This window comes from Scyliorhinus torazame, chromosome 15 (genome assembly GCF_047496885.1).
Source record: "Scyliorhinus torazame isolate Kashiwa2021f chromosome 15, sScyTor2.1, whole genome shotgun sequence".
In the NCBI taxonomy this organism is placed as follows: Eukaryota; Metazoa; Chordata; class Chondrichthyes; order Carcharhiniformes; family Scyliorhinidae; genus Scyliorhinus; species Scyliorhinus torazame.
Window position 1 is genome coordinate 79,731,393 of NC_092721.1, and position 72,089 is coordinate 79,803,481.

The 72,089-nt window shown below is 47.4% G+C and overlaps 1 protein-coding gene and 1 long non-coding RNA gene across 5 annotated transcripts; one reads left to right on the forward strand and one right to left on the reverse strand.

Moving 5' to 3' along the window:
• Positions 1 to 9,071: 9,071 nt before the first annotated feature.
• Positions 9,072 to 13,233, reverse strand: pcdh20 (protocadherin 20). 4 transcript variants are annotated; one of them, XR_011935145.1, is made up of 3 exons: positions 13,040 to 13,233; positions 9,887 to 12,869; positions 9,072 to 9,445 (listed from the first exon to the last, which is right to left on the reverse strand). XR_011935145.1 is itself a non-coding variant. In XM_072476321.1 (2 exons), the coding sequence occupies exons 1-2, from the start codon at positions 13,085 to 13,087 to the stop codon at positions 10,263 to 10,265; spliced, it is 2,652 nt and encodes an 883-aa protein (XP_072332422.1). In that variant the 5' UTR covers positions 13,088 to 13,233; the 3' UTR covers positions 9,072 to 10,262. The 4 variants fall into 4 exon arrangements, 2 of the variants coding, with proteins under 2 accessions (XP_072332422.1, XP_072332421.1); XR_011935144.1 differs by having other exon boundaries at positions 9,072 to 9,468; XM_072476321.1 differs by having other exon boundaries at positions 9,072 to 12,866.
• A 23,790-nt stretch (positions 13,234 to 37,023) lies between these two features.
• LOC140391636 (uncharacterized) lies at positions 37,024 to 44,788 on the forward strand. Its single transcript, XR_011935146.1, has 2 exons — positions 37,024 to 38,776; positions 40,998 to 44,788. It is a non-coding gene; the product is annotated as an uncharacterized lncRNA (long non-coding RNA).
• The last annotated feature ends 27,301 nt before the right edge of the window (positions 44,789 to 72,089 follow it).

Here is a 72,089-nt window from a genome sequence, read left to right on the forward strand (position 1 = left end):
CCTGACCCACAACTTTTAATAGATTGTGGTATGGGGAGCACACGGCCCACTCTACAGGTGTGGTACAGCAGAAATGGAAAAGTATTTTTTAAAGCAAAACAATATTTATTCTACGAACTCAAGTTAACCTTTTGAAAACATACAGTGAACATCTTAGCAACCATTAACTCAAATACAACCCCCAAAGAATACAACACGAAGTAAACCTTTCAGCTTTCCTTTTCAACATTCATACGACTTAAAAACAAAACCTTTATCAGAAGCACATCAGGTTAAAGTCACTACTGAAAACATTTATAATTCTGAATTCACCAAATGATCAAGAGAGAGTCTCTTGATGGCAGAGAGAACAGCAGTACATCTGCTTGGTCTGGCTTCAGCTCCAACACTGAAAACGAAACTAAAACACACCTTGCAGCCTGCTCAAAAACAAAAGTAAAAAGCTGACAGACAGACCAGCTCCACCCACTCTCTGACATCACTGCAGTAGTAAACACCCATTTCTTAAAGGTGCTCTCACTACAGATATTTATATACACACCCATTTATAAACACCCACTTCTTAAAGGTACTCACACATGACACAGGACTAGTCTGGGTAGATGCAAGAAGTATGCTCCATATGGTGGGGGTGTCCAGAACTAGGGGTCACAGACTGAGGATACGGGGTAAGCCATTTAGTACTAAAGTGAAGAGAAATGTCTTCACCCAGAGAATGGTCGGCCTGTCGAATTCACTACCACTGAAAGCAATTGAAGCCAAAACACTGTGGGCAACATCTATTGACCATGTTGCGCCCGAAAAGCAGTGTGGCGCAGCTGGTAGATGCTGGGAGATCCTTCCTGAGGATCCCTTATATGGGAGTTGGGGATTGGGTGAGGTGCGGGGATCGCATCGGGTGGCGGGGGGTCACCTTTTTAAAATGGGGCCCTGATCTCACTCTGCACTGAGGAGGTCTGGAGAGAGGAGCTCCTCAGTGCAGAAACCGGGACTAAGTGTAGCCTCAGCCATACATTCCCCACTGAGGCCTTTCGAAAGCTGGTGTTTCTCAGCACCTGGCTAATCGCGCGCTATGGGACTCTGTTCCCATTTGGGTAGATGACGCCCATGATGTTTTCAAGAAGCAGTTAGATACAGCATTTGAGGTGAAGGAGGCCAAAGGATATAGGGGAAGGTTGGATCAGGCTATTGAGTTGGATGATTAGCCATGATGATAATGAATGGCGGAGCTGGCTTGAAGGCCTGAAAGGCCTCTTTCTGCTTCTATTTTCTTTGCTTCATGACCTCAGGATGGCGCAAAGCACTTCACAAACAACAAACTACATTTTTGAGGCGTAGCCACTGTCATGACATACACTCACAAATAATGCTGGAAAAATTACCACGTGCTCTTTTTTCTGTGGTGTTAGGCTGAGGGAGAAACATTAGCACCCCCCCCCCCCCCTGTCTTTGATGGAACATTTAACATGCCGCTGAAATGGCCAATGGGGCCTTGATTTATCATCTGCTTGGAGAGCCACAACTCTGAGAGTAGATGACTCTCAATACCACTCTGAGATGTTGACTCGATTATTTATTCATGAAGGCTTTTTTCCAGATAGAAATTAATCATTGTGAAACTAGGCACTGACTTACAAATGTCCTTCATCTCTTTTATAATCCTAGGATATTATATCATCTGAGCTAGGGTGCATTTTAATTTAATTCCTTTTCACTTAACAGATCAATTAAATTCACTTCATGATCCTGCACTAAACGAGTGTGATACAAAGTCATTGATTTAGTATTACCAATTTTGATGAATATTTCTGGAAATATGTGAATTATTATTTAGTAATAGTGAACTATTATTCAGTATTCTTCACTTCTGTAGAATGTTACTATCTTCTGTAGCTCTTCTTCTAGTATTGAGTAAAATGGTGACTATAAACTATATAGTCCAGTGTGCCCATTTGTGTTTGTGTTTTCAAGTTTAAGATCTTGTCTGAGATATTGGGTTTGGTATAGTGCTACAAATCAATCCTATGTTTACTCTGGTACATTATTGTCCCAATATCCAATTGCATTCTCAAGGTTGTGACAGCAGCATCCTTTGTGATCGTGATGAAATACATGTGCTCACTCCTACGTGCCACTTCAATGTTTTTGAAGGTGGATTGGGAATAAGCTTGTTAATAACTCTTTAGATTCATTCAAAGTTGATTTTACCATTCGGAGAGTTGACAGCCTACTCATTCTGGCAGTTGAGGCAGAAATATTTTGAGGGTGGAGTTTCAGTTAAACTAGCATCCTGTCACAAATTGTTGACTTGACTCTGGCACCCAGAGGTTTGACAGCTGGCAGCAAGGTTATGGTGGGGGTAATGTCATAATTGCAATGCCAGAGGAGGGGGTGAGGGTGAAAGAATCCCCGGCTGACAGCAGCCCTGATTCATTTTGTGAAGCTTGGAGGGGTATTACTGCCTCTCCCAGCCTCACAAAAATAATTCAAAACTTATCTTTTCTCCAGTGAAGCTCAATATCTGCCACACAATGCAATCAGTTCAGTCCAAAAATTGCAGTTGGGCGTCCGACAAAAGGTTTTTATTTTGATTCTTCAAAGTATCCCTAAAGATCTGACTCAAAAGGAAACACATAAAATTAGCTTGGCAACCTCTTAGGAATTTGGAATTTGGATAACATCCAAAGGAAATTGCTTATTTACTGTAATAATGCACTAAGGTTCTCCGTTTTTATTCCTTTGGCTTCATTTTGGTTACCTCTGTTCATGAATTGTACAACATGTCTGTTCCTTCTGTGTGGTCAGCTCTGTGAGTGTTTACATTTAATAACATCATGAGTTCTTTCTGTAAAGCTTCCTGAGACCTTTGGAAATGAGATGAAACTTTTTTCATACATTAGGATGAAAATGAAAAACAGAACAAAAACTGCACTCAGTTGATATTAGCATGCAAATTCTGAATTGTGGTTGTATGAAATTCGCTATCTGCTATTTTAACATATTTTGACAAAACTCTTAACCTGTTAATATTGGAATTAAACTAGGGAACAAAATAGTTTTGTGTGAATATGCAAAGCACTGCCATGATATAATCACAAACTGTGATTTACGCTATTTGCATTATACCTTATTGTGAGAAAGTTTAAGGAGGATTTTAGTTGGACATTAAAAATAATGAACGCATATTTTGTAATTTTATTGTAGCCCTCTCTTCTCTGAGTTAATTGGCTTAAATGCTAACCAATGTTCCCCTTTAAGCTGCGCACATGCATGGTCGTGCAGCAATTGGGAAACTATCCCACAGGTCACTTATGAGCTGTCCCCTTTAATGTGGACAGCTGGCGCAACTAAATAAACCCATTGAAATAGGTTGTGTGAATCAAGGAAATTTCAGAAGGATCACTGGTCTCCATCCAGAAATTTGAACACAGAATCTAGACTGACACTTCACCGAGGTACTGAAAGAATGCTTCATTGTTGGAGATGCCGACTTTTGGCTAAGATGTTAAATGGCCATGCCTACCCTCTCAAGCTAATGTAAATTGTCCGATGACACTACTTCAAAGAAGAACAGGGGAGTTCTCCTGGTTCCTAGGCCAACATTTAATTCTCGACCAACATCGGTAAAACAAATTATCTGGTCTTTATCACATTTCCATTTGTAAGAAGTCTTACAACACCAGGTTAAAGTCCAACCGGTTTATTTGGAATCACTAGCTTTCGGAGTGTTGCTTATTGGAGCAACGCTCCGAAAGCTAGTGATTCCAAAATAAACTGGTGCTCTTTAACCTGGTGTTGTAAGACTTCTTACTGTGCCCACCTCTGTCCAATGTCGGCATCTCCACATCATTGCTATTTGTGGAAGCTTACTGTATGCAAATTGGCTGCCACATTGCAACAGTGGCTGTAGTTCAAGAAACCTCCATTGGCTGTAAAGTGACATGCGAAATTCTAAGATCATAGAAGATGTGATAGAAATGCAAGCTCTTTATTTTCTTATGGCGTACAGCATGCTATAATGCACAGACCAGTTTTTTGATCAGTTCCATTTTAATTCTGTTCATAGCTCATTGTTTGTGTTACAAACCAAACTAAAAACATACATTAAATAGTGCATATTTTCCATTTGGCAACAAGAACAGTCCTCGGAGTACTAAAAACCTTCAGCTTTTAATACATAAATAATAAAAACAATAATAATCTTTCCATTTTATTTGCAGTTATTACCAGTTTTAATAATCTTTCATATTCTTCACAACACAGATCCTATTTTTTCTTGAGGAACGTAAAAAGTATATAGCATTAAGAATAACAAACCCTTTGTAGTGTGCTGTAGGTAATAATTTAATCACAAGGATTGGCTGACATTCAAAAAATACCAACATTTTGCTTTGTTTGTGGTGTCACCAGAACAGCCTGATTGAATTACTACTATCATCTCACCGCCAGCCATCTGGTATCCCACATGTACTGTTCCAATATTTAGAAGAGTCTTTCTGAAGAGTCTTTCTACTCCACATTATCCTATGTATATTAATTCATTTCGTTTTTGGATGTTACGCTGACTTCAAAACGTAAAGCAACATGCATCAATGCTCATTACTTAATTCAAAAACAACAGATAACATACTTTTAACTTCTAATATTCTGAAGGTGCGATTTTATCTGTAACATTAAAAGTCTTGCATCTCCTGTGCATTAGTATGGTGTTTACAAGCATCCAGTGCATTGCAATACATCACACCTGCAGATTGCCCATCATAATAGAAATTCTGATTGGGAGAAATGCTGCCAATTAACATGTGGCAAACTTACAAAAGAAACCTACAAGCAGGGCAACAGCAACCAAAAAATTTTAGCAAAGAGTTTTTTTACCAACATCTTGCTCTTTCAGTAACCCAAGGGATAAAATACAAAATGTATCATTTCTAGTGTAACGTATGTAAGTTGAAATGAATCACATTAAAGGACCAGCAATTATACAATGGCTTCCCCAACCTTATAATGATGTTCCAAAGAGATTCACAGCAAATGTAGTACTTGTCACTGTTGCAGTGTAGGAAACATGGTACCAATTTCCACACAGCATCCCCACAGACAATAATGAGAGAGTGGCCAGATAGCCAACAACACTAAATAGATTAAGAGTTCAATATAGATAATAGTTTGGTAGTATAGAACTTGGGTAATGATGAAAAAATACATTTTGTTAAAGCTTTTCATCCTGTACTTATCTGGGCACTTTGCAGGGATATCAATCTAAGGGGAAAGCCAGAATTTATACTGTATGAGAAGACTGTTTTTTGATTGGCAAGTGAACTATGATTGATAGAGTTGTTGCTGTGGAGAATGCACCTGTTAACTGTCAGTCACCATCAACTGGTGCATTCTCCATGGCAATGACTCTACCAATCAGAGTCCACTTGCCAAACAATTAGCACTTTCTTCTCATATGATATAAAGTTGTTGTTTTTCCTGATATCGGCATTCTTGCAATCGTCCTGATGAGTACAAGACAAAAAGCTTCAACAAAATTTATTTTTTCAGCAATATGCTTTGTAATGTTATAATTTATAGACATTTTCAAGAATGACTAAAACAGGGCAAGCTGTTTTCAAAGTGGTTAGCCCAAATCTATATTTGGTTGTTTTAATGTTATTTAATTTTTGCCTGATCTCAAGGACAATTAAATTTTACCAAAGAATCAGTAGCTCTCCCTCAAATAGAATATGGAGTTCTTATTTCGAGATGACACATAGTAACCGTAAGGTAAATTATGTTCAATATGCAATCTGAAAATTTTATCTCCTCGTTTTATCATTCAACAGATATGTATATTAAAATAAATTGCATTGGAGCCCTCAGGCAGGTTTAAATCATGCTTGCTGTAATTCTGTTGTGTAACTAACATTTCAACACAGCCACAAAACTCGCTAAAATGATTAAACATTTTCAAAATTAATGGGGAGGAAGACGTACAAGTTGCTATGCCTGAATTATAGGATATCAAATCTATGAAGCATGAATACCACTTGTATCACATCATTCCCTTTCTGTACTATAGCAATAACTTCATAATATAAGCAGCTATTAGCACTCACACTCATATGCAAATATCACTGTAAAAGGTTCCCATTTCTGAATGCTGCACAAATAGTTTTGGAGTTTTACTTGATCCATTCAGCAAATAATATTTTCATAAAATCTTCAACTGAAATGAGGTTGGTGTTCCGATAAAAGATATATGGAATATATCTTGGCATTTCATGACTTTTGTCAATTGAGTGATAGGGATATGCAGCATGTTTTACATCTCTCCCCATTATTCTATCCACTGAAGCCTATCAAAATTAGGAAAGACATAATACAGGCCACAGGCTTGCTGTTAAGCTCTTCACAATACTGCACAAAATCAAAAACTGCCCCGGGAACTCTCTGTCAACCTCCTCTACCTGGCAAGGCCCTCCATGCCCAGCCCCTGGTAGTGTCAACCTGGCATCGCCAGCCTGGCAGTTCCTCCAGAGCACCATGGAAGTGCCAGGCTGGCAGTGCCAATGTGTCCAGGTGCCAGAGGAAATGCCAGGTTACTACCCTGCCCTGTTCCCGACCACCATGGGGTCTCCAATGGCCTGGGTGTGTTACACCTGGTGGTGTTACAATTGTTCCACATGTGTGGACCAGTACTAAACAGTGCCCTGGCGATGTCTCTCAGGCACGGTTTGTGAATCCCGGCACCGAGTGAATCCTGGCATTTAAATGAGCAATTATGCTAATGTAAATATTCAGATCTGGATCTCGCCCAGCGAATGAGAGCCGGATTGCGAAGTCTCGAGATTCCGTTGAATCTCATGAGACATTTCGAGCATCACAAATCTCGCAAGGCCTTGTCTCGACACCAAGCTGAATTGTGTCCATAGTTTAATTCTAACATCAAATGGTGGCACGTGGCGCAGTGGTTAGCACTGGAGCTGCGAATCCCAGCCTTGGGTCACTGTCTGTGTGGAGTTTGCATTCTCCCCATGTCTGCATGGGTTTTACCCCACAACCCAAAGGTGTGCAGACTAGGTGGATTGGCCACGCTAAATTACCACTTAATTGGAAAAAATAATAATTGGGTACTCTAAATTTATAAAAAAATATTCTAACATTAAAAATGCCATGAGTTATGCTTCTCTAATATTATATGATACAATAATGTTGTAAGAGAATAATGTTGAAGGACATATTTTCCCTCTTCAGCTTACTTTTTCTCATGTCAACCATTGCAAGGCAAAATATATATATTTTAAATTCTCCCCATTTGCTCTATTGTTGGGATCTACTTCTGTTCAGTCAACTAGTGGTTTTGATCTGCACTCATCAACCTCAAAAGTGAATCAGCAAAATACATGCAACCCATATATCTTCAACTTTTTTACACCACAAACCCACTCCCAAGCTTTAATGGCAGCCTTTGAGTCAGATAGTTGATGCTTTTGTAAAGGCTCTCTGCTGTCAGTAGATTAATACTAGAATCAAACAACACAAGAGGAGGCCATTCAACCGATCATGTCTGTGCCTGTTGTTTGAAAGATCTGTCGAATCAGCAGACTACTTGTTTACTGTAAGGTTTTTATTGTCCTGAGTTTCCATTCCTTTTCATGAAGTGTTATAAAAATATAATTTGTTATTGTCTTCTGGTCCAGGAATGCTGTTATGCCAAATAGTTCATTTGAACAGGTTCTGCCGATATAACAATAACTCGTGAGACAGGATGTTTACAGCATTCCATTGCAGACCAATCCTGGGAAACAAAAACTAACACATTTAAATAAAAGTACTGGAAACGGAATTAAATTGGTCAATTATCAAGCTCGGAACTGTGAGAATCTGTAGCGTGAGCTATTAAACACTATTTGCTTCATTCAAACTAACATTGACAAAGTATGGAGCTTTGTGTTGTGAACTTGGTTTCGTTAGAGAGTGTGGTTGTCGGAAGTAATTTTATCCATGACTTTGTAGAGTTTTGAATGATCGGTAATTATAGACAAGAATGCCCTTTGTCTGGAAGAAAAGCCTGGAATAGTAATCCTGAGTGCTCAAACTTGGTGTAATCTATTCTCAACTATTCTCAATACAATTCAAAGGTAATACTATAGATTATTAGCTTATGTGGAGAAGATTTCCTCCTATGCATTATCAATATCATAAATAAGTTGGGAGAATTTCGAGCATTTTCTTTCCTTTAAAATATTAGAAATGCTCTAAAGCGATGTAGTAAAGTGTTGCTAGAAATTGCAGTCGGACAATATCTTCCCATTTTGTTCACAAGATTGGTATCAGAGGGAGCCATTCCTTCTGGAATGATAAAGTTTCCCACACAACTGACTAAATATAACTCTGATTCTATCATATTACATGATCACTAGCTGTAATGTGCAAAGTACAACTTGCACATGTTAGGACAGAGCTCTGTGCACCTACATCTGCAGAGCTCCACATCCCTTTAATTTGTCCATTAACGTTAGGGAGCAAACACTGAGTTTATAAAATATTCAACAGACCACTTAACAGTTTTGTTAAAAATCCAGTAATACACCAATGTACACAATACTTTGCCAAACCCCAGCGGAACCTTGTCACTTGGCTTCAGTACATGAGAGAGTAGTGAATACTGCAAAAACATCTTTGTATCTGTGAAAGTACATGTATAGCTGTCCTGAGGGAAATACATTTACCGATCTACGTCGTTGCGTTTTCAACTGATGGTCAAACTATATTGGTTAAAGCCATCACTGAAATTTATATTGGAAATAAGGGGCTGCTCAATGTATATACAGAACCTAGTGTAGATGAGAAGGAAGTAATACTAAATGCTGTCTATCATTTCACATTATCGAACAAACTATATTTGACTAATGGTTTGGCTTACCATCAGCTGATTACTTCTAGTTTTCAACTGTTTTAAACAACTAAATTTATTTTTGTACTAAAACAGAAATATACAAGCTCCTAAAAGAGAAGCTAATAGATTGCTGGATTTCAAACTGTTTTGTAAAGAGTACATTTTGTACAAACTTCTTAGGCATGGATTTTTATTTATTTAATAAATTTTATTTTTATAATTTCAAAAATAAATAGTCATTTACAAAGAATTTTCATTTACAGCAGAACATATGTTCAGAAATTAATTTACGCATAGTTTTTCATAATCCTGTCAAATAATTCCATACTTTTAAAATTGTATTCCCATATTCCAGTTGGATGAAAGTGAATCAAGATCAATTAATCAATCATTTCAGGTTGCTTGAGGTTTTTTTTGTCCAGTCAGAATCTCACTCAGTTCAGTAAAGCTCATCTGGTGTCAGAAAGGATTCTTGACATAACACCTGGTGTTGTAGGTTCACTATTGCTGCTTTGTCCAATCTATGTAGCTTCACTCAACAGTTTCTGAATTGAAGGCAGCCTGAAATGACAAGTTCATATAGTCTTCAAAAGTAAAGCACCGAATTAATACTTGCTTAAAAAAACTGAAATACAACAATCATGAGGAATTATAGATCCTTTTTGAGAAAAGAGTGTCGCTCTTGGCTCCCACTACTATTTGACAGAGTGTTACAAGATGCTATCAGGTGCTAAAATTAAACACAGAAGAACATAATTCACAGAATAGAAGTACACGAGTATTGAATGGGTTTGATCAACCAACCAGCTGACTATTAACAGTCCTTTCTTATAGGTTTGTAATCAATTTTGTTTTTATTTACCAAAATGTAAACTTGTGACCCAGGCTGATTTACCCAAGGTAACTCAATTGCAGTGTACATTTTTTTTTTTTTACAAAAATAGTAATAATTCATGAGTTATTGCAATCTGCAATGCAATTCTCAACATAGTGCAGTCGTACCTTTTTTCTGATTCCTTGATCAGCGAGTGATTGTCTTGGATCATCTGCTTTCGATCCCCGGAGTTCAAGGTCCAGCCATTTTGTTTTTATCAAAATGAAGCACATAGATGAATCACAGATCCAGCTGTGCAAGTTCACGCTTTTTTAACAAAATGTTCAGTTTTGTAAAGAAAACACTAGGCTTATTCCATATGATGTAGTTTTGATCTGTAAACAATATATTAGTTGCTTGTTAATCAGATTTGAACTATGTAACTTATAAATTTGTCATGCCAAACACATTTGAAATGCAAATGTTGATAACTTCTAAGTACTGTCCAGGTATTACTTGTAAACGATGGCTTGATCATATAATTGATCAGTTGTATCATACCACTTATAGATCAAAATCATTCATTGATTTCCTGTCTAACGAATATGAAGCTATTGTTTTCTTTAATGGGATCTCAACTTCTGCAGCACTGTATTCTTTTCTTCTGCGCTTCCTGCTTCTAAGTGAAATGTAGCACACCAAAGCAAAAATCAAAGTAAAGAGCCCAAAGCATAAAGCTGATAGTGCTATCAACACAGTCTCACATGGGAATACATCCAGTTCTGTTTGAAAAGGGTCAGCTCTTGTCTCCGGTGGACTTTCCTCTATCCTGATGCCGGGATCTTTCCTCAGCAGGTTTTCTATGTAACTCTCATTGCTTAACGTTTCATTGACAAAAAGGTTGACTATAACCGTGCTGTGAAGTGGTTCTGGATATCCATGATCGCTGACTTTGACTAGCAGTCTGTACAATCCATGATCATTTTTCACCAAAGCTTCATGCAATGTGATGTTGCCGGTGCCTGCGTTAATGACAAAAGTCTCTGGACGGGGTCCTCTGTGTCCAATGATACTGTAAGCAATGACAGCATTCATTCCTGTGTCTCTATCAACAGCATACACTTCGGTAATGGAAGAGCCAGGTACCGTGGATGGCAGTACCAGAAGAAAAGAGAGGTTAGACTGAGGGAACAAGACCAAAGGTGGGTTATCATTGACGTCTATCAAAAGCACTGTCACTTTCGCAACAGCAGACAGAGCAGATTCGCCTCCATCCATAGCTTGAACCCACAGAATGTACGAGCTCTGCCATTCTCTGTCCAAGGGGGCATTCGCCATGAGGTTTCCCTTGCCTGTGTCTATGACAAAGTGCTCGCTACCATTGAGTATGGACAAGGCCACCCAGCCATTTTTTCCAGCATCGGGATCGATAACCCCGATCACACCAATCTCGCTAAAACTTGGGTAGTCCTCAGGGACAAAGAAACTGAAGTCTTTGTTGATGAACCTCGGGCTGTTGTCATTTGCATCGAGGACGGTGAGAAGAACAGTGGCGGTGGACACCCGGGCTGGAGACCCACCGTCGATAGCTCGGATGGCAAGTCTGTACGTTTCCCGTTCTTCCCTATCCAAGGACGTCGACACAGTCAAAACCCCAGTGAACTGGTCTAAAGCAAAGGCGGGAGGTACAGTGGGGCCCAGCAGGTAAGTGACGGTGCCCATTTCGCCGCTGTCAGCATCCGTGGCCTTCACTTTAAGGAGGAAGCTGTTTGGAGGGTTGTTCTCTTCAATGGTGACATTTAGCAGGGAGCTGGTGAAGAGGGGGGAATTGTCGTTGACGTCCAGCAGCTGTATTTTGATGGTGGTTCTGAGAGCTAACTTGTTGGCGTTCTCCGCCACCACGGTCACTTCATGCACCTGTCGGGCCTCGTAGTCGAGCTGCTGGGCGGTCTCCAGCAGGTACTCGTCGCCGCGGTACGAGACCAGGCGGAAAGGAGCTGCGCCCTCCAGGTAACAGCGGAGCGGCCTCTGGCGCGGCTGCTGCTCGGTGACCAGCAGCAAGGCGAGCGGGGTGCCGGCGGGCTCGCTCTCCCGCAGGTACACCACCCCCGCGGCCTGCAGGGCGATGTAGCTGAGGCTGAGGGTGGGCGGGCCGGCCAGCACGGCCTCCACGCGGAGCTGCAGGGCGGCCGTGACCGGGGAGCAGCCGGTGCCGGTGGCCAGCACGGTGAGCCGGTGGAGCTGGGCGGCGGCGGGCGGCAGGGCGGCGGCCAGGCGGATGGCGCCCGAGCCGCTGTCCAGGCTGAAGAGCCGGCGGGAGGCCTGGGCCACCCGCTCGCCGTACGAGTAGACAACCCGGGCGTTGTAGCCGAGGTCGGGGTCCCGGGCCTGCAGCCGGATCACCTCCGAGCCCACCGAGAGGTTGGAGTAGAGCGTGAGGCTGAGCTCGGCCTGCGGGAACTCGGGGCAGTTGTCGTTGACGTCGGTGACGGACACGGTGACGGTGGCGGAGCCGGAGAGCCGGGGCGAGCCGCTGTCCTCGGCGATCAACCTCATCACGTACACATCCCGGCGCTCCCGGTCCAAGGGCAGCTCCAGCACCAGCAGCGGCACAGGCCCGCCTCCCTCCCCCGGCTCGCCCAGCAGCGAGAAGGCGTCCCCGCCCCCCTCCAGGCGGTAGCTCAGCAGGCCGTTCAGCCCGGGCTCCGGGTCCTCGGCCGGGGGCTCCAGCGGGTACCGGGAGCCCGGCTCGGCGTTCTCCGCCACCGACACGCCGATGCTGGCGGCCGGGAAGCGTGGCGGGCGGTCGTTCACGTCCTCCACCAGCACCCGCACCTTGAGCAGCCTGAAGAGGCGCGGGGGCAGCAGCAGGACATCCAGCAGCAGGGCGCACTCCGCCTGCCCCGGCTCGGGGCACCGCTTCTCCCGGTCCAGCACCCAGGCCGAGCTCCGCAGCTCGCCCGTGTCCCGGTTCAGATCCACGAAGCGCCCGTCACCGCCCTCCGACGCCAGGTTGTAGGTGACTCCCGCCCCCGCCGAGCCTCCCTGCTTCAGGTCGGTGGCCAGGTTCCCGATGAAAGTGCCGGTCGGTGACTCTTCCTTCAGTCGGTAAAGCAGCTCGGATGCCAGGCTACAGCTGGCAAGGAACAAAACACACAGGAGCATGCCCTGCTGGAAAAGAAAATAAACCAATATTAGTCCAAAAAGTTAGTTCAGCTTCAAAATTACTGACTACAATTGAGTCTGACACTTCTCCACAACTTCATTCAGTTGGAGTAAGACAAACTGTGGACTGTCATCCAATTCCTCAAAAGAAAACTATTGGGACACCTGCTTCTCACCTGGATCTTTGGCTGGGGGATTGGACATCGACTCCGGCTCTGCTTCATGTTGAGTGGGCTCTCCAGGGATTCGGAGCCCCAGCGCTTTGCTGTACTTGTGGCTGAGTTTCCGTGCACTCTGCTCTCCTCCTGGGCTTCTCATTCTCACTCCGGGTGAGAGAATGGGAAACTTCATGCTGATCGTCACTTGCCGCCACGCCCACACTTGTATGTAAATCTTTCCCACTTTTAATCATTAAGTCCATGTCTGATTTGAAGCACGAACATGAGACAGGATAATATGTATGGGACAGATAGAAACGGAGGAACTGTCAAACTGAATTGGGACAGTTACACTAAATGGGAGCTGCCCAACTATATAGGGACACAGAGTACACCGAGGGAGTCAAACTATGCACCAACCAAACCCTGTATCAGTGCTTTTTACATAGCAAAATATACAGTGGTTTGCTTCTCCAAAACTTGAATATTGCTGAAGCTTTTCTTCTTGCACTCATCAGGACAAATGCAAGAATGCTAAATTTCAAACAATCACAACAATTTATACTACAGGAGAAAAATGCGCTGATTGGTTGGCAAGTTGACTCAATGTTGAGAAAACAATGGGGGAACCCCAGGCTCCCTGATAATTCCAAAAAAGGTGCAAGGTTTGAAGATATCCTCCTGTCTACAGATAACAGGTCTCTGCATATGAATGTATGATGATTCCCTCAAGTGTAAATGAGCCACATTATGAGCTCAACTGGTTATCTTAAATTGGTTGTTAGTGTAGCTATTAGCACACCCAGGATTGTTCAGCAAAATCGTGGAATCACTTCTAACAGTAGAGACTTTGTTTTGATTTTTTGCAAGCATGGGCTGGTTGAATACAGATTTTACCTTTTTCTTTATTTTACGGGACATAAGAGTTGCTGGCAAGCCCAACATTTGTTACTTCTCCCTAACTTCCATTGAACGTATTGGCTTGATAGGCCATTTCAGAGGACAAACCACATTGTGGAGCCACATGTAGATCTGACCAGGTAAGGAAGGCGGATTTTATTCCCGAAAGGACATTAGTGGACCAGATGGGTTTTTCTGAAAATAATGATTGTTTCGCAGCACCATCACTGAGACCAGCTTTATAATTCCATATTTATTAATTGAATTAAATTCTACCAGCTGCTGTAATAGAATTTGAATCATGCTCCCATTAGCATTAGCCTGGGCCTCCGGATTACTAGTCCAGTAACATTACCACTACACCATTCGGATGCCTAAGGACGAGAATCTTTGATGACCGTGACATCCGTGCTGATACAAGGTCCTCGTGTACAAAGCAGTTGTGCTCCCAACTCTTTTATATGGCTCAGAAACTTGGACTACATTCAGACGCCAGCTCAAGGCCCTGAAGAGGTACAATCAACGCTGTCTGAGACCGATTCTTCGCATCAGCTGAGAAGGCAGGCATCTGTGTCCCTGAAGGAGCGAAGAGCACCGGCGTCAAGGCCATGATCATCTGAAACAGACTCCGCTGGGCCAGCCATGTGCTTAGGATGTCAGAGTCCCGACTGCCAAAGCAAATCTTCTTTGTCCAGCTCAAGAAAGGCTTCCAAAGAAGAGGATGACAAAGGAAGCACTTCATAGACACCCTGAAGACTTGCCTTAAGAAATGCAACATAGTCATCAATGCCTGGGAGACCCTTGCTCAGAAAAGACCTACTTGGAAGAATCTCCTAATTGAAGGAACACAATTCTCTGAGGACTCCCAATAGCAATTGGCAGCTTAGAAAGGGAGCCTGATAAAGGAATGCCAGAAATCTTGAGTCGAAGGACGTATTCCATCTCCCAGAAATACCAGCCAAGTGTGCAGTCGAAATGCAGCTCTGGGATCAAGCTCATCAGCCATGCAAAACCCAGAAAACCCATGGGCATTAACACGGAGTTCCTTGGGTGGGCAATCATACTCGTTAGCAAATGATCATCGAAGTAGATTCACACAACACTGCCTATTATAAACAAGGTGAAGTCAGATTTTAAAAATACGATAAATCTTAATTATTGCCAAGCCACACCTCTGGCACGGAATATTTTATTTTACAAGTGTGGAATCTCAATCCTTCAGATTTTGATTAATTGGAGATGTAATTTAAAAAAACTTTTTCACTCAGTATCTTTTTATCTCTCTTGCTCTTTATCCAATCTTTATTTGCTTCAGTTTATTTTAATTTCTCTACATGACTTTGCAATAAATTAAATATTCCAATCTGTACTTCCTGGTTTAGTCCCTTTGTGTTTCAGTGAGAATTTGTCAATCTGATTGGGTCAAGAGTCATGCTATTACTTGCCCTGTTCATGCATGTCACTGATTTCTGTAGAGTTCCAGGCAGACTTGTGTTATGTGGGAGGAGATGGTCAATGAGGTTAACAGTGTTGGATTGCGAGAGGAAATGGCCCAACTATCACAAAAGGCTCTGTGTTCTCATGAGGTTGACAAGGATGAATATGGGCGAGGCAATGGTGTAGTTGTATTGTCAGTGGACTGGTGATCGAGAGACCTTGGGAACCCGTGTTCGAATCCCGCCACTGGAGTTAAAAGTCTAATGATGACGATAAAACCATTGTTGATAGTCGTAAAAAAAACTGCTGGTTCACCAATGTACTTTACGTTACCAATGTGACTCCAGATCCACATGTTATGGGTCAGGGTTTAGAGAATCCCAAAGTGTATCATGGAGTTCGCCTGACCCACAACTTTTAATAGATTGTGGTATGGGGAGCACACGGCCCACTCTACAAGTGTGGTATTTCAGAAATGGAAAAGTTCTTTTTTAAAGCAAAACAATGTTTACTTTATGAACTCAAGTTAACCTTTTTAAAACAAACAGTGAATATCTTAGCAACCAGTAAATCAAATATACCCCCCAAAGAATACAACACTAAGTAATCTGTATGCTGTTCTTTCAACACCCAGAAGACTTAACAAACCTTTAAACATAAGAACATCAGAGTTTTTAGTCACTACTGAAAACATTTATAATGTTTCAGAATTCACCAAATGATTAAGAGATAGTCCTTCATGGCAGAGAGCTCAACATACAGCTGCATTAGCTGACTTCAACTGCAACACACACTGAAAGATGAAACCAAAAAGACAGACACACCCAAGCCTTTCTCAAAGTGAAGCTAAAAAGCAGAACCAGAGCTCAGCTCCACCCACACTCTGACATCACTGCAGTAATGTGAGCAGTAACAATGCTAAGTGATCTGTCTGATTTCTTTCCTTTTTATTGACTTTGTAGCAATTTGATACAACTGAGTGACTTGTTAGGTCATTTAAGAGTCAACCCACATTGCTGTGTGTCATGAGAATGTCACATTTCTTAAAGTCAAGGCAGGCCACTTGATTGGTACCGCTTCCATAAGCAATTATTCTTCCACCATGTGCCGAACAGTAGCAGCCGTGTGTACTATCTACAAGATGCACTGCAGGAACTCACCAAGGCACCTTAGCAGCACCTTCCAAACCCATGACCACTACCATCTAGAACAGTGTTTTCAAACTTTTTTTCCGGGGACCCATTTTTACCAAGCGGCCAACCTTCGGGACCCAACCCTGCCGACCTTCGTGACCCACGCCGGCCGACCTTCTCGACCCACACCGGCCGAACTTTGCGGACCACGCCGGCTGATCTGTGCGACCCACCATTTTTTTCTTACCTTGTTGCTGACAAAAATGGAGGAAATGGTTTTGGGTCCCTTTGGCCCCAATGGTCCCTTTGCCCCTTTGGTCCCTTTGGCCCCCCGAACTTGAAAACAAAAGGCTGCGACCATATGAAAAAAAATGCTGCTGCACTGCGCATGCGTGCCCGATCATCGATGCGCATAGTTTTGTGTATGCGCAAAGATGATCAGGCTCGTATGCGCAGTGCGGCCAAATTCTTTAAATCTGTTCCTGGCTATATTGAAGGCCACTCGCAGCCGGCATTATTAAAAGCCGGCTTTTGCGTGCGGATTTGCGCGATCGGGAGCGCCGCGACGGACAGTTCCACGACCCTCCCGACACCTACCCGTGACCCACCCGCGGGTCGCGCCCCTGAGTTTGACAATGCCTGATCTAGAAGGACAAGGGCAGCAGATACATGGAACACCACCACCTGGGAGTTTCCCACCAAGTCACTCATCATCCTGCAGCATATGGAAACATCACCGGGCCTTCACTGTCACTGGGTCAAAATCCTGAAACCATCTCCTTAATACAGTGGGTGTACCTACACCACATGGACTGCAGTGGTTCAAGAAGGCAACTCTCCACCACCTTCTCAAGGGCATTTAGGGATGAACAGCAAATGCTGGCCTAGCCAATGAAGTCCACATCCCGTAAAAAATGAATTAAAAAAATGTGAGAGCAATATTGGTCCATTGTGACACAGGTCTCACAAGCGAATCCAGTAGGTATTTGAGATTAGCTGATCACTAAAAGTTGAATGTTTCCACAAGGACAGCGGTCCTAGATCTTGCCATTGTACATTCCAAGCAATGATGAGTTAAATGGCGGGTGGTTGGCAGGATTACCTTATAATGTCAGATCATAGGCTTCAGTCAGGCATGGGATGATCTTATAATGGGATTGAGACCTGATATGTGCTAATTTGAACTTGTTGATGAAACCTCTGTATTAAATCTATTCAGGAAAAGTGAGCCCACAATGCCCGAGAGTGAGTCCTGATTGATGGGGATATACCCAACATGGAAGCCTTGACTCCTTTTGAGGAGCAAATGCTGGCCCTGCTGGAGCCCGACATGTCCAGCATTATAGGCAATGGAGAGATTGGAGGGAAGCCTGGTTCTGGGGAGATGGCAAAAGTATCAGACTGGGTGTTGAGAGGAGATGGCTAGTGTTGTTTTAATAGAGGTTAGGATATATGCAATGTGTTTGGTGAATAGAATTCACACATTAGAACCTTAACAAGCTTCATGATCAGAAGCTTCAGAACATTGTGCAAAGTTTCATAGTGTCTGCGGAGTTCATGTCTGTCAGGCTGTAAAAAGTTTTCTATCAGTCATGTGGCAGTGGAGATGCATCAAGTAATCTGATACCTGATTACGTCCCTACTGGTTTCTCTCTGTTACAGGGAATATCTCTTCAACGCAGGCTGCAGCGGAAGCTATGCAGCAACCTTTCTCTTCCTCTTCTGAGGAACCCTCAGCGAGTGCAGTATCACATCCTCTCTCTGTACTCAGCACCATCGCAGATACTGGCACATCATCAGGGTTTAGCATGTCGGACAGGGGTAATTCACAAACTGGTGTTGGCACTTCACATTTGCATGTGAAGCAGTCAGAGTGTGTGGTGGAACAGGCCATCCAGAGGCCGATTCCAAGTCAGACGATGAACCTCATGAGTCATCCATAAGGCAGCAGATACTGGATGTTCCACGCGAGGTCCGTGAAGATTTGGCTGGTTTACCAGTGGGGCTACATGCTCTAGCCTGTTCTGTGGAGGATGTTTATCCAGGCCATGAGCGCTGTGATCACCTACTCTTTGGAGCACCAAGCTTCCTGCACAGACACACTGGCATCTGTCCTGGGGGGTCAAACCAAGCGCATTGCAGACACCAGCGACCGGGACACCATCGCCCTGGCTCTGAGATCATGGGCGCAGACCCAGAGCAACAGGGAAACTGAGCGCTTGGTCACCCACCCAGCTCCTGGAACTTCACCAGCTGACCGGAGGTCAAATCAGTCCTGGTTGTGGGACATGAGCAGTAACTGCCTCCATCTGGGTGGGGCAGTATCTCTTTTATTCTTCTGCCGTTGACACAGGTCTCGACCATTGCCACGGCGACTCAGAACTCGCATGCATATCAGCTCATGATCACAACCACAGAATATGCCCACTGAATCACCCAGGATAGGGAAGTGGCAGATCAGATGCCCCTCTCTAGTGCAGTTGCAAGTCAGGGGGAGGGGGTGGGATCACTGCAGCAGAGTATTCATAAACATGTTTGTAAATATCCACATTAGTCACAAACAGGAGCACATGGGTGACATTTCTCTTTTATGATGTTGATAAGCCTTGGAGGCTTGGGAATAAACACAGAACCCACGTTCACTCATGCTCTGTTCTTATTGATAGCCGTGGCTGTGTAACTTGTGTCTGAAGGTATAGGGATGAAGTTGAGAGAAAGGAGGAGGAAGTTGAGGGAAGGGAGGAGGAAGTTGAGGGAAGGAAGGAGGGATCATTTAAATGCGTGGGTTGATGTAGAAGATTTGGATGTGAGGGCTGCAGAACTTTCATTGCAACTGGGAGAGAGGGGAAAATATTTTACTAAACCTGTAATTGTCCTTGAAAGCTTTCTTCTGCACTGAGTATCACTCAGTTGCAGGTAGCTGATTCACAGCCTGTATACCCTTGGGCCAGCATAATATTGCTTGCACCTCCGATGAGGGTTTCTAGAGTCTTCCTGGCCATTGGGGTCAGGTTCTGCTCTGTCTTCTTCCTGAGGACCCCCACCCTCCGAAGCTTCCCTCTGATCCCTTATTCCTCTCTCCTTTCTCCACCTCCAAATCCTGCTCACTGGAGGTTGTATCTCTAACAAAGACCACAACCCCGATCTGCCTCCGTGAGTTTTCACTCCTCACCCTGGGTCATGGATAGGAGAATATTCAATGATCAATCAAAAGAGCCCTCTGAATGATCGGGGAGTCCTTCCATTGAGAAAGTATCCACAATATAACTCCGCCCCAAAAATGAGCAGTCCCTGCAGTTAATGGATTTTGAACTGTAAAGCTGAGGTTCTGCTCTCAGCTGCAGATTAAAAACCCACTCAGACAACTTGGCCTTAAAAAAGTGGATTCCCCACCTGTCGTAAATCTCACCCTGAAAGTGTACTTCTGGCTGTATTATTCCAGTGAAATAGGTATTTAATTGCGTTTTAACTTGTCATTTGAATAATGTGGGCAAGGTCCTGACTTTCTGACCTGCCCGCATAGGCTATCATAAACCGGTGTGATGATGTTGCGAACGGCGCCCAACATAATGAAATGAAATGAAAATCACTTATTGTCACAAGTAGGCTTCAAATGAAGTTACTGTGAAAAGCCCCTAGTCGCCACATTCCAGCGCCTGTTCAGGGAGGCTGATACGGGAATTGAACCGTGCTGCTGGCCTGCCTTGGTCTGCTTAAAAAGCCAGCGATTTAGCCCAGTGTGCTAAACCAGCCCCTAAAATGAATTTACTGTGAAAAGCCACTAGTCGCCACATTCCGGCGCCTATTCGGGGAGACCGGTATCAGAATTGAACCTGTGCTGCTGGTCTTCTTCTGCTTCATAAGCCAGCTGTTTAGCCTACTATGCTAAACCAGCCCCGAATACTCTTCGTGAAGTGGGAAACGCTCCAGATTATTCAGCCCATAGGATTCTGGAGGCCTTAATGATGGCAGTCGACAGGATGGGGACAAAGCACTGAAAAAAAAAACACCATCACCTGATCTGACCTGCACAGTCACCAGCTCAAATACTGGCATGTCATGTAACCAGAGACAAATATAGACTCGGGACCAACACATGGTGACTGGGCATGAGTGGTCTGCAAACTAGGCCAGGGGGAAAGGAGAGTTGTGTGCCACTGTGAGATGAATGTAGGAATTTCAGATATATATTGTATTATATGTATCTGGTGCATTAATGGTAAACGCCTGGGTTAGTGTGTGCAGGTATCTGCTGCAGTAAGGTTTTTAAAAATCCTGGTTTAAAAGACAGGCAGGCACTGTGGTTACAGAAGGGATCATTAAAGCAATGTAAAAATGAGATCACCATTCATTCTAACCACGTATTGTATTTACCTAAATAAGGCTAATGGAAATTTGTTAATAGAAAGAAGGTTCCCTGGGGTTTAGATAATTGAGTGGTAGTGGATAATGTTAGTAAGATGGTCATAACCCAGTTAGTGGGATAGAGATGATGTAGTTAATGGGAGGAGCCAGGGGCTAAAGCAGTCAGGTGTTGAATTTCAGTTTAGATTTGGATGTGAACAGAACAGCAGCTTTTCTCAAAATGCTGGAAGCTAAACAGTAGTTTGAACCAGGCAAAAATCTGCAGGCTGTTTCCGGAAGAATCTCTGCCTCTCAAAGCTGTTTCTCCAAGACACCGCTCTACAGCAAGTATTCCTGTGTTTTCTAACTGTATTTTAAAGTGGATTTTGACCTGAGATGGGTTTTGCTTGATTGGAGATAAAATAGATAGCAATTAGAGTTAGTGTTTCATTTTATTGTTAAGCATTGTTTAACTAGTAATTGTAAGCTATTGTATGATTTTTAAGTTAGCTTAATAATGTGTTAATAATAAAGTTTGTTTTAATATACCATATCCCAATTTGTGGAGTCACTCTTGCAGCGAAGTATCCTTTCCTCACAGTCTCACAAATTAAATTAAATATTGGGGTTTCTGTCCGGTATCCTTGTAAATGTTGGGGTCTGGTCTGGGATCATAACAACAAAAGGCAAGGTCAGAGACAGGTTCTGTTATTGGATGCCCATATGGACCTCGATGGGTCAGTGCACAGGAGAATGCTAATTGGTATGCACAGCGATATGTTGGGTGCATTGGCAAACCTGCCAGACAGTCGGTTGCCACTTTCAATCCGGCTCCGAGTTGGCACAGGGCATCATGTAGAGCTGGCCCCCTTCACTGCCTCTTCTCCATCTCCATATTGTGCTGCAGACTCAGAGGCACTGCAATTGTAGTCCCCATACCTGTTACAGGCTTATTAGTTGTCAGGACACCTAATCCTCTTCCTTCCTCTGAGGATGCAGAAACAATCCCTGCCATATCCTGGAATCACCACAATACTTTGAAAACACCCCAGAGTATTTCCAGACACTTTACAATAGCAGAATTTGTTCAAGATCACCTTACCTACAAATTGGGTGCCTGACCCTTTAAGCAATGCTAGTGCAAGACTACCCTGCAGTTAAATGGTTGGTTCTTTGATGAGTGACGTACACATTCATCGAATCAACCAGCACGATTCAAATTTATTAAATAGGTGTTACATCAGCTGGTTGGGCATCAGCACAGATTCAGTTGCTTTCGGTCCTGGTAGGGGACGTCACATGAGCACTCTCTCAAGGTGAAACACCACATGGGTAATGCCAAAAGTGGGTTGTAGCATAGTGTCCACTCCAGGATGGAAATAGACTTCAGTAGAATCATCTTGTACTGATAGGAATCAATTTCTAACCTATCAATGCCCAGCTCCATCTTTCTGCTCAATTAAAATTAAATATACACTCTTTTAATAATGTATTAAAGGAAAAGAAAACAGAACATAATATCTGAAGCATTGCTCGTAATTGAATGGCTCATTTACCCTCCAAAGAGCAATTATAAAGACAGATTAATGTGATCCTATACGACAGAATGTGTGCAAAAAAAGTAACAATAATTATCTCTTTTTTAATAGGTTTCACTCTGGGAAGAATAAGATTTCCAATAATTAAATTGGATAACAATTCTGAATTTCAAACACTAATTTTCTGCATGGTGCGCACTCAATTCTCGAAATATCTGTCTCATAGCACGAGGAATTCAGAAGCCAGCAACAAAATTGGATGTTCTTTATTAAAATAGTTAAATCTATTCATCTCGAGTGTGGTTTATAACCACCGGCAGTTTAATTTGATGTTCCTTGTTTTCAGAACAAAGAACAAAGAAATGTACAGCACAGGAACAGGCCCTTCGGCCCTCCAAGCCCGTGCCGACCATGCTGCCCGACTAAACTACAATCTTCTACACTTCCTGGGTCCGTATCCTTCTATTCCCATCCTATTCATATATTTGTCAAGATGCCCCTTAAATGTCCCTATCGTCCCTGCTTCCACTACCTCCTCCGGTAGCAAGTTCCAGGCACCCACTACCCTCTGCGTAAAAAACTTGCCTCGTACATCTACTCTAAACCTTGCCCCTCTCACCTTAAACCTATGCCCCCTAGTAATTGACCCCTCTACCCTGGGGAAAAGCCTCTGACTATCCACTCTGTCTATGCCCCTCATAATTTTGTATACCTCTATCAGGTCTCCCCTCAACCTCCTTCGTTCCAGTGAGAACAAACCGAGTTTATTCAACCGCTCCTCATAGCTAATGCCCTCCATACCAGGCAACATTCTGGTAAATCTCTTCTGCACCCTCTCTAAAGCCTCCACATCCTTCTGGTAGTGTGGCGACCAGAATTGAACACGATACTCCAAGTGTGGCCTAACTAAGGTTCTATACAGCTGCAACATGACTTGCCAATTCTTATACTCAATGCCCCGGCCAATGAAGGCAAGCATGCCGTATGCCTTCTTGACTACCTTCTCCACCTGTGTTGCCCCTTTCAATGACCTGTGGACCTGTACTCCTAGATCTCTTTGACTTTCAATACTCTTGAGGGTTCTACCATTCACTGTATATTCCCTACCTGCATTAGACCTTCCAAAATGCATTACCTCACATTTGTCCGGATTAAACTCCATCTGCCATCTCTCCGCCCAAGTCTCCAGACAATCTAAATCCTGCTGTATCCTCCGACAGTCCTCATCGCGATCCGCAATTCCACCAACCTTTGTGTCGTCTGAAAACTTACTAATCAGACCAGTTACATTTTCCTCCAAATCATTTATATATACTACAAAGAGCAAAGGTCCCAGCACTGATCCCTGTGGAACACCACTGGTCACAGCCCTCCAATTAGAAAAGCATCCCTCCATTGCTACTCTCTGCCTTCTATGGCCTAGCCAGTTCTGTATCCACCTTGCCAGCTCACCCCTGATCCCGTGTGACTTCACCTTTTGTAATAGTCTACCATGAGGGACCTTGTCAAAGGCCTTACTGAAGTCCATATAGACAACATCTACTGCCCTACCTGCATCAATCATCTTAGTGACCTCCTCGAAAAACTCTATCAAGTAAAGTAAGTTTTGCTACTAACTGCTTGTGGTAAATAGTAAGTTTTCTCCACACGTTTCAGCTGTAGCCACTGAATCATTTGGTGAGATGATATAATACTGTAGAATCATAGAATCCTTACAATGCAGATGGAGGCCATTCAGCCCATCAAGTCTACCCCGACCCTATCAAGAGCACCTTACCTAGGCACACTCCCCCGCCCTATCCCTGTAACCCCATCTAACTCCACACCTTTAAAAGGGCAATTTAGCATGGCCAATCCGCCTAACCAGCACATCTTTGGACTTTGGCAGTGTCAGGGAAGGGGGCAGTTCCAGTGGCACAACTGTCAGCACTCTATGGTGAGGTTGAACTCTTTCCGTACCCCCTCTCTCTCTCCCTCATCAGCCACAGTGCCTGTTTCATGATTTTGAAAGCACAATTGAACCTCGCCATCGAGAATCCCCCCCCCACCCCGGCAGAGGCGGAGGATTGCGGAGACCCCAGAAAATACCGGTTAGGCCCGCTAATGATATGCCAACAGCATTTACTTACATGCAGAGTGGAATTGGTGCCACTGTTGAGGCACAGGAGAATTGTGATTTGGCATGAACCTGGCGCCCGCCATGATTTTCGCATCAAAACCATCTCCTCCCAATCGAAATTCTGGGGTCGGCCGACGGAGTTGGGGGTGGATAAAGGGCATCGAAAGGGGTGGCGGCTGGAAGTGGGTCTGCTAGCGGACATTGGGTTCTGTGCAAGGATCTCCGGGGCTATCCAGGATTATATTATGAACAGTCACAATGGGAAGGTCTCTCCTTCAACACTATGGAAAGCACTGAAAGTTGTAATTAGAGGAGAAATTATATCTATTAAAACCCATACAGAGCTGGAGGCAAGGTGGGAGTGGAAAAAACGAGTAGACAATATTATAGAGGTCGATCATAAGCATGCAACACCCCATCCCAAGAACTATTAGTGAAGAGGAGAAAGCTGCAGACGCAGTTTGATCTGATCACTACAGATAGGGTGGTACGACAGCTGAGATGAGCTAAAGGGGCTGTTTACGAAACGGGGAGAAGGCAAGTCGGTTCCTGGCATATCAACTGAGGAAACAGGAGGCTGAGAGAGAGATCGGCCAGATTAGGGAACGGGATCAGGGGGCTGGTCTCGGATCAGGAGAAGGTAAATTTTAAGACCTTTTATCAATTCGAACACTCCACGGGGATGGGAAAGATATGGTGGAATTCCTCGGTGAGTTGGAGTTTCCCAATGTGGAGGAGGTATTACAAAGGACCTTGAAGTTGATGAGATCAAGCAGGCAATGAAACTGATGCAGTCAAGAAGGCACCAGGACCTGTCAGTGCAATTGGTTAAAATGAACATCTTGCCGAGATTTTCATTCTTATTCCAGTGCCTTCCAACATTCTTACCCAAGGTTTTTCTCAGAGTGATTGACCGTCAGGTGACTGGGTTTATTTGGGCGTGTAAGAGCCCAAGGATCAGGAGGACGTTGTTCCAGAGGGAGAGACAATTAGGGGACTTGGCCTTGTCAAACTTTCAATACTATTATTGGGCAGCTAATGCTGAAAAGGTGCTAGAGTGGTTTGGAAATTCGGATGCGCTTTGGGTTCGGGTGGAAGCAGAGTCTGTGATGGGAGCAAGCCTTCTGGCGCTGGTATCACTCTGTTACCGGTGGTACCAAACAAACATTCGTCTAGCTTGGTAGTAGTGGCCACGTTAAAAAATTGGAGGCAACTCTGCCATTGTTTAACTTGAGGGCTGCCTCGAGGCTAACCCCTATCGGTGCGAATCAGTTATTGTAATCTGGTAGGTCGGATGTGAAATTTAGGGAATGGAAGGATAAACGTTTAGAGAAACTGGGAGACTTAACTTTAGAAGGTCGGTTCGGTAGCTTAAGGGAACTGAAAGGAAAATATGAGCTCACAGATGCTGATGGGTTCAGATACCTCCAGGTGCCCAGCTGGATCAAAAAGTACTTTTCAGCCTTTCTGATGAAGCAGCCTTCGACCTTGCTCAAGAAGATCTTTTCCTGCTCTGGTTCGGAGGTGGACAGCTCTTCGAATATATACCAGCGGATGATGGGGGAGGAGACCGGCTTTGTTGAGAGTGTGAAGGCAGAGTGGACGGAGGAGCGGGGTCCGCTCTTGAAGGAGGAGGTTTGGAGTTGTGCATTGAGGAGAGTGAACTCCACCTCATTCTGTGCGAGGCTGAGTCTCCTCCAGCTGAAACTGGTGTTCCGAGCACCCCTTATGAAGGCTAGAATGAGTCGATTTTTTGAAGAGGTGGATGGTAGGTGCGATGGGTGTCTGGGGACATCATGCACACATGTTCTAATCGTGTTCAAAGCTGACGGACTTCTGGAGCTCGTTTTCTGAGACTAATCGGCAATTCTGAACATTGGGTTGGAGCCTTGCCCATTGGTGGCAATTTTCGGGGTTTCAAGTGTGCTGGAACTCCAGATGGAGGCGGGGCACGCATCCTGGCCTTCGCCTCCTCGGTGGCAAGGAGGCGGATTGTCATGGGCTGGTGGTCAATGACACTACCAAGCGCCTCAGCGTGGCTGGGTGACTTGATGGAGTTTTTACATCTCAAGAAGGTTAAATTTATCATGAGAGGGTCACTGGAAGGGTTTTATTGCAGACGGTGGCCGTTTATATTGAACTTTAAAGAGCTGGACACTGTTAACTGTTGGGGGTGGGGACAGGGTGGGTAGGGGGGAACTTAGTAACTAAGTTTTACTGTAACGGAAGTGAGGGGAATGGGGGAAGAGGACTCTCACTGTTTACTTGTTATTCTATGTTTCTGATGTTTTGTATTTAAATTGTTAAAACATTTTACCAAAAATATTTCCAAAGAAAAAAGAAGAATGAACTAGGTCAAGACAACTTCAATCATGTGAGAGTGGATCTGGCCCAGGTATATTTGAATCAAAGGTTGGCAGGAAACGTGTTGGTGCGATTTAATGGAAATGTTTCTCAGTGTAATTTGTGCCGGTTTTGCAGAGTAATCTCACTGAAACTTCATCTCTCTCACAGGGTTCTTGTCTTGGAATTCTCTCCAAAATCCAATCCTATGGGGACGGCTTCAACAATGACCCCTGTTGCAGGGCTTCTGAGATTCCTTTCCTTTGGATTTCTGAGTACCCTTGAGCATTAGCTTTAAAGCACAATTTCAGATCTTCGGCCAACACAAGCAGATATCCACTGTTCCAAAGGAGTACCTTTGCCCCAAATCCCCCACAGCCATGAGCTAGAATTTTCCAGTCCCTCATGCCGGCGTGATCCTCCGGCCTCGCCGATGTGAACGAAGATTTCAATGGCTCGCCAGACCCCGCCATGGGGAATGCCATCGTGGGGGACTGGAAAATTCCGATCGGAGCCATCAATCGTTGGCTGCCTTCTTGGATCTTCAGAACTTCTCTTGAGCCCACTTTGCTTAATATCTGCTCCCCACAGCCCCTTCTCCAATTGGAGTCTGTATCCCTGCTCCTTTTAATTTGATGGGAACCTGTTTCTGTCCTCTATCTTTGACCCTGCCTCTGGACCACTTCTTGAGACCTTATCCCTGTCGTCCCCCCCCCCCCCCCTTACCTGGAACACTTGTTGCCCATAGCGCTCCGTTAACTGACTCAGGTTTTCATGCCATTCTTTTTTTTGCTATGCACAAGTACACAGGGTCAGTCCTAGGCCTGAAGAATGTAAAAAAGTTAATAATGCACATGTGCGGCTAGTTCCCGGCCAATGGATGCACGAGAGGCCTGAAGTTCATCAGAAATTTCAGCTCCTGACTTCCAAACTTCAGACCATGGTAAGTTTGTGGTTTTTAACAAAGTGCCAAAAAGATTCATAAGAATAGTCTTAGGGATGAAAAGCTTCACTTATGTAGACAGATTGGAGAAGCTGGGATTATTTTCCTTGGAAAAGAGGAAACTAAGAGGAGATTTGATAGAAGTATTCAAAATCATGAGGGGTCTGGACAGAGAAAAATGTAGAGTAAGAGTCTGGCACACAGGGTTAATGTGGGACTGAGAACAGTAGCGCCACACAGTGATGTAAGAGAGCATAATGACCTGCACCCAGGGTCAGTCTAGTGTTGGACAGAGCCGTGTGTACCAACAAGCATGGAGACAACTCCTAGTTTTCAACCTTTACTGTATATTTGTAAATAGTTCCAAGAGTCAATAAAGACTTACACTTAACCTTCCTCCGATGACAAAGACTTCAGACCTGTCAAACTGTAACCAACAACATGCACCTAAACAAATTCCCCATTGGTGAAAGGATCAAGAACCAGAGGACTCAGATTTAAGGTAAGTGGAAGAAGAAGCAATGGCAATATGATGAAAAGATTACTTACACAGAGAGTGGATAGATTCTGGAATTCACTGCCTGAGAGTGTGGTGGAGGCACGCTCAATCGAGACATTCTGGAGGAAAGTGAATTGTTATCTGAAAAGAAAAAATGTGCAGGGTTGTGGGGAGAAGGCAGGTGCTCCCATGCATCTGCTGCCTTTGTCCTAGGTGGTAGAGGTTGTGGGTTTGGACGGTGTTGTCAAAAGAACCTTGGAGAATTGCTGCAGTGCATCTTGTATATGGTACACCTGCTGCCATTATGCATCGGTGGTGGAGGGAGTGAATGTTGAAGGGTGTGGATGGGGTGGTAATCAAGCAGACTGTTTTGTTCTGGATGGTGTGAAGCTTCTTGAGTCTCTTTGGAGCTTCACTCATGCAGATTGTAGCACCATCGATCACACACGAGGTGAGACGTAGAGAACTTCAATCGAGGCTTTATTGAGCAGACTTGTTCCCCAGCAGCTCAGTCACAGAATGCAGCTGCGGGGATAAACCGGGTTCTTATACCCCACCTATCTGGGTGGAGCCCAGTAGGCGGCAGATCCAATCGGGACCCAGCATCTGTCCTCCAATAGCTCCTCGGCATTCATGGTGTACCGTATTACCCCTAATACATACCACCACACAGGTCCAATGTTTTTACAGGTTTACAGGCAAGGTTTTACTGCATTGTTGAAGATTAGTTCGGGGAGGACAGTCCTATATTTCTATTAAACTTTCACTCTGATCCATTTACACATTCTGACAGCATTTATTTATTTCACATAAGCTGAGAAGCTGTCTAAGATGATAATGAAAGCGTCAAAATCCTGGAATTCTCTCCCTAATAGAACAGTAGGTGTACCTATACCACATGGACTGCAGTGGTTCAAGAACGCAGCTGACCATTACCTTCTCGAGGGCAATTAGGGATGGGCAATGGTCTAGCAAGCAATGCCCATAGACCATGAATGAATAAAAAATAATAAGATTTGTATGTAACGTTATGCAGCTCACAATACAAGGATTTGCTAAAATGAAGATTTGTTTAATACATGAGAAACAGCAAATTAGGGATGATGAAAGAGAAAATGTGATGAGGATGAGGTGCTTTCCGAGAGTGAAGGTGAGTTTATAGAACTGTATAACTCGGAGGCCCATCAAGCCTGTACTTGTCCTTTGAATTAGCTATCCGATTGTTGCTGAACCAGTGTGTCTCAACCCGCATACGGTGGACAAATGACCAAGTCTTTTTCTTTAGATCAATCAATATTTATTTGCATGCAATCTATGTTATTGTTACACAACCACACTCTCAACATAAATTACACTGCAGCGTAAATCCATATGAGACCTTAACTTAACTTCAGAGTGATGAGCAAGTACCAGACAGATATTGGCTTTTATCTGTGTCCGGAATCTTGTAGTCCTCCATATTCAGTCCTGGGTCTGGTCTGTTCCTGGCTCTGGTCTTCCTTCTGTTGGTTGGGAGATGGTTTTTCATGCGTTGGCCGGTCACCATTGTTCTGTTACAGCTGCAGAGAGAGATTCTCAGGTGGTGCAGCATCTTTTAACCTGCTTGGATTTTGTGTCCTTTTTGGGCGGTCTTTGGGTCATTGTCAATCAATTGACCAGGGTTCGATCACCTGATCGATCAAGTTCAATCAGGGACTGCCACATCAATTTAGGGGTGGGAACTCAGTGGCCATGTCTGCAAGTGTTGGGGGCAGGTATGTGCTGCTGTGTCTGGTAAACAAGTGTGATTGACAGGATAGTGCCTTTTTTCCACTGTATTGGGAGAGTCTGGGCTGCAGTTTATTTCTTAGTGTTTATTTGAGCTGCAGCCTGCTTGTCCTTGAACTTGGCCTATTCTCCCAGCATCCTTTCCAGTCCACCATCTTAGGTGGCCGTTCGGCCACACGATTAATCCCATTGCCTTTTCATTCTCCGTAGTTTGACATAATTTCCCCTCAAGTATTGAAAGAAAGAGGAACTTGCAATTTTATTTGGAGAGGGATAGAGTTACGGTCATCAATCTAAAAAAGTCTGTTTCTCTCCAGAGATTCTGCCTGACCGGCTGGGTTTACCAGCACTTTCTGTTTTTATTTCAGATTTCCAGTATTTTGAATTTGTTCCTGCATTTATATAGTGCCTTTCACAATCTGAGGATTTTAAAAATGTTTCACAGCAAATAAGTACTTTTGAAGAGTTGTTCCTGTTGTAATGCAGGACATGGGGCAGCGAGTCAGGTAACCAACCTGCTCCCAGGACATGGTTTGGCCATTTAAATATAATGGAACTGCATGCCTCAGAATTAACCTAACGTACAACTTTAAACCTAACCACTTGGGTTTTCAGGGCCTTGATAGCTTAAAGGAAGCAATGGCTGCTTTGTGGAAAGGGTAGAGACTTCCCAGTACTGCTTGTGGGATAGGAAGTGCATGCCTGGTTCCTCACGGGTCACCAAGCTAGCCTGCATTCCTGCGGTGATTAAACCCCTCCCTGGATTTAATATCAGACCTCTTTTCCCCTTCTATTGCCATATCGGTGATGATTGCCCCTCTGATATGCCTTCAATAAGCACACGACGAGTGATGAATGTAACTGAGGCTTTAATATACTAAACAGCTAGCCTCCTGGCCTCTGGCCCCGAACTGGGGTGGAGGCGGAGACTAGCCACCTTACTACATGAGCCCGAGGGGAGGAGCCACAGGCGGAGCCAGCCGGGATAAGCCCAGGGATGTACAACACAACACAATGCAACACAGGGGTTTACCACATTCACTCCCTGTTTAAAAAAGAGTCCGGCGGGTGTGAAGTGGTCTTAAAGGTCAAGTCTGCCGGGGGCCTGCGGGTGCTAGTTTGTGAGGTAGGTGGGTAGGGGTGGGGGAAGACGTTATAGGGTCGGGGGTGGTGGTGGTGATGGTCGCTGGGGAGCCTGCTGGTGCCAAATCCCGAAGGGAGACTGTGTCCTGTCGCCCGTCCTGGATTTCTACTGCATGGAATCCGGAAGCCAGGGAGATTTTCTGGGTCGCAGGTAAGATTGGGACGGAGCATTACCGTATCTGGGTGGATGAAGCTGTCTGTGCTCCCGGAGTCGAAAAGACAGGCCGTCTCGTGCCCGTTGATCCGGACGGTCATCGTAGACTTCGCGAGGTGGTGCGGCCGGGACTGGTCAAGCGTGATGGAGGCGAGTTTCGGAAGGCGGTCGGTAGGCCGGTCGGAGGTAGCGGCGGCCAGCGTACGGTCGGGTGAGCTGGGCTCCCGGGAGGCAGCGGAGTGGTCCCAAGATGGCGGCCCCCATGAACCACGCGTGGTGGGTGGCAGCAGCGATGGCGTGCAAGATGGCGGCCCCCATGGGTCGCGCGTGGAGGTTGGAGGATGCGTTAAAGATGGCGGCCCCTATAGGTCGCACGTGGCTGCTGAAATTGAAGATGGCGGCGCCCACGGGTCGCACATGGGTGGTGCAGCAGCGGGGGGCGGCCCCGACAGGCAGCAGGCAGTGCTGCTGGGCCTAGAAGTTTTAGGGGGAGATCGGGCCTGGCAGGCTTTTGCAAAGCCCTTCCAACAGCCGTTGCAAGTTGCGTTCCGTGCAGGGTGTCTGGGGTGGCTGCCCTGGCCGCAAAAGTAGCACCTCGGGCCTCTGGCGTTGGCGAGCCGCTGTGCGGCACAGGCTTGCGTCGCACCCAGGTCGGATGATGGCTGCGCCCACAAGGGTGCTGCGCGGTCGGAGGTATAGGCCTCCCACCTCCAGCAAGTTGGAGAGTTGCACTGTCTCTGGGAGGCCGAGTGTGCCCCCTTCTAGTAATCGCTGGCGGATATAATTTGATTTCATGCCCGCGACATAAGCGTCCCTGATCAGCTCCGCGGGCTGGGTAGCCGATATCGCCTGGCAATCACGGTTCCAGCAGAGTACACGCAAAGCACGCAGAAATTCTGCAAGTGATTCCCCCGGACGTTGCCGTCTCGTGGCAAAGAGGTGCCTAGCATACACCTCGTTAATGGACTTCACGTATTGTCTATGCCTCCATGTTGAGAGACCCCTCCCCGCCCGAACCCTGGGATCGGTGTCCACACCTCTTAAGATCAAGAGACTCTCCCGTGCTCCCACCAAACGCAGCTGCAGACTCTCTACCTACCCTGGCTTGCAGCCACCTGTGAAATGTTCCCCAACTGACGAGAAGCAAGTCAACCTGCTTGATGAAATGACACAACTGTGGAGTCAGCTCCCCATTGTGCAAAACGCAGGCTTCCAGAACAAATACCTCCCCTGCTTACAAACCCCACTCCAGTAAACATCAAGGCCAAAGTATATATTGTATTGAAAGATATTTTTCTATCATTTTGAGCATCCTTTAAGACAGTGCATTTAAGAACATAATATAAATGTAACTATAAATCCATCCTCATTTACTTCCTACTATGTTTTCGATAGAACTTTTAAAAAGAAGTATGCACTTCAGGAGTATGTTTTGAGTAAGTTTTGAGTCAGTACTACCAATGAGTTTGTGTTATATGCTGGCTGCAAATGAGACCTGACTGATAGCACAGCGCCTTGCCAAATGCATTTTGCCATCTTCCTTATTTTCAGATTCACAGGCGGTGATGCCAAGTTTTATTTCCCTGTCTTTGCAATTATCTTGCAGTACCAACCTCTCGCAAGGCATTTGTTCTGCACTTAATTTCTCCGGTGTTTTTATTCCTGTTAACAGGAAATTATGCAACCGTTAATGTGTAGTTTCTAATTATAAAGATGAAGAATTGAAAAAAAGGGTAAGTTTTGGATAAACCCCCAAGTGTGTTTCAGACAAATGGTTGATTTATGCTTTAATACCAAATCTATTTCCTTTCAGAGAGGTAGAGACTATGGCATTGACAATAATCTGAAGAAGACTCCCGAGTGGGTCAGCAGGGGGGGGGGGGGGGGGGGGGGGGGGGTTGCGGGGATGGAATCGAAGAATCTTTTTTAAAAAGTTTAATCAAAAACACAAGACTCAAGAGCCACAATGCTGTCACTCAAGCACCAGTAGTAACGAAAAACAAGGTAGGCACAATTATGGATTTCAATGTAGCACCATTTTTCTGCCACTCTTTAAAAAAAATTTTTTTTTAATTTAAAACAAATTTGTAACATTTCCAGAGAGAAAACAGGCCCTATGCAAAGAACCTTAACATAGTGAAAACAAACAGTGGGAAAGAATAAACATGGTAATAAAGCACTTCCCCCTGTCAGTTCTGTTTGCCCTGCTCCACGTGTTCAACTAAAGTAACGTGGCTCTAACCCCCCACCCCCCTCCCTCAGGTGCCGCTGCTATCAGTTTCCTGCGTTGTTCCCGGAGAGTCTGCAAGCGACCTTCTACCCCAGGGGATCCCTAGACATCCCCCCCCCCTTGCCCACTTAAGTCTTCTCTGCTCTCCTTCCCGGCTGCCCCCCCCCCCCAACCTCCCCTACCCCTCCGAGGCCTGACCTGCCAGGCCAGCCCTGCGCTTGGCCCTAGACCGCTCCTCCTCCTACTCTCCCTAGGGCCCCCCTGACCTACACTAGCTACGCTGACCCCTGCCCTTGGCACCTATCTGTCTACCACCCGAGTGCTCGGGCCCTCCCCCCACACACCATTAACCTGATTGTATCTCACCGTGCCCTTTCAAGTCCCTTAACCAGCCCCTAGCCCATCCCCTTCTCCGAGGCCCCGATCTCCCGCCAAAAGGTACCAAGCGCAGGGCCCCCTTTGCAGGGCCCCTCTCTCTACCCCCCCCCCCCCCCGATGCTATCCCCCAAGAACCCCCTAAACAATGCGCCCTCCAGCCCCCGTTCTCTGTCCCAGCTGAAAACAATCTTGGATAGAACATTACAGTACAGGATAATTTAACAAACCGCAAAAGCTCTGAGAGCCCAGAGTCCTTTAGTTCAAGTCCAGCTTCTTTTAATAAATGTCTACACCTAGTCAGAGCAAATTAGGTTAACAGACTGCCGTCACTGTACAGCACTGAGAAAACTAAGTGCCCCTTAGTTCAAGTCCAGCTTTTCTTTAACAAAGGTCCAAACCTGTTCTGGTGTCTCAAAGTAGTAGTGGAGTTCCTCAAACGTAACCCAAAGCTTCGCAGGATACAGCATTCCAAACCTCCCCTCCTTTTTGTCGAGGGCTGCCTTTACCTTGATGAATCCTGCACGCCTCTTGGCCAGCTCCGTTCCCAAGTCCTGGTAGATGCGCACCTCACAATTCTCCTATCTGCTGCTCCTCTCTGCCTTGGCCCATCGCAGCACACGTTCCCTGTCAGAAAGCCGGTGAAAGCAGACCACCAAGGCCCTTGGTCAGTCGCCCATCCTGGGCTTCCTGGCTCTGTGTGCCCCATCCAACTCCAGGGTCGGGGGGAGGCCTCCGGCCCCATCAGCACCTCGAGCATACCTTTCACATATGCACCCACATCCGACCCCTCGCAGCCCTCGGGGAGGCCAATGATCCTCAAATTCTGCCTCCTGGCTCTGTTTCCCAACTCTTCAAGCTGCTCCTGCATCCTCCTCTGGCGGGAGTTCAGCTCTTCCACCTCATGCTCCAGCTCCGCCACCGTGTCCGCCTGGCTGGAGAGCTTCCCCTCGACCTCCCTGAGCGCCTTCTCCTGGACCGCCTGCGCCTCGACCATTCGGTCCATTACCGCCCTCATCGGATCCAACGTGTCCCTCTTCAATTCGGCAAAGCAGTTCTTAAAAAACTCCATCTGCTGCTCCCTTGGCCAGTGAGCCTCCGCTCCCTGGTCCCTGCCATCCGCCATGTTTCGCCGCCTGGCCTGGGGTCCCCACTGCTCCCGCTTCGAACCCTGCCGCTCCACTCGACCACTTCTGGTCCAGCTGCTCATACCCTGGGGGGGCGAAACCTCTTCCCTATCGTCCCCCCAACCTAACCAGGTCCTGCAAAAGTCCGTTCAACAGGTCCGTTTGCCCATCGCAGGCGGGAGCGATCTGACCTGCGACCTGCTTCCTCAAGGGCGCCACCGGAAGTGGAATCCAAGATTCTTTACTGACTTGAAACAAGAAATTCTGATTTCTGAGTTTCACAATTCCAAGCTGCACATCAGGTGTGATGTCTTCCAGGTGATGTGATCTTGACTATATTTAGAAGGAGGATACGTAAATAGAAATTGGAAGAGCTGGGAGAGCTTAATGTTCAGCATGCGGATGTACTGATGTATCACTGGAATTACTGCTCGGCGCAGTGAGTCACAGAAGGGATACATATTTTTCCTCAGCAGTGGGAGGTAGAAACCCGTCAGTCTCACCAAGGTGGTGTGGTTGGAAGTAGCCGAGGAGGTGACCAGTAAGTCTCCTATCTCCCAGCCTTAGATGCAATATAAGAAGTGATTTGATGACTGAACGTAGTCAGGAAACTGCATGTTTGCTAATTTGCCTACATCCTGTGGTTTAGGTCCCATCAAGCGTTCTCCATCACATCACTCCTCATATCTACTCAGGTTTCAGCAACAACTAATCATTACTTTACATACTTCATGACTTTCCCAATTACCAGTCCACCTATGCCACTCACCCCAATGATTATACAATGTGGTGCATCCACCTCAAAGTGATCCTTATTCAATGCACTGCATCTATCAGTTGAATACCTCACCTTCACTCACTCACTCACCCATAGACCTGAGGACTGGAGGTTGCCGGGCACATAGAGAAAAGCTGACGCAGGAATCTCTGGAGATATGTGGCACATCTGTATCTCTCTGAGTTGGCGATGGAGAGATGGGAGCACACAGAAAGTTGGTAACTGAACTATAAAAAAAACGGACATGCATACACTGACTTTATGTCATCAATGACTGAATGAGAAAATTGAATATGAGGGACTTCAGGTGGCAGCCATGGAGTGAGTGGTCGCATACAGGGTAGCTCCGGCTCAAAGGCATTGGTTTGGACACTTTATATCCTTTAGTGGGGTAGCTCCGGCAGGAAAGTGGTGCAGAAGGTGTAGAGGGAGAGGTTCTCACCATGTTTGACATGTCTGCTGGCTACCAGACAAGGCAAAAAACAGTCAAAGACCTGGCTAAGGAACTGGAGGGGACCTGTGGCGCAGCAACAAATGCACAAATGGCGAAGGGGGAAGGGTCGATGCCAGTGGGAAAGATGAATTTCGACAGCAAAGGAAGGAGATGTGGTGACTGGTCGAAGGCCATCTAGACAGTAGTAGCACCTCTGCGAGGGTCGATGGACTGAGTGAAGAAGTGCTTTGAGGCACAAGGGACTAAAATACGAGAGGTGGAGATGGTGGTGTCTGAGCAGAGCGACCGGATCGTGTCCCTGGAGGTGGAGGTGGGGTTTGTTGGCAGCGAAGGGGTTCTGTGGAAGGTGAGGTTGGCGATCGGGGAGTACGTGGAAATCAATCAGAACACCTAATTGTATTTTTTTTTAATAAATGTTTTTTATTGGGTTTTTGAACAAAGTATATTTGCCGTTATGTACACAGGATATGATAGAAGAAGAGAAGGGCACACACACACAAATCACAAAGGGAGAGAAAAAAAAGTAACAACACGCGAGAAACACAAAATCAGATAATGTAACTGGTAGGGTATTATGCACCTGCCCAACAGCAGCAACTCTACACTTGGCAAAATTATTTACACACATAAGTAGGCATCTGTTTGTGTGTGTATGTGTGTGTGTGTGTGTGTGGGGGGGGGGGGGGGTGGTAGATATTATTTTGGCCATAAAGACAGCTTCAGCTCAAGACTCAAAGGAGCTCTGTCATAAGACAATAGAACAATTTTGTTTCTTCACAAACAACTGCTTTCGTCTTCCCCAACTAATTGCCTAACAGAAATTACATCTAACCATTTGAAAACTGGATAACTTAAAAGTTCGGAAACTTTAGTCCACCCCATACAACATCCCTAGAGATTATACCATTATCAAGATCTTACATGAGTGGCCTATGTTGGTATGTAATCCAGTGCTGGCATATTAAAGCATTCCATATTGTTGCTTCTCATATGTCTTGCTTATTATTTAAACTGACGATTCCACTTCAACCTGGTTGACTGACCCTGTCCGCTCAATTGTCCTCCAATTATTTTCCCTCACCCCTTCCTCTCAGTCCCAGAACTATGACACCAACCTTTGTATTCAACAGATTATTCTTGACCATTAACATCACCTCCAGCCTAATGCAACCACAAACACCTCTTACCTCCCCTCACTTTCCAGCATTTCAAAGGGACAATTCCTGCCCGGCACCCTGTCCCACTCTTCAATCAGCCCCAATTCCCTATCCCCTTCCCACAGCAACTCTTGTTCTTTTACTTCTTCTCTTCCAACCATTCATCATCCAGTGCCAAAAACACTCTTTCCAGATGAAATTGCACTTCTTTCAATTTATAACACTGTATTTACTGTCTGCTGCAGTGGGCAGACTAAATGCAGATTGTATGGCTGTTTTGTATAACATCTCCATTCAGTCTGTAAGCGTGAGCCCACGATTCCAGTTGCTTGTTATTTAATTTTCCATCATACTCTGACCTCTCCTTTACTGTTCTGACGAAGCTCAAGGTAAACTCAATGAATAGGACCTTTCAGGCACTTTACAACCTTCAGGTTCAGCATGGAGTTCAATAATTTCAGATCATAACTCCTGCTCCCAATTTTTCAGGCAGCAGCTTCTGATGATGATGATTCTTTTATACCTCCTCTGGATTCATCTTTTGCTTCTTCACTGCTTCCATTATCATTTCCTTTTGCCTTGCACCATCATCCATTTTCATAGAATCATACAATCCCTACAGTGCAGAAGGAGGTCATTCAGCCCATCAAATCTGCATCAACCCTCCAAAAAAGCAACCTACCTAGGCCCACTCCCCTGCCCTATTCCGATAACCCCACCTAACGTTTGGACACTAAGGGCCAATTGATCATGGCCAATCCACCAAACCTGCACATCTTAGGACTGTGTGAGGAAATCAAAGCACACAGAGGAAAACATGCAAACTTCACACAGACATTCACCCAAGGTCGGAATCGAATCTGGGTCACTGGTGCTGTGAACCAGCAGTGCTAACCACTGTGCCGCCTGTCATTTAATTTCTGCCTCTGGACTTGCTTAATACCTGTTACATCACTAACGTTTCCAGTTCTGATTAAAAGTCAGAGGCTGCCTGAACAGCCGAGTATTTCCTGCATTATCTGTTTTTATTTCAGATTTCCATCATCGGCAGCATTTTGCTTTTATAGGCATTTTTGAAATTTGGGTGTTGTCCTTACTCAACCTGCATTGATTTTCTATACAATGAATAAAAAATACAAAATCTTATTTCCTTGAAAGATAAATCAAAACTATTTAGCCGTCACATAGGACCAACAGCTAAACACATGTTCTATCCAAATATCAAGAGGATGTATACTGAAGAAGGAAAAGCAAAAGATGAATCTGCAATGAGTCTTGATAAAATATTTTTATTAAAAGAGAAAGCAACCCCGGGTAAGTGGTTTCAATTTTAAGTTGCGCCATGTTGAAATGTGTTTCATGTCTATTTTTCCTTTCCAAAATTGTTTTATAAAATATCTCTTTGACAGGTCCTCAGCAGAACCCAGCAAATGGTAACAGGCAGCGTGAAAATGGATAAATGTTTTGTTTAAATCTGCCAGAGGGAGCTGCTTAAAGTATTGCTACTTTCTGGCACTAGTGTCAATGTGTTAGGTCTGTTGTCATGTTGATTCTCAGTTAGCTTTTGTTTCTTGTTGTTTTGACTGAGGTTTTGCTATGTTTGGATGTTTTGGGACGCAGCACCTCCTCTCACTAATTTGGTATTGATAAACTACTTGATAAACTTCAGAACACGAGTAAGTCATTCAGCCCCTCGAACAAATTTCAACATTTCAATACATCATGGCTGTTCTGTATATTAACTCAATTTTTCCATCTTGGTTTCATATCCCTTTTTATCCTGACATATCAAATATCTATCAATTTCTATTTGAATTTTTTTTGTTGATTTACCTCCAACAGGTTTGTTACTGGAGGTGTTTTGGGTCAAATACAAATTTCCCCCACTCTGGTGTGAAGAAATGCTTCCTAACATCACCCTTGCGTGCCCAGTTCTAATTTTAAGATTATGCATCCTTGTTCTGAATTCCCGTGTCATGGTTTCTCTCTATCTACTCCATTGAATTCTGTATCCTAAACATCTGAATTAGATTACCCATCACCTTTTAATCTACTGTTCTGAGAGAATATAAGTCTAGCCTCTGCAACCTGCCCTCACAATTTAATCTTTTTACTTTTGGTCTAATGCTGGTGAATCTGCACTACACCCATTCCAAGACCAATTTATCCTTCGTCCAATGCTGTGCTCATAACTGGTATTTCAGATGAGATCTAACTAGACACTTATACAAATATATAATGACTTACACTTTTGAAACTCCACCTCCCTTTTGTAGAGCCTTATTCAAGACCTTTTGGAAAATCATATAAATAACATTGACAGGTACGTGATTTTCAAGGGTATAAAAAAATAGAAGACACTTTTTTGTAGCTAAAGGCATTAAAATGGAAATCTCAGGATGTGAAATGTAGCTGCTAGCAATGCTACGGAGGACTTCTCCAGGTTTCCATGTGTTGCTGGCCACGTCCTAAATACCAAAATGAAAGAACACCTGGATTTGCCAGGTTAATGGTCTTTCTGGTGGTGCAGTTTGGCAGTAACTGTACCCATGTGGATTTTCTAGATCAGTGGGGAGTAATTCTGCAATTTCAAGGACTACCACAGTTGTAATATGCATTTAGTGTACAACTGCACCACAAAGTTCATCTTCATGAATGAGAGCTATCGTGACAGCACCCTTGCTTATTTTATCCTGTGCCAAACCACAATACTGACACTATCTCAACACTAGATGGCATCACTCAGTAGTCTTCCAATTCTCAACGGTAGATGATAAAAATAAATTCAGTGTAGTGATTGAAAAATGTGACCTTCATTGCAAAGCTCAAATTAATTAAACTTATGAGCGATTTGTCTGTAAACGAGAGTGCAGAAAGATGGAGAATCTGTAGATTGCTTCATTACTGATTTAAGATTAAAGTCACATCTGCAACTTCTCAATCCTTTCAGACTCAATGATTAGGGATCAAATCGTTTTTGACATCAAAGATGAAAAGCTAAGAGAACGTTTATTGAGGCAAAAAAATTTAAAATTGGAAGATGCAATTGAAATGTGAAATGAAATATCCCGGAATCAGTATTCAGATATACTGATAAAAGAAAAGGGCACGAAAACGCTCCTCGGGGCCAACTGCGTTGGATCTGTGGCGCAGTTGAGAAACAAGCTTGTTTCGGATGGCAACCATATTGCGCATGCACATAGGTTCTGCGCATGACGAAAGCAACGTCTTGATGTGTAGACCTTGAGGACACGCCCATCCACACAAAAAATGCCCAGCACATGGAAATACTTGCTCCAAATGTGGCAAACTGAATTATTTTGCTGTCCAGTGCAGATCTGCATTAAAAGGGACACACTTTAAAACATCAAATTCAATGAAGAAACAAATGAATGTTCAGAGTGTTCATACAAGTGCAGGAACCTCAAAGATGGATAACCCTAATGTTAATATCGATGCTTATTGTCTTGAAGATTATTTCTTTGTGGGTATTGGGAAGTACCGGACAACTGTAAAGAACGCTTCCTATCCACAGATACTGCATCCCCATCCAATCGATTAACACGGAATCTGAATGGAACACTCCACTACAAGTCAATGGTTCCGAGATTGTGTTCAAACTGGACACGGGAGCATCTGCTAATTTAATCAATACTCTTGATTTATCCCAACTATGCCATAGTCCTAATGTTCCGAAAACTGACTGCTAGTTACATGACTACAATGGTAACATGATTACTTCTTTAGGGTCATGCTATCTCTTCGTGACAAACGACAAAATTGTGATATCTTTGCAGTTCGAAATTGGTGAAGCTAGACGTTCATCACTATTAGGTGCACAAGCCTGTCAAGACTTGTGAAACAAATCTACAGCACTGACAAAACTCTTCCACCTGTGCAGGAAGGCATTGAAAGCATCCTAGCAAAGTTTTCTCAGGTATGGGAATTGAAGGTATGGGTATTCTTCCTTTCCAATACAAAATTCAACTAAAAGCGAATGCTAAACCAATGGTACACCCTCCAAGAAGAGTTCCTGCTCTGTTAAGTGACCGTCCCAAGCAAGAACTGGAACAAATGCACACCTTGGGATTATTTCCAAGATCACAGAACTGACAGATTGGGTCACCTCAATGGTGTGCATGAAAAAACCCATTGGTGACCTCAGGATTTGTATTGATCCAAAGGATCTGAATATGAACGTCAGCCTATCCAATACCAAAACGCGAGGAAATAACTAGTGAAATGGCTAATGCCAAGATATTTTCCAACTAGATACTTCAAGGAGGTTTTTGTCAAATGCAACTGGATGACACAAGCAAAAAATTGTGTACATTCAAAACACTGTATGGACGTTACTGCTTTAACAGAATGCCATTTGGCATAATCTCAGCATCTGAGATATTCCATCGTGCCATGGAACAGATGACAGAAGGCATAGATGGAGTTTGTGTGTATGTTGATGACATAATAATATTGTCATCTACTTGTGAAGAACACAATGCAAGACTCCTGCAAGTGTTACAGAGAATGCACAAATACAGATTGAAGCTTAATCGAGCCAAGTGCAACTTTGGTATCTCAACGTTAAAATTCCTGGGTGACCAAAAATCGGAACATGGTGTGCAACCAGATGATGACAAAATTGCTGCTAGAAGATAAAAAAGCAGTTCTGAGATTCCTTGGGTGTAGTGAATTCTTTAGGAGAATTCATCCCCAACCTTGCTTCATGATCAACTGCCTTGCATCACCTCATAAGGAAGAACACATTCTTCTCATGGACTGCAGAGTACACAAAAGAATGGTCTGATCTCAAGCCAGCACTGACCACCGCACCTGTTCTTTCCTTTGACCCTGGGCGAGAAACAAAGATTTCCACAGATGCGAGTCAAAATGGGATTGGGGCAGTCCTCCTTCAAAAGAATGATAATTTTTGGAGACCCATTGCAAATGCATCCAGATCTATGACCACCACAGAGTAACATTACACTCAGATCGAGAAACAGCGTTTATGATTGCTTACGGGAATACAGAAATTCTATGACTACATGTATGGACTTCCGATATTCACGGTTGAAACAGGTCACCGACCACTAGTTCATATAATCCAGAAAGATTTGAATAATTTGACTCCAAGACTGCAACGAATTATCATGAAACTACGAAGGTACAACTTTCAACTGGTCTACACTCCCGGGAAGGATCTTATCATTGCTGACGCATTATCTTGTGCTACAGAAACAGATGAACAGCAACCTGAGATAATTCAACTTGTAGAAGCTCAAGCGGAACTTTTCGCTGAAACTCTTCCGGTCTCTGATGAAAAACTCAAGCTCATCAGAGCAGAAACTGAAAAAGAATCATAGAATTTACAGTGCAGAAGGAGGCCATTCGGCCCATCGAGTCTGCACCGGCTCTTGGAAAGAGCACTCTACCCAAGCCCACAGCTCCACCCTATCCCCATTACCCAGTAAACCCATCCAACACTAAGGGCAATTTTGGACACTAAGGGCAATTAAGCATGACCAATCCACCTAACCTGCACATCTTTGGACTGTGGGAGGAAACCGAAGCACCCAGAGCATACATGGAGAGAACGTGCAGACTCCGCACAGATAGTGACCCAAGCCGGGAATCGAACCTGGGACCCTGGAGCTGTGAAGCAATTGTGCTCACCACTATGCTACCGTGCTGCAAAGTTACAACGAGTAATCAGCCATATGAAAAATGGTTGGCCGAAAGGAAACTGTTCAAATTTCAGATATATTAGATCTGACCTCACTGTCGTAGGTGGATTTCTACTTTGTCTCGATTGTCCTGTCATTCCCACAAAGCTCAGACACATTGATCCTCCAGAAGGTTCATGAAGGTCATTTAGGTAGAGAAAAGTATAAACGTCAAGTGAGACAAGCAGTATATTGGCCTGGAATAAATACTGACACAGCCAATTTTGTGATAGAATGTGAGACACGCCAGCGAAATCAATCGACACAGAGAAAAGAGAAACTCACAACTCACGATCTTGAGAAGACTCCGTGGTCAAAAGTTGGTATTGATCTTTTTCATTTTCATGGTCGTGATTATGTATTGATCATTGACTCTTTTTTGAACTACCCGGAAGTAATGATTGTACTTCGAAATCCATGATCAAAGCGAGTAAAGAAATATTTGCTCGTCATGGGATACCTTGCAGAGTTATGACAGACAATGGACCTTGCTTTGATAATAATGATTGGACAGAGTTTGGTTGTAAGTATAATTTCACTTATATCAAGTCTAGTCTTCTTTATTCGCAATCTAATTGCAAGGTTGAAAAAGGCGTTCACATTGTGAAACAACTTTTCAAGAAAGCACTTGACTCTGGCTCAGATATGTTCTTAGCTTTATTGAATTATAGGGCTGCTCCTCTCTCAACTGGTTTATTTCCTGCTCAGTTGGTCATGAATAGATTGTTGCATACAGCTCTTCCATGTTTACAACTAGCTGACCCTGATCTTCAGCAGGTCACAGAGAAAATGCAGCATCAAAAGCATATTCAGGAGAAATACTACAATGAACATGCAAAATCGATGGAACCACTTGATCCAGATGATCTGGTGAGAATTCAGATTCCCACTGGAGGATGATCTGACTTAGCTAAGGTCAGACGTCAAGCAGCACCTCCCTCATATATTGTTAATGCGATTGATGGTTCTGTTCTTAGAAGAAACCAACGGCTCTTTTGAAAGTCAAGTCTTCTCAAATTTTATTTCTATGTCTTCAGTTTGATGGTAATTCATTACATGCTACTACAGAATCTGATGATAAACATGATGACTTCCAGAAGCCACTGAAAACATCTGCAACTCAATTGACTGGATTGAGGAGATCATCCAGAATCAGAAAGAAACCTGAAAGACTTAATTTGTAAAGAAAAACAAACACATTTTTAAACAAATTTTGCCTCACTTGTTAACTTTTGCCATACATATCAATGTATCATGTCATATCGTCACTTATATTTTCCTGTTTGTACTGTACAAACATCTAAACACAAAAGGGGAATGTAATGATATATATAATCAAAGGAGAGTAAAGGGTTAACAAGATGATGTTCATGTATCTCAACACTAGATGGCATCACTGAGTGGTCTTATGAAAGGCTGTGTCTCTAAGCATTCTGGGAGAAACTTATGGAGAAGGATAGTGTGAGTTTGAGATAGCGTGTTGGTTGTATTAGAGAGACATAATAGATTACTGTAACATAGATTCAATACTATTAGCTATTACTCAGTAGAGTGGGCTAACCATTTAAAGTAGGGTAAAATAAACTAGCTTTGTTTTAAATAGCTTTAGCTTTGATGTTCTTTATAAACATTACCACTTTTAGCTATCTTGGAGAACTATACAAGGAACATCACAGCACCCAGGATGCCTTGGCCATTCTGAGGGACGAGGGAGGCCACCGGCGGGAGCTGTTGGTGCTCCTGACATGCTGGGCAACCACATACGACTTGCTTTATGTCCCCATCGATTCCAGGGCACCAGCTCCAATTTCGAGGCACTTGGGTGACCACTGTGCTGTTCCTTCAGGATGGACTCCTGACCCTGCGACAGGATAACCACACGAGCCCCCCACAGCATTTTCCATGCTTAGCTCTTGGAGTTTCTGGGCATGGGTCCCCTATAATCCGCTATTTCATAGAATGTGGTGGAGTTTTGCCAACTTAGGATCTTTTTCAGTCCATGTTCGAACCTGAATATCCATCATCGGCAGAGTATCCATAAAGTTCAGGGTCACCACAACTTCATCCACCACTGATGGGACTCACGGGCAGCGGGGGATGACTCAGGTGTCAGCGTGGGTTGTGCTCCTGAATGATGCTGGAACGAATACTCATATGCTATGAGCAAGAGTGCCCAATCCAGGCTGATGCAAAGGGGGAAACCCCCTTATCTTCTTTAAAGAGGCCCAGCAGAATTTTGTGATCGGTCATAATGAAGAAGTGATGCCCATAGACATACTGATGAAACTTCTTGACCTCAAATATCACCGCCAAGCCTTTCTTCCGATTTGGGCATTGCAGATTTCCGCATCTACCAGGGTCATGGAAACAAGGCATGGTTATAGGCATGGTTCATAACAAACGTTGTAAAGGAACACCCTCCAGCCAGTTTTGCATATAAGTCTTCCATCCGAGGCATCAAGTAACGGTCCAGGGGCAAAGCCCTGGTCACAGTGAGTTTGTAATCTACACAGAGTCGGATAGACTTGTCTGGCTTCATAACCGGTACTATGGGTGTGTCCTACTCCACAAACCGTACTGGGTGTATGATTTCCAGATCCTTTAGGCACTGCAGTTCTGGGTCAACCTTGGTGAGTAAGACGTAAGGAACAGGCCGTACCCTGGAATATCTGGGTTGAGCCCCTGAGTCCACATATATACGAGCCTTTATTCTGCCCAGACCCTACTGGAATATGTCAGGGTACTTACCCAGGACTTCATACAAGTTTTCGGTGCCCATCCGAAAAATATGTTGCCAATCAAAATGGAGGATTTGTAACCACTCACTCCCCAGCACATTTGGTCTCAATCCCTGCACCACGACTAAGGGTAGCCTGACCATTTGCTGTCTGTGTCACCGGGGTCACAGTGGTCCCCACGATGCTCAGCGGCTCACCATACAGGTTGCCAACCTGGCTTTGGTGCCTCGCAGTGTGAATGGTAAGGTCCCTGTACGAAGCCGGCGAAAAGATTGTTGGCCAACATTGGTGACAGTGGCTCCCATGTCCATCTCCATCAGCAGAGGATGTCCGTTCACACATGCAATGTGACCCGAATCAGCGCCACCTTCGGGGTCGTGATGTAGTTTAGTTGCATCATATTGTCTTCCTCCAGTGGGGCCACTTGCAACGCCCTGGCTCGTGGTGACCTCATCACCTGCCCTGGTCGGCATTCTCTCCATCGGCTCTGGCTGCCCTGACCACCGCTTATTCTCCGTCCACATATCCAGCAATGTGGTCCGCCTTCTCCTTTGTCCTTGGGGAAGATATCCTGCAGGTCTGCAGCGACTCCTGAGTACTAGGCCCAACTGTGGAATTGCCCCTTTGGTTGCCTCTTGAGAGATGATCTGGCCATTCTGGCACTGCCCTGTGATGTTGCAGGAGTCCAATATGGATGGCGGGTCAAACCATGAACCCTATTGTTCATGGACCCCTGATGCTCCTGTAACCCTTTTCATGGGATAGTGACAACTCAGTGTCCCATTTAGTCTAATGTGGCCTCCATCAACATTTATTCCACAAACAAGCCTATCCCTCAACATTCCAGCGGGGTGTCCTGAATTCACAGTGCTCCGCCAGCCACCTAAGGTGGCTCAATAAGTCCGTTCCTGACTCACCTGAAGGCTGCATAGCTATCTTGAACCTGTAACATTGCATTATAACAGAAGGTTTCGGATCAGCATTCAGGCACTAATGCAACCAACTCATCGAGCGATATGGAGTCTGGTGCAGCTGGATAGGTCTGCAGCGACTCCTGAGCACTAGGCCCAACTGTGGAATTGCGCCTTTGGTTGCCTCTTGGGAGATGATCTGGCCATTCTGGCACTGCCCTGTGATGTTGCAGGAGTCCAATATGGATGGCGGGTCAAATAATCCCAAAGTTCAGCCCAAAGTGGCTGGCAGGAGAATCAGTTTTTGACGGTCTTCCTCCAAGATACCATTGGCCTGAAAGAAGTACCTCATACGTTCTGCATATTGGACCCAATCTTCGAGGCCTATATTGAAGGCCTCTAACTTACCAAACAGCCACATTTTTAAATTTTATATCATCATGTTTCTGCACAGTAGTCATCAGGGTGGCTTGGCATCTTGACAAGCGAGTTGGGACTCTCCTTTTTCCTTGTCGCCAGTTTATGACCAAGGACAATATTTATTTTACTTTTAAAAATAAGCTGAACAAGGCAGTAAATATCTACAATCACAGTCCCCATTGGGACAACTAACATACCGGTCCCTGCTTGGGCAGACTTAACAAGCCCCAGCTGGGTGGGCCTCCTTCCCCTACCTGGGAAGATCATATTCCACGATCCCCACAAGGAGATCAATAATGGTTTCCCCATGAGCCTCATGGGGGTTTTGACATGCTGCATCCTCCACAATATTCTAATTCTGAAGGCCCAGCCATTATCTCCTGGTGAGAGCAGGAGGAGGAAGATGAGGAGACCACATCCACCACATATAACTGGAAAGAGAAGGACTTCATTTAGAGATTTGCTTCAGGTAAAAGGAATTTTCATACCCTAACACAGACTGACCATTCCCTAACCCATGCACCCATGTCATAGTCCCCTGTCCTAAATCTCCTTAACCAATATCATTCAATAAAGGTCAATAACAAAAATCTTCATGCAGCAGCATTAACCAGCAACACATCAAAAATACAAGAAAAAGCAATTTATCTTTGTCCACCCACTTTGTGGTGCCTCTGTCCAGCCTGATGCTTTTACACAGTGCTACCCCAGTGGCTGCAGCGTGGTCTGGTGAAACCATCATCCTTTCTGGCCTCAGCAGCAATGGGTGTCACTGCTTGTGTTCAATTGGCCCAATTGTTCAGCGGACCATCTAAGTCCCTGAAGGGAAGCAGGAGTACTAGTCCTCTTCCAGTCCCCTGGTTTCCCTGTTGTGAGCAAAATAAATATCAGAATGTCAGTGACTGTGTGTCACACTGCTTAGGTGTTGTGCCGGTCTTAGTTGAATGGTTATAGAAGGCATGAAGGGATTTGCATACAGCTGGGATGATTCGGTGTGGGTGGGTGAGCTGCAATGTAAGGATGTTATGGCTGAGTCCTTTGTGCAAGGATGTACTGAGTGAAGGAGATTGAGCAGGGAGAGCAGTGGGTGTGAAATGTAATGCAGTGATGCATTCACTCATCTTGATTACGTGAATGAGTCACAAACTTCTTTCTAATTTGCTACCATGTCTTCTTGATTACATTTTGGGCACTAACTACCTTACCACTTGCTCTTTTTCCCTTCTGAGGGTACACCTTGAAAGCTTTCCATCTCCTGCTGGAAACATAATTTCTCCCATGTTACAACACCCTGGGCGAGTGCGTGGCCAATTCCAGCTCCACAGGCCCCAGAGTCCCAACACAAGTGAATTAACAAATAATTAGTATAAGGTTTCTAAGATCTTTAAAAAAAAAAATTTAGAGTACCCAATTCTTTTTTTCCATTTCAGGGGCAATTTAGTGTGGCCAATCCACCTACCCTGCACATCTTTAGGTTGTGGGGGTGGGAACCCACACAGATACGGGGAGAATGTGCAAACTCCACACCGACAGTGGCCCAGAGCCAGGATCGAACTTGGGTCCTCAGCGCGGTGAGGCAACAGTGCTAACCGCTGTGCCACCATGCCGCCCTCAGGTTGATTTTCGACCCTTAACTGCTCCAATGACTTGCAGGCACCAGATTTGTAAATAAAAAACTGTTTATTTGTAACAACAAGAGAGATAGGATATGCAATAATTATAACAAAATACCAGCCAACTAACCTATTATTTTACTGTCCCATCCTTTACCCAAACACACACAGAAGGGGAAGAGAAATGGATAAAATGATAGGGATCAAAATGGAAGAAAGACAGATGAATTTCCTTGTCGCGAATATTGAAATCAATAAAGCCGACTATCTTCCCAGGACCCGGAGTGCTGAAAGCACCAGTTGGATTGCTGATGAAGTTCTTCTAGCTGGGACATTCAGGCAGGACTGTCATGCTGTGGGATCTGCTCTGGGAGTCACTTTAACTTGTATTAACCTGGGCCTTCACACAGAAGATCCTCCTCAGATCTGTTTAATTCTAACTTACTTCCAACGCCACCAGAGTCACTATCAGCTTCACTAAGATAAGATTAAAGTTCTCCACATGTGAATTTTAATCGGTTTTTCAAACAACCTATCCCTCCCCACACCCACCTGCAGCTGCTGCTGGACTGGATTTTCCCTGCAGGTTAAACTGACTGTAGAGGAAAAGGTCTTTATCCTGGACCTTCAGAAAGAATCCATCAGGTGAGAGAGAAATCAGAGCGATGGCCTTCTAGCTGCTTCATCAAAACAAAACTGAATCAAACCCACAGTCTGACAACATAAAGAACATTCCGGAACAAACCACACCAATCAGCATTGTGACCTGGGAAAATAAAACAGCTTATTAGCTGCCAGCTGAGTCCATCAAAATGTCATCACTGAGGCCAGACCAAACAGCACATCTGGCCGGGGGTTTCCTGTTATTTAAAAAGTAAAGGTGAAAGCATAGGTCCCAGCAATTTTCTAGGCACAAAAATTATAAAAGCCAACTAGAATAGAAATTACAAAGGAAAACAAGTGCCAGACAAGGATTTACAAGAGGATCCTTACACTTGGCAACCACCTATTTGTCCAGACGTCACTGGGACAAGAAGCCTTTCTCTGGTATGGTGTGATATCTTACTTGATCCTGGAATGTTATCCAACAGCCGGCAGTGCATTTGTGTAGCTTTCCTTTTTATGGGGACTCCACCTTTGGAAGGAGAAGCCTGTTTAGAGCACATGCTTACTCATAGCACTACTCGGCCCTTGGGGGTGCACAGAAGACACAGAGAGGAATGCGATGTAGGGTCTGGTTCGGGCCACATTACAATAATGAAAACAAGGTGAAAGCATGATTTCACAAGTTGCCCACATCATTTGGAACTGGCTTATACAATTTCTAGCCCTCTATCTTAACTTAGTGCAATATTGGTGTAACTGCTAAAAGGAGAGAGGAAATTAAGACTCGGTAATTTTATGGGCACTTATAGATTGGTCAATAACTGCAGAAAAATAAAATGCAATGTCTCTAAAGCTGCAAATACTTAGAAACACAGCCTCTTCTTTTCTGTTCCTAGCTTCAAAATGCACATAATCTCAGCCTGAGGCATAGGAATAAAAATAGTGCCAATAAAACATCATCTTTTGTTTATTTACATATATTTTTGAAAACACAACCATTTAATTATCCTTCTGGCATTAGTGGCTTTCCCAAATGAGTCGTCTCTAAATTATTTATTTAATGTCTACCTAGGTTTAACAGATGTTCTGTTAAAATTTAACATTTGAGAGTTTTTCCAACTGCGAATAGATTTGATAGTTTTAATATTTTTAAACTTTTATGTGATTTAACTCCTTGGCAAAGTGCATAAAGTATATCCGACAACATTGCAATTAAAAAAAAAGAATTTCATTTATGAAACTCTTCGCAACCATTGCTCACAGGCCAATGAGGTAATTTTGAAATGTCGGAGACACAGCGACCAATTTGTACGCCGCAAGGCCCCACTTGCAGCGAGGCGATAATGACTATATTGCTGTTGTCCACTTTCAATGTTTATGTTTTTTGCACACATTACCAGAGGGAAAATTATGCAATGTACCATGTGACTCAGCTGCAGTCTTCTGTGAGACAATAACCAGATTAAACATACATGTTCTCCTTCATTGTGATGCTGCTACTAATTTCTCAACTAATAAATTAACTTATGTATTTGTGTTTTTACCAATTCCTTATTGTGTTGCATCTTTGACGTATACTTTACAGAGAATTGGCCCATAAATTAATAATAATAATAACCTTTATTATTGTCACAAGTAGGCATACATTAACACTGCAATGAAATTACTGTGAAAAGCCCGTAGTTCTCACACTCAGGCGCCTGTTAGGGTACACAGAGGGAGAATTCAGAATGTCCAAATTACCTAACAGCACGTCTTTTGGGACTTGTGAGGAAACTGGAGCACCCAGAGGAAACAAACGCAGACATGAGGAGAACGTGCAGACTCCCAAGCTGGGAATCGAGCCTGGGACCCTGGCGCTGTGAAGCAACAGTGGTAGCCACTGTGCTACCGTGCCGCCCATAGTAGAGAAAAAAACCCTATTCTTATTTGAAATTGTGCCACAGGATCTTTTACATCCCAAGAAAAGAGATGATTTAATGGTAGATTTCTCCGTTTGCTCTCACTTGCTCTTTTTCTCTGCAGAAAGCACTTAACTGTCTTTGATGTGGTCAAGGAGCTGTCAATCATAGCTAGATATTTATGAATATTGCAATTAGTTTCACAGCTGACTGCTTGACATCCACTCCACCCTGAAGGGAGATGAATTAAACAATCCAGACAGTCAGATGTGTGTATGGAAGCTGTCAATCACAACCTAGTAAAATCAGTTTCATATAGAAAAGAATGAACACCTTACAGCTCAAAGATCTGAGGGGGTTTGAACCCAGCTGACTGGTTTTCTCTTTCCAGGAATTTGCAGCTTCTGCTTTCTCTGCCTGAGCCAGCAAGTGTATTACGCAGGTGAGTTTTAAAGCAGTACTTTTTTCACTGTCTCAGTCTGGACCTCCCTCTAGCTTCCAGCAGGGGCCTCTCTTATGGGGGCCGTCCAGTAGGTGCCTCTCTTATGGGGGCCTTCCAGTAGGGGTATCTCTTATGAGGGGGCTCCAGTAGAGATATCTCTTATGGGGTGCGTCTAGTAGGGGTCTCTCTAATGGAGGCCTTTCAGTAGGGGTCTCTCTTGCGATGGGGCTTCTAGTAGGGGTCTCTCTTATGAGGGTATCTCTATAATTGGAAGGTTTCTGGTGGTTGCCTCTTATGGAGCGGCTTCCAGGCAGGGGTCTCTCTCTTATGAGGGGGGGGGGGGGGCGGTGAGGGGTATCTTTGGTGGGGTTTTCCATAATGGGGGGGTCTCTGTAATTGCAGGGTTTCTGATGAGTGTCTCTCTTACTGGGAAGTGGGTGACAGTGGGCTGGATTTGCATGGGGGGGGGTGGGAGGGAGGCCTCCCAGGACTTGAGGGACAGCTCCCTTAAAGAGTTACCCCATCGGCCCACCCTGAGGTCCACTGCACCAGGGCCATGCTAGTAAAGACCTGCACCAATTCTCGACCATGTGAATTTCGTCCCAGAGGACCAGAGGTTTACACAGGCTTAGAGAATATGATCCACAGCCCATTAATATGATGAAAGTGGGTCAAATTGACTCATTTGCATCCTCCCAGTGGCTCGGGGAGCGAACCGCATTTTTTGCCTGACGTTGGATTCTCCGCGGCATCAGGAACTCCAGTACCGGCGGCGAGCAGCGGAGAATCCAGCCCAATATCTCACCCAAACGACCACACCTTCAATTGTAAAAAGCAAATTACTGCGGATGCTGGAATCTGAAACAAAAGAGATTTACCAGCATTTTCTCTTTCGTTACACCTTCAATTGTGTAGCACTGCAGTGATTATTGTTTCCCTTTGCTATTGATGAGTTGAAAAAGTATAAAGAAAAAAATTATAAACCTAAATTATATTATTCAAGTCCGCAAAACAGTACAGTCCTTTGTGTGCTTAGATGGCCTAAAGTATACCAGTGCTGACCATGTGCAGTATCAAGCAGGGATTGGCAAGGGGCTGTACATCAGTGCAACCCATTCCCGATGCCACGTTCATCCTGGATCTGCAGATGACCAGCTTTGCAAGCCCATAGGAACCTGTACCAGTTAACGTGTTTTGGTCTCTAGAATCCATCCCTTCTAGCTCAAAGGTGAGAGTGCTACGACAGAGCTACTGTTAAACTTCAAGGTAAAACCAACATTTTGCCTGCATCACTGCCATCATCATTCTTCAGTGGTAATTCATTGTGTGAAGTACTTTTGAGATGTTTTAACCTGTTCAGTGTCATCTAAGTTAATTGGTTAGAATTTCAGACTGAGGCAATTGTTAGGTGCACATGAGGGGAGGGTTTGTGCCCCTCATGCTTGAGTGGACAGGCCTATGGCTCTCCAGATATTCAACCTCAGATCTCATTTCATTTTTGCCATTGGAGCATATGGGTTGTTGGTGAAAGGGGCTTGAGTCAGGATTCGGGTCTTAGTTTAGATGAGGGTGTGAACCAGGGCTTATCACATGGGCTGGGTTCTGATTTGGATGGGGTCAGAGCATAAATTGGTGTCAAAATTGTAAATTGGGATTTGGTTAAAGGTTGAGACGGTGGCATGCGTTGGAGGGTCAGGTTTAAAGGCATCTTGTGGATCGTAACTTGTGTCAGAGATTGGTACGGTGGCATGGGTTGGGGAATCAAGGATAAGAATTGGACAGAAGCATCTGGTGGAGATCAAAGTATGGGTGCATTAGTCATGGCCTGGGTTGGGGCTGGGGAAGGAGGTCTCATTGAGGTCAGCCAAGAATCACAGTTGGGCAGGCTCAATCCAAGGGATCACTGAGGTCGATGCCATGAGGAAGGGGGAGATGGAGGCCTGTGATTGCTGGGGTCAATGTCAGGAGCAGAGATGAATGATGCCAATGGGGAAGGACTTGGGAGCAGTGGTGTTAGGGGTGAGACCAGAAGTGGAAAACCCTTTTCCCATGTAAGAGAATTGCAATAAATATGCACTGAGGCCATTCAGAGCTTAATTGATGGTCAGATATTAAATTTGCAGATGGGAAGGTGCTTATAAATGTATTGACTCGGGTCAGAAGAAAACAATATGGTATGAGTTTGAAAAGTTTTAAATACTTTGACACAATGAAGTTGGATTTACAAAGTGTAACCTGCGCTTTCAAAACTCATCATAAATATATAGATAATGGGTAAATTGATTGTCATTAGTTTTAAATATTTTATGTATGAACAGACGATCCAGGAGCAGGAATAGGCCAGTCAGCCTCTCAATCCTGCTCCACTTTCAATAAGATCATAACTTCTCACATCGGACTCAAAATTCTAGCTGATTGAAATTGACAAAAGCCCTATATAACACACTAACTTTTCATTTTTTCTTAGATATACTTCTGATTCTAAACACAAAGGAGGGGATTTTGCTCTCCCATTTTTGGGGGCAGGATTAGAGGCAGGAGCGGGAAATTCCACGGGAGTCCCAAAATCACACGCACTGCTCCCTGGCAGTGTTCCATGGGGGATGTGTGTTCGAGGGGGGAATGAATGACTGCCAGGAGAAAGTGTCAGGGTGGCACTCTGTGGTGGGGGTTTTGTTGAGGAAGGCTGGTGTTGAGGGGGGAGGCGGTTTCTAATTTTAATTTCTTGTATCGGGGCGCTGTGGGACACACTCTTTCATTTTTCTTTCACACTTGCGGGATTTCTGTCCCAATCCTGGCGTTTACTGTTGGGACCTTTACGCCTGATCAGCACCCCCTCCCCCCAATAGATTGTCCATTCACGTCGTGCTCTCATGACAAGTCCCACATGATGTGCAGCTGGTGAGCAGAACCTGCCAGAGATGCACACGTGAGTACATCATACAGGGGGGGGGAAACGGCCATGCCTGGGTAGTGCCCTGGCACCGCCCTTGGCACTGCTCCCTGGCAGTGTTCCATGGGGGATGTGTGTTCGAGGGGGGAATGAATGACTGCCAGGGGGAAGTGTCAGGGTGGCATTCCGTAGTGGGGGTTTTGTTGAGGGAGGCTGGTGTTGAGGGGGGAGGTGTTCGGGAGGCGGTTTCTAAGCAAGACTGCTCACAACCACCGGGAGCGTTCAAGAACCGGAGGGGGATCACCTGAGCTTCACCCCCTTACTGTCCTTGAGCAGAGGGCCCTGGAGCTCGCTGGGGGAGGGCACCAGCCGGGAGGTAGCGCCATGCCAGATCGGAGGCGCAGCACCAAGTGAGAATCCCCCGTCTGCATACAGTCCCTCAGCCCATCACTACCGCCACCCTCACCCCCTCACACCCCATCCCCTCACACTGCTCCCTCCACCCCCTCACACTTCACCCTCCACCCCCTCACACTGCCCCCTCCACCCCCTCACACTGCCCCCTCCACCCCCTCACTCCACCCCCTCACACTCCACCCCCTCACACTGCCCCCTCACCCTCCACCCCCTCACACTGCCCCCTCCACCCCCTCACACTGCAGCCCCTCACACTGCAGCCCCTCACACTGCCCCCTCCACCCCCTCACACTGCACCGCCACACTCCACTCCCTCACACTCCACCCCCTCACACTCCACCCCCTCACACTGCCCCCTCACCCTCCACCCCCTCACACTGCCCCCTCCACCCCCTCACACTCCACTCCTTCACACTCCACTCCCTCACACTCCACCCCCTCACACTCCACCCCCTCACACTCCACTCCTTCACACTCCACTCCTTCACACTCCATTCCTTCACACTCCACCCCCTCACACTCCACTCCTTCACACTCCACTCCTTCACACTCCACCCCCTCACACTCCACCCCCTCACACTCCACTCCTTCACACTCCACTCCTTCACACTCCACCCCCTCACACTCCACCCCCTCACACTCCACTCCTTCACACTCCACTCCCTCACACTCCACCCCCTCACACTCCACCCCCTCACACTCCACCCCCTCACACTCCACTCCTTCACACTCCACTCCTTCACACTCCATTCCTTCACACTCCACCCCCTCACACTCCACTCCTTCACACTCCACTCCTTCACACTCCACCCCCTCACAGTCCACCCCCTCACACTCCACCCCCTCACACTCCACTCCTTCACACTCCACTCCCTCACACTCCACCCCCTCACACTCCACCCCCTCACACTCCACTCCTTCACACTCCACCCCCTCACACTCCACCCCCTCACACTCCACCCCCTCACACTCCACCCCCTCACACTCCACCCCCTCACACTCCACTCCTTCACACTCCACTCCTTCACACTCCACTCCCTCACACTCCACCCCCTCACACTCCACCCCCTCACACTCCACTCCTTCACACTCCACTCCTTCACACTCCATTCCTTCACACTCCACCCCCTCACACTCCACTCCTTCACACTCCACTCCTTCACACTCCATTCCTTCACACTCCACCCCCTCACACTCCACTCCTTCACACTCCACTCCTTCACACTCCACCCCCTCACAGTCCACCCCCTCACAGTCCACCCCCTCACACTCCACCCCCTCACACTCCACTCCTTCACACTCCACTCCCTCACACTCCACCCCCTCACACTCCACTCCTTCACACTCCACCCCCTCACACTCCACCCCCTCACACTCCACCCCCTCACACTCCACCCCCTCACACTCCACTCCTTCACACTCCACTCCTTCACACTCCACTCCCTCACACTCCACCCCCTCACACTCCACCCCCTCACACTCCACCCCCTCACACTCCACTCCTTCACACTCCTTCACACTCCACCCCCTCACACTCCACTCCTTCACACTCCACTCCTTCACACTCCATTCCTTCACACTCCACCCCCTCACACTCCACTCCTTGACACTCCACTCCTTCACACTCCACCCCCTCACAGTCCACCCCCTCACACTCCACCCCCTCACACTCCACTCCTTCACACTCCACTCCCTCACACTCCACCCCCTCACACTCCGCCCCCTCACACTCCACTCCTTCACACTCCACCCCCTCACACTCCACCCCCTCACACTCCACCCCCTCACACTCCACCCCCTCACACTCCACTCCTTCACACTCCACTCCTTCACACTCCACTCCCTCACACTCTACCCCCTCACACTCCACCCCCTCACACTCCACTCCTTCACACTCCACCCCCTCACACTCCACTCCTTCACACTCCATTCCTTCACACTCCACCCCCTCACACTCCACTCCTTCACACGCCATTCCTTCACACTCCACCCCCTCACACTCCACCCCCTCACACTCCACCCCCTCACACTCCACTCCTTCACACTCCACTCCTTCACACTCCACCCCCTCACACTCCACCCCTTCACACTCCACTCCTTCACACGCCATTCCTTCACACTCCACCCCCTCACACTCCACCCCCTCATACTCCACCCCCTCACACTCCACTCCTTCACACGCCATTCGTTCACACTCCACCCCCTCACACTCCACCCCCTCACACTCCACTCCTTCACACTCCACCCCCTCACAGTCCACCCCCTCACACTCCACCCCCTCACACTCCACTCCTTCACACGCCATTCCTTCACACTCCACCCCCTCACACTCCACCCCCTCACACTCCACTCCTTCACACTCCACCCCCTCACAGTCCACCCCCTCACACCCCACCCCCTCACAGTCCACCCCCTCACACTCCACTCCTTCACATTCCACTCCTTCACACTCCACTCCTTCACACGCCATTCCTTCACACTCCACCCCCTCACATTCCACCCCCTCATACTCCACCCCCTCACACTCCACCCCCTCACACTACACCCCCTCACACTCCACTCCTTCACACTCCACCCCCTCACACTCCACTCCTTCACACTCCACTCCTTCACACTCCACCCCCTCATACTCCACCCCCTCACACTCCACCCCCTCACACTCCACCCCCTCACACTACACCCCCTCACACTCCACTCCTTCACACTACACCCCCTCACACTCCACTCCTTCACACTCCACCCCCTCACACTCCACTCCTTCACACTCCACTCCTTCACACTCCACCCCCTCATACTCCACCCCCTCACACTCCACCCCCTCACACTCCACCCCCTCACACTACACCCCCTCACACTCCACTCCTTCACACTACACCCCCTCACACTCCACTCCTTCACACTCCACCCCCTCACACTCCACTCCTTCACACTCCACTCCTTCACACGCCATTCCTTCACACTTCACCCCCTCACACTCCACCCCCTCATACTCCACCCCCTCACAGTCCACCCCCTCACACTCCACCCCCTCACACTCCACCCCCTCATACTCCACCCCCTCACAGTCCACCCCCTCACACTCCACCCCCTCACACTCCACCCCCTCACACTCCACTCCTTCACACTCCATTCCTTCACACTCCACCCCTTCACACTCCACCCCTTCACACTCCACCCCTTCACACTCCACCCCCTGACACTCCACCCCCTCACACTGCCCCCTCACACTCCACCCCCTCACACTCCACCCCCTCATACTGCCCCCTCCATCCCCTCACACATGACTCTGCGTGTCGAACGATACGTGCCTTATTGTGTTCTCCAGGGCCAGGAGCTGATCGTCCTGGAACTTCGCAGTCACGCCATCACTATCCAGCTCCAACCTCTTCCGCCCACAGGGACGCACGCCACAGGGAGGAAGGAACACGGGCAGGAGGGCCCTCTTCTGAGGCCAGGCCACTGGAGGGGGACGCACAGAGGACAGACAGAGACGTCAGGATGGACAGTCAGGACACAGATGGCAGTGAGACGGACGAGGAGGGTACATCGAGCCAGGACAGTGACGGCGACAGGACAGCCACTCAGGACAGTGACGCACAGAGGACGTCGCGACAGACGATGGACATCCAGGGCACGGCACCTAACATGGGCCACAGACTAAATGAACCGGGGCAAGGTTTGAGCCAGAAGACCCCAGACCTGGGTGTGGTAGTATGTATTAGGGGTCATGTGGGATTGTGAAGCCGTGATGCTATTGGCTGACAGATTCCGGGTCCTGGTTGGCTGTTGACTCCTGGCTCCGCCCTGAAGGTGGAGTATAAGAACCCGAGCTTCTCCCCGCCGTTCCATTCTGTTGCTGAACTGCTGGGGACAAGTCTCGCTTAATAAAGCCTCATCGACTTCATCTCTACTCGTCTCTCTCATAAGTCATTGTGCGCTACAATTTATTAAGCGAGCTTAAAGGACTATGGAGCTCCGGATCGCCCCGGAATGCCTGCGGATCAGCCCCCACGCAGCGAACTCGGCAGCAATTTTTAAACACTGGCAAGCTTGTTTTGAAGGCTACCTCCGAACGGCCCCCGGCCGGATCACAGAAGACCAGAAAATGCAGGTCCTGCATTCGAGGGTAAGCCCGGAAATTTACCCTCTCATAGAAGACGCAGAGGATTTCCCGACGGCGCTCGCAGCACTGAAGAGGATTTACGTTCGCCCCGTGAACCAGGTCTACGCACGCTACCAACTCGCAACGAGACGGCAAAGTCCCGGAGAATCGTTAGAGGAATTCTATGCCGCGCTGCTAATTTTGGGACGGGGCTGCAGCTGCCCGCCGGTGAACGCGATTGAACACACGGACATGCTAATTCGCGATGCGTTTGTGGCAGGTATGAACTCTCCCCAAATCCGCCAAAGACTTTTAGAAAAAGGCACGGGCCATTGCAGCTTCCCTAGATGTGGCCTCGCAAAATGCCCGCGCCTACGGCCCCGACCGCGCGGCAGCCCCTTGGGCTCCGTGGACCCCCGTCGCGACAAACCCCCCCCTCCCTCACAGGCTTGCGCGGTTAAAGCGCCAGATCATCCCGGGGGGGCCCGCTGCTATTTCTGCGGGCAAGCGAAACACCCCCGGCAGCGCTGCCCGGCCCGCGCAGCTATTTGCAAAAGCTGCGGCAAGAAGGGCCATTACGCGGCTGTGTGCCGGTCCCGGGGGGTCGCCGCAATCCCCGGAGAAGAACGAGCCCAACGCATCCCAAACGCTCCCCAACCCCCCCCAGCGCCCCATGTGCGACACGCGGGCGCCGCCATTTTGAGTCCCGGCCACCACGAGGGGAGGAGGGGCGCCGCCATCTTGTGACTCCCCAGCCACGTGCGATTCATGGTGGTGGCCATTTTGTCCACCCCCGACCACGTGCGATCCATGGGGGCGGCCATTTTGTCCACCCCCGGCCGCGTGCGATTCATGGACGCCGCCATCTTGGATGACAACAAAGGACCCCAGCATCGACGGCTCCACGGGGTCCGAAGAAGACGCCGAGACACTACGACCACGACTGGCTTCGGTGACGCTGGATCAATTATGGCCCCGGACGCTCCAGACTACGACAACAACGGTGCTGATCAACGGACACGAGACATCATGCCTGATCGACTCCGGGAGCACCGAAAGTTTCATTCACCCCGACACGGTAAGACGCTGTTTTCTGACCATCCATCCAAGTACGCAAAAGATTTCCCTAGCTGCAGGATCCCACTCCGTAGAGATCAAAGGGTTCTGCGTCGCGAACCTAACGGTGCAAGGGAGGGAGTTTAAAAACTACAGGCTCTACGTCCTTCCCCAACTCTGCGCGCCCACATTACTGGGATTAGTTTTCCAGTGAAACCTGTAGAGCCTAACATTTCAATTCGGCGGCCCAATACCCCCACTCACTATCTGCGTCCTCGCAACTCTCAAGGTTGAACTGCCGTCCTTGTTTGCAAACCTCACCCCGGATTGCAAACCCGTCGCCACTAGGAGCAGACGGTACAGCGCCCAGGACCGGATATTTATTCAGTCTGAAGTCCAGCGGTTGCTGAAGGAAGGCATAATCCAGGCCAGCAATAGTCTCTGGAGAGCCCAGGTGGTAGTAGTAAAGACCGGGGAAAAGCAAAGGATGGTCATAGACTACAGCCAGACCATCAACAGGTACACACAGCTAGATGCGTACCCTCTTCCCCGCATATCCGACATGGTAAATCGGATTGCCCAGTATAAGGTTTTCTCCACCGTGAACCTCAAGTCCGCCTACCACCAGCTCCCCATCTGCCCAGGTGACCGCAAGTACACAGCCTTCAAGGCAGACGGGCGTCTATACCACTTCCTAAGGGTCCCATTTGGTGTCACGAACGGGGTCTCGGTCTTCCAACGGGAGATGGACCGAATGGTTGACCAGCCCGTATCTCGACAACGTAACCATCTGCGGCCACGATCAGCAGGACCACGACGCCAACCTCCAAAAATTCCTCCAGACCGCTAACGCCTTGAACGTCACATACAACGAGGAAAAGTGCGTTTTTAGCACAAACCGGTTGGCCATCCTGGGATACGTAGTGCGCAATGGGATAATAGGCCCCGACCCCGAACGCATGCGCCCCCTCATGGAATTTCCCCTCCCCCACTGCTCCAAAGCCCTGAAACGTTGCCTGGGGTTTTTTTCATATTACGCCCAGTGGGTCCCCCAGTATGCAGACAAGGCCCGCCCGATAATACAGACCACTACCTTCCCCCTGTCGACAGAGGCTCGCCAGGCCTTCAGCCGCATCAAAGCGGATATCGCAAAGGCCACGATGCGCGCCATCGACGAGTCCCTCCCCTTCCAGGTCGAGAGCGACGCATCCGACGTAGCTCTGGCGGCCACCCTTAACCAAGCGGGCAGGCCCGTGGCCTTTTTCTCCCGAACCCTCCACGCCTCAGAAATCCGCCACTCCTCAGTGGAAAAGGAAGCCCAAGCCATAGTGGAAGCTGTGCGACATTGGAGGCATTACATGGCCGGCAGGAGATTCACTCTCCTCACCGACCAACGGTCGGTCGCCTTCATGTTCGATAATGCACAGCGGGGCAAAATTAAAAATGTCAAGATCTTAAGGTGGAGGATTGAGCTCTCCACCTTCAACTACGAGATCTTGTACCGTCCCGGAAAGCTGAACAAGCCGTCCGATGCCCTATCCCGCGGCACATGTGCCAACGCACAAATAGACCGTCACCAAGCCCTCCACGAGGACCTCTGCCACCCGGGGTTCACTCGGTTCTACCATTTTATAAAGTCCCGCAACCTCCCCTACTCTGTGGAGGAGGCCCGTACAGTCACCAGGAACTGCCAATTCTGCGCGGAGTGCAAACCGCACTTTTTCAGGCCGGATAGAGCGCACCTGATCAAGGCTTCCCGCCCCTTTGAACGCCTCAGTCTGGATTTCAAAAAGCCCCTCCCCTCCACCGACCGCAACACATACTTCCTGAACGTGGTGGACGAGTACTCCCGTTTCCCCTTCGCCATCCCCTGCCCCGACATGACAGCGGCCACAGTCATTAAAGCCCTTGGCACCATATTCACTCTGTTCGGTTGCCCCGCATATATCCATAGCGACAGGGGGTCCTCCTTCATGAGTGACAAGCTGCGCCAGTTCCTGCTCAGCAAGGGCATAGCCTCGAGCAGGACGACCAGCTACAACCCCCGGGGGAACGGGCAAGTCGAGAGGGAGAACGGCACGGTCTGGAAGACCGTCCTACTGGCCCTACGGTCCAGGGATCTCCCAGTTTCCCGGTGGCAGGAGGTCCTCCCGGACGCTCTCCACTCCATCCGGTCGCTGCTGTGTACCGCCACTAACCAAATGCCTCATGAGCGCCTCCTTGTCTTCCCCAGGAAGTCCTCCTCCGGAACGTCGCTGCCGACCTGGCTGGCGGCCCCAGGACCCATCTTGCTCCAGAAACATGTGCGGGCGCACAAGTCGGACCCGTTGGTCGAGAGGGTTCACCTCCTCCACGCGAACCCGCAGTACGCCTACGTGGCGTACCCCGACGGCCGACAGGACACGGTCTCCCTGCGAGACCTGGCGCCCGCCGGCAACACACACACCCCTCCGACACCGATCATCCCCTCCCTGCCACCGGCGCACCCCGCGACCGCCCCCTTCCCGGGAGGATCGGTCCTCCTCCCGTGTCCGCCCAGGTGTGAAACAGGAACAAACACCGAAACGCTCCCGGAGACGACAACGCCTGAACAAGCACCTGCACCACCACCGGGGCTGAGGCGATCGACAAGGAAGACCAGACCGCCCGCTCGACTCGTGGCATCGGCGTGACATCAAGAATGTTGTTGGACTGTAACAACATTTTTTCTCTTACTAATATTGTAAATAGTTTCACAAACCTTGTACATAGCCCAGTGCAGGGCTAAAACTGTAATGACATGCCCGAAATTTTTTTCCTCCCAGGACCAGCCTTGTAAACCCCTACCACCATGCGAACCACCACCCCGCCGGGTTCATTTTTAACAAGTGGTGAATGTGGTAGTATGTATTAGGGGTCATGTGGGACTGTGAAGCCGTGATGCTATTGGCTGACAGATTCCGGGTCCTGGTTGGCTGTTGACTCCTGGCTCCGCCCTGAAGGCGGAGTATAAGAACCCGAGCTTCTCCCCGCCGCTCCATTCTGTTGCTGAACTGCTGGGGACAAGTCTCGCTTAATAAAGCCTCATCGACTTCATCCCTACTCGTCTCTCTCGTAAGTCATTGTGCGCTACACTGGGGACAGATGTGGACCTTGCGTCTGCGGCACTGCTGTCACCCACCACATCAACCATCGTAGATACACTCACCTCGGTTGGGCACGTAAGTGATGAGGCTTCTGAGTCACTGACTGGTGCTCATCACACATCCGTACCGGTACAGCAGGTGGAGGTAGGAGCAGCCGAGGAGCAGCCAGGCCCAGCACCCAGCTGCCACCCAGATGGTTCCCGGGTTCCTGGACTTACCAGACCCACCCACAGACCCGATGTCTTTGGAACCCCAGGGACTAGACAACGGGATGTCGGCTGTGTTCCGGCAACTGCAGACGCAGCTGGAGGAGTCCATCCGCGTCCACGAGCAGGGAGTCGTACCGGTCATGGCTGCCACCCAGGCCGACACCGCACGGGAGGCAATGGGGGCAACGGTTTTGGCCATGAGTCAGGTTCTTCAAGGCGTAGGGCGTAGTGCGCACGCGTCATCCGTGGCTCACGACAGGGCTGCCCTCTCACAGGCAGCCATGCTCCAGAGCCAGCTGGACATTGCTGCCGCGCTCCGGGGTCTGGCCCAGTCTCAGCAGGCCATCGCTGAGAGCATCGACGGCCTTGCCCACGTGCTGGATGGCGTCGCACAATCCCAGCGGGAGGTACCACAGTCCCTGACAGGGATGTCGCACTCCCTGAGCTCCATCGCTGGGTACGTTCAGACCCTGGTCGATGCCACAGCGGACCTCCAGGACTGGCAGCGCCAGGTGTCGGTGGTGCCACGGTGCAAGTCTCCGCGGGCACCACCATCCCACAGTGAGGCCCGAGGGCTACCGGGCTCCCCAAGGGAGGAGGAGGTTCTAGGGCCCGTCCCGGTTACTCCAGCAAGGGAGGAACCGGAACACTCGGACTCCCCCCGTTCTATCCCTGGTGCATCTGGTGGGCAGTGGGCAGAACAGGCTGGCACCACACCATCCAGCACGCCCGCTGAGCAGCCTGGCTTATCCAATCCTGGCCGCCCCAGGAAACGCGCGCCGACTGGGAGCCACATCGAAGGGCAGGAATCTCAGCAGTCCGCCTCCACTCCTGCTGTACCGTCTGGGGAAACACCAAGACATAGTGGTAGGGGTCTTAAGGCCAAGAAGTTAGACACATAGTAAGCTGGCACGGGTGCAGGGCACACCGTGGCAGAGCAGAGGGCCCTGGGCATGGTCAGCGGCCCGAAGGAAAGGGAGGTCGGGGTGGATTTTGGCCACAGGCGAGAAAGTGAGAGCCTGCTGAGTTGCGGTACCCCATGACACGTGTGTCAACACTCCCCCCAACACCCTCACCCTACACTACCCTCACCTAACACCACCCTCACCCCATCCAGGGCAACAGTTTCGGCTCTGGATCAGCATGTCCAAGACCTGGGGCATTCTGTGCAGGCACTGGCTGAGGTCCAGGACAGGTTTGCCACCTCCAAGGCAGCCATGTCCCAGAGCCACCTGGAAATCGCAGCGGCGCCCTGAGCGTGGCCCAGTCACAGCAGGCCATGGTTGGGAATGTCAGCGGCATTGCCAGGTGCTGGCTGACGTGACACAGACGCAGAGGGAGGTGGCTCTGTCCCAGGCGGAGATTGTCCACTCTCTGTGCTCCATGGCCGCCATCATGCAGGCCCTGGTCAAGACCAGAGCGGGCCTCCCGGACTGGCAGCGGCAGTTGGCAGGGCAGCCTGAGGGATAGCGCTGCTCGCACCCTCCCCGTCCCACGGAGGAAGAGGTGATGGGACCCGTGTCGGTGACTCCCACAGGGGAGGTGTTGAAACCCTGCTGCATCTATGACACCCCCCCCCCCCCACCCCCCCCACTCCTGTCCCTGACACATCTGGTGGGCAGTGGGCAGAACAGAGCGGTGCCACACCACCTGGGACATATGAGCAGCAGACGGGCCCATCCAGGCCAGGTCGCCCCAGAAGATGGCCGCCAAAGGGGACCCAGGTTGCAGGGCAGGAATCACAGCTGGTCGCCGCCAATTCTGATATATCTGGGGAACCACCTAGACATAGCGTTAAGGCCCATAAGGCTAGAAAGTTAGACACCAGTTAAGTTGGCATGGGTGCAGGGCACAGTTTTTGTGTAGGGGCTAGGGCACAAATCAGTATTTATGTTGTCACATCAAACACCTGTTCAAACTGTTTAAATAATAATATAAAAATCTTTATTGTCACAAGTAGGCTTACATTAACACTGCAATGAAGTTACTGTGAAAAGCGCCAAGTCGACACATTCCGGCGCCTGTTCTGTACACAAGAGGGAGAATTCAGAATGTCCAATTCACCTAACAGCACGTATTTTGGAACTTGTGGGAGGGAACCGGAGCACCCGGAAGAAATCCACATCGATACAGGGAGAACATGCAGACTCCACACAGACAGTGGCCCAAGCCAGGAATTGAACCCGGGTCCCTGGAGCTGTGAAGCAACAGTGCTAACCAGTTAGATGTGTACGAAGGGTGAGCTAGTCTGGATTGGCCAGAGAGAAGTGTTTGGGGGGGGAAATGGGCGGACGTTGTGGGTGGCCTGGACTCACCCCCCTCCCCACCACCACCCCCCTTCCCCATCCCCACCACCGTCAGCTCAGGGAATAGATGCGACCGTGTGGTGGAATGGGCAGGAGTCAGACGTTGTCAAACGAAGGGGACCACCGGAGTTCATCACAGAGCTGATTGTCATCACCCTCCATCCCATGGACCATACCTAGTGTTACTGCCAACCCCGGGCCCCACCATGTAGTACGGCAGGTGTCTATCACCAAAACCTACCCACTACAGTACACATCTGGAGTGTGATGGAATACACAACTTGCCTGAATGAGTGCAGCTCCAGCAACACTCAAGAAACTTGGCACCATTCAGGACAAAGCAGTCCATTGATTGACATCCTTAAGTATTCACTTCCTCCATCCATCACTGCCACACAGTGAGAGCAGGGTGTACCAATTACAAGGTGCACTGCAATAACTCCCAAGGCTCCTTCAATAGCATCTGCAAATTTTCATCCTCTAGTACCGAGAAGGACAAGGGCAGCATATGCACAGGAACGCCACCATCCGCAGATTCCCCACTAAACCACACATTACCCTGACTTGGAACTATATTACCATTCCTTCACTGTCACTGAATCCAGGTCCTGGAACTCCCTTCTGAACAACATTGTGAATGTACCTATACCACATGGTCTGCAGAGGTTCAAGAAGGTAAATTATCACCATCTTCTCAGCGGTAGTTAGGGGTGTCAACAAACGCTTGCTTCATCAGCAAAGCCCATGTCCCAGGAACAAATAAAATAATTAAACTCATAGTTCTGCTAAGTATACTCACTGACACTGTTGTAAATTTTTATTTGTTGATATCAAAGTTCTAAATTATTATAAGAAATTCCAGTTAATTTTAAAATAATACATTATTTTAAAGACCATTCAGCTTATTTTATGTTCTATCTTAATTCCATGTATATGTCCCAATCATTTATTTTCTTTTCTGTAAAGTTGAAAATTGAAATTGGCGACACTGTAGTTTTTACTTCCTCGTTTGTTATTTATATGAATGGGCAGCACGGTAGCACAGTGGATAGCACTGTGGCTTCACAGCACCAGGGTCCTGGGTTCGATTCCCGCTTGGGTCAATGTCTGTGCCATGTCTGTACGTTCTCAGTGTGTGCGTGGGTTTCCTCCGGGTGCTCCGGTTTCCTCCCACTTGTCCCGAAAGACGTGCTTGTTAGGTGAAATGGACATTCTGAATTGTCCCTCTGTGTACCCGAACAGGCGCCAGAGAGTGGCAACTGGGGGATTTTCACAGTAACTTCATTGCAGTGCTAATGTGAGCCTACTTGTGACAATAGTAAAGATTAAAAACTCTTCAACGCCAGCAGCAAAATACAGCCCATATGAAAGACACCAATACCAAACAGAATTAACTTTCTACTTTCATAGAATGTTACAGATAGTAATATCTCATTCAGACCGTTGGCATTTTGGAAGAGTTATTACCCTGTTGCTCTTTCCCTGTGGCCCTGCATCTGTTTCCTCCTCTGCTTCCACCATCCTTTCAGGCAGTGCATTTCAGTTCACAACAACATTTCCAAAGAAAGCTAGGGCGGGATTCTCCATACCCGACGCCAAAATTGTGTTCGCCGATCAGGCAGGGAATGGGCTCCGACACTGAAATCGGGCCCGACACCAGTTTGCCGCTGGTCAGCCATGCTCCGCCACCTCCAAAATGGCATCTTCGTATCACGCGCCGCGCGCAGTCGCAATGCCTTGGCGCCTCATCGGCCGGCCCACCCGTGATGCTCCGCCCCCGATGGGCCGTGCTCCCGACTGTTATGGGCCAGGGTTTAGAAAACACCAAAGTATATCATGGAGTTCACCTGACCTACAACTGTTTATTGATTTTGGTTATGATGAGCACAAGGGCTGCCTTTCAAGTGTTATTCAACAGAGGCCTCAAGCACTTTTATCAAAAATAAAGTTTAGTCTATGAATTCAGTTAACATTTTTATAAACACACACACAGTAAGCATTTTTATCAACTACCAACATAAATACCCCACACAGCTACAGTAATCTATGTATAACCCAAAATGAATACCCCTTAACTGTTCCAATTTAATAACAAGATCCCATAAACCAGAAAACCTTGTTCAAAGGTGTGGCCCAGCACACCGCACTCAAGAACTGGTTTGGATGCTCATGTCCTTTCCAAAACAGCAGTTTTGAATTTCTTCCAGAAAACAGTTATTTCTTTTCAAGTTATCAAGCAGTCTGGAAACAGCTTTTAAACTGCAGATGGAGAAAAAAAACCTTCTTTCAACCTGTGCAGAACAAAACCAGTTCAAACTCAAAGTGAAAGTAAAACTCAGAGCCACAGCCAGCTCCCAACTCAAAAACTAAACCAGAGCCATAGCCCAGCTCCACCCACACAATGACATCACTGAACCCATGTGATAAGACAAAAACATTTCTTAAAGGGACACTCCCATGATACCGACAGCGCAGGACATGTGTGGTCACACAAATCGGGAACCCGGCGTGGCGGTTTCGGACTGTGCCCAGCGCCACCACACTCAGCCAGGATCTGTGCCGCTGGCCAGGGGTGGGCTTCTGTGAGGGCTAGGGGGACTAGTGGGGGGTAGTCAGGGGGTGGGCTGTGCGGTCATGGATGGTGTGTTGGGTCCGCGCATGGCTGACACCATGTTATACGGCGAAACTGCTGCAGGTCGTCAGCCGTGCATGCATGGCACTGAACCGGCCATTCTCCGGCGTTTTCTGCCGCGGGAGGCGGAAGATTCAGTCGGAGCCGGTGATAGTCCTTCACTGGTACCGGAATCGGTGAGGGGTTCGTGCCGTTTTTCCTGTCGTGAAACACCACGGTTCCCACGCCGGCGCCGGCACTTAGTCCCAGATACGGAGAATCCAGCCCCACATCTCTACTCCCCGGTTCTTTTGCCATTTGCATATTATGAAGTGAAACTTTGTTAGCAGTTATTTTTGTTTTATATTGTTCAGACATCCTCTGGAGAAAATGTGATTGGCTTTTTCTTGGGCACAGGCCTTTATGTATCATGGCACCCATTCCTTTTTTCAAATGATATGATTTTGGAAAGAGGTCTTGTGATAATTGCAGGGACGGACCTATTTTACCCAGCGTGACAGCTTTCAGCATCTTTAAATCAAGATCTGGGGCGAAATTCTCCCCCAACGGCGCGATGTCCGCCGACTGGCGCCAAAAACGGCGCCAATCAGACGGGCATCGCGCCGGCCCAAAGGTGCGGAATGCTCCGCATCTTTGGCGGCCTAGCTCCAACATTGAGGGGCTAGGCCGACGGCGGAGGGATTTCCGCCCCGCCAGCTGGCGGAAATGGCGTTTGTTGCCCTGCCAGCTGGCGCGGAAATGCGGCGCATGCGCGGGAGCGTCAGCGGCCGCTGTCAGTTTCCCGGCGCATGCGCGGGAGCGTCAGCGGCCGCTGTCAGTTTCCCGCGCATGCGCAGTGGGGAGAGTCTCTTCCGCCTCCGCCATGGTGGAGGCCGTGGCGGAGGCGGAAGGGAAAGAGTGCCCCCACGGCACAGGCCCGCCCGCGGATCGGTGGGCCCCGATCGTGGGCCAGGCCACCGTGGGGGCACCCCCGGGGTCAGATAGCCCCGCGCCCCCCCCAGGACCCCGGAGCCCGCCCACGCCGCCTGGTCCCGCCGGTAAATACCAGGTTTAATTTACGCCGGCGGGACAGGCAATTTCTGGGCGGGACTTCGACCCATCCGGGCCGGAGAATCCAGCGGGGGGTCCCGCCAACCGGCGCGGCCAGATTCCCGCCCCCGCCCAATCTCCGGTACCGGAGACTTCGGCGGGGGCGGGATTCACGGCGGCCAACGGCCATTCTCCGACCCGGCGGGGGGTCGGAGAATGACGCCCCTGATTCTTACACATTTTGAGTGTTACCCAGCACAACAAAACTCCATCTTTAAAGTTGTTCAATAGGGTATAACAAAACTAACATTTACCCACTAATCAAATGGCACCATAACAGACTTTCAGCCTGGCAACAAGTTAACCGATGTATAGACGTTACTTGGAAATAATTATGACTTTGATTTGTACTGAAGAGCAACTCTGCAACTGGATCCTCGACTTTCTGACCCATAGACCACAATCAGTAAGAATAAACAACAACACCTCCTCCGCAATAATCCTCAATACCAGGGCCCCGCAAGGCTGCGTACTTATCGCCCTACTATACTCCCTGTACACACACGACTGCGTGGCAAAATTTGGTTCCAACTCCATCTACAAATTTGCTGACGATACGACCATAGTGGGCCGGATCTTGAATAACGACGAGTCAGAATACAGGAGGAAGATTGAGAACTTAGTGGAGTGGTGCAGCAATCTACCGCTCAATGCCAGCAAGAGCTGGTCATTCACTTCAGGAAGCAAAGTACTGTACACACCCCTGTCAGCATCAACGGGACCGAGGTGGAGATGGTTAGCAGTTTCAACTTCCAAGGGGTACACATCTTCAAAAATCTGTCCTGGTTCACTCACGTTGACGCTACCACCAAGAAAGCACAACATATTTCCTCAGGAAACTTAAGGAAATTCGGCATGTCTACATTAACTCTTACCAACCTTTACAGATGCACCATAGAAAGCATCCTATCTGGCTGTATCACAGCCTGGTATGGCAACTGCTCGCCCAAGACCGCAAGAAACTTCAGAGAGTCATGAACACTGCCCAGTCCATCACACAAACCTGTCTCCCATCCATTGACTCCATCTACACTGCCTGGGGAAAGTGAGCAGCATAATCAAAGACTCCTCCCACCCGGCTTACTCACTCTTCCAACTTCTTCCATCGGGCAGGCGATACAAAAGTCTAAGAGCACGCACGAACAGACTCAAAAACAGGGGCGTCATTCTCCGACCCCCCGCCGGGTCGGAGAATGGCCGTTGGCCGCCGTGAATCCCGCCCCCACCCCCGCCGAAGTCTCCGGTACCGGAGATTGGGCGGGGGCGGGAATCGGCCGCGCCGGTTGGCGGGACCCCCCGTTCAATTCTCCGGCCCGGATGGGCCGAAGTCCCGCCCAGAAATTGCCTGTCCCGCCAGCGTAAATTAAACCTGGTATTTACCGGCGGGACCAGGCGGCGTTGGCGGGCTCCGGGGTCCTGGGGGGGCGCGGGGCGATCTGACCCCGGGGGGTGCCCCCCACGGTGGCCTGGCCCGCGATCGGGGCCCACCGATCCGCGCGCGGGCCCGTGCCGTGGGGTCACTCTTTCCCTTCCGCCTCCGCCACGGCCTCCACCATGGTGGAGGTGGAAGTGACTATCACCACTGCGCATGCGCGGGAAACTTTCAGCGGCTGCTGACGCTCCCGCGCATGCGCCGCATTTCCGCGCCAGCTGGCGGGGCGGAAATCCCTCCGGCGCCGGCCTAGCCCCTCAATGTCGGGGCTAGGCCGCCAAAGATGCGGAGCATTCTGCACCTTTGGGGCGGCAAGATGCCCATCTGATTGGCGCCGATTTGGGCGCCAGTCGGCGGACATCGCGCCGTTGGGGGAGAATTTCGCTCCAGCTTCTTCCCCACTGTTACCAGACTCCTAAACGACCCTCTTCTGGATTGACCTCATTAACACTACACCCCTGAATGCTTCACCCGATACCAGTGTTATGTAGTTACATTGTGTACCTTGTGTTGCCCTATTATGTATTTTCTTTCATTTCCTTTTCTTTTTATGTACTTAATGATCTGTAGAGCTGCTCGCAGACAAATACTTTTCACAAATACCTCGGTACATGTGACAATAAACAAAATCCAATGTGTAGCCTGGTGTAATTGGCTGCTTCATTGGCAGCAGAAGAACCAAGTACAGCTAGAATCTTTCTATTCTTACATTCTAAAGAACTAAGTCTCATTTTGTTTTAAAATAACGACAAAGTCGAGTAAAGACTTGTCAATGGTTTCAGAATGAAAAATGTATCTTCAGGAGTTTCTTTCCAAACAATGACTGCAGCTAAACTTTATGCACAAGTAGAGAAGCTACATTTCTGTCCAGATCCGTCACTGTCTATTGGATGTTCTCATTCGTAATCTGAACTTGACAGCTAACAAATATCAGATATCAGGTCATCTGTATTAACAGCCTTCTGTCTGTTAGATAAACCTGTGTAAGTGTCTCAGAAACGAAAGCATATCC

Excerpts from the sequence above, each read along its gene's own strand:
- pcdh20 (XM_072476320.1), bottom strand. The coding sequence starts at position 13,087 with ATGAAGCAGAGCCGGAGTCGATGTCCAATCCCCCAGCCAAAGATCCAG. Across the intron at positions 12,870-13,039 it reads TCCCCCAGCCAAAGATCCAG|CAGGGCATGCTCCTGTGTGT; the intron begins GTGAGAAGCAGG and ends TTTCTTTTCCAG.